The 72,089-nt window shown below is 45.9% G+C and overlaps 1 protein-coding gene across 1 annotated transcript; it reads right to left on the bottom strand.

Moving 5' to 3' along the window:
• Nucleotides 1–33,716: 33,716 nt before the first annotated feature.
• On the bottom strand, nt 33,717–65,961 carry LOC143940030 (acyl-coenzyme A amino acid N-acyltransferase 1-like). The gene is made up of 3 exons (XM_077461082.1): nt 65,405–65,961; nt 49,628–49,830; nt 33,717–34,313 (listed from the first exon to the last, which is right to left on the bottom strand). The coding sequence occupies exons 1-3, from the start codon at nt 65,865–65,867 to the stop codon at nt 33,717–33,719; spliced, it is 1,263 nt and encodes a 420-aa protein (XP_077317208.1). The 5' UTR covers nt 65,868–65,961.
• Between the last annotated feature and the right edge of the window lie 6,128 nt (nt 65,962–72,089).

Here is a 72,089-nt window from a genome sequence, read left to right as displayed (position 1 = left end):
GATTAGAGGTGTTGGTTACAGCTGCCCTGCACTATAAAAAACACACACCAGTTCTGGGTTTGCGTTTCACAAGAAGCATTACCTGATGTGAATGATGCCTTGCACAAAAGAGCTCTCAGAAGACAGACGATTAAGAATTGTTGACTTGCATAAAGCTGGAAAGGGTTATAAAATTATCTCCAAAAGCCTTGCTGTTCATCAGTCCATGGTAAAACAAATTGTCTATAAATGGAGAGAGTTAAGCACTGCTGCTACTCTCCATAGGAGTGGGCGTCCTGTAAAGATGACTACAAGAGCACAGCGCAGACTGCTCAATGAGGGGAAGAAGAATCCTAGAGTGTCAGCTAAAGATTTACAAAAGTCTCTGGCATATGCTAACATCCCTGTTAGCGAATCTACGGTACATAAAACACTAAACAAGAATGGATTTCATGGGAGGAAGCCACTACTGTCCAAAAAAACATTGCTGCACTTTTACAGTTTGCACAAGAGCACCTGGATGTTCCACAGCAGTACTGGCAACATATTCTGTGGACAGATGAAACCAAAGTTGAGTTGTTTGGAAGAAACACACAACACTATGTGTGGAGAAAAAGAGGCACAGGACACCAACATCAAAACCTCATCCCAACTGTGAAGTATGGTGGTGGGGGCATCATAGTTTGGGGCTGCTTTGCTGCATCAGGGCCTGGACAGATTGCTATCATCGAAGGAAAAATGAATTTCCCAAGTTTATCAAGACATTTGGCAGGAGAACTTAAGGCCATCTGTCCACCAGAAGCTCAGCAGAAGATGGGTGTTGCAACAGGACAACGAACCAAAGCATAGAAGTAAATCAACAACAGAATGGCTTAAACAGAAGAAAATACGCCTTCTGGAGTGGCCGGTCAGAGTCCTGACCTCAACCCGATTGAAATGCTGTGGCATGACCTCAAGAAAGCGATTCACACCAGACATTCCAAGAATATTGCTGAACTGAAACAGTTCTGTAAAGAGGAATGGTCAAGAATTACTCCTGACCGTTGTGCACGTCTGATCTGCAACTACAGGAAACGTTTGTTTGAAGTTATTGCTGCCAAAGGAGGTTCAACCAGTTATTGAATCCAAGGGTTCACATACTTTTCCCACCTGCACTGTGAATGTTTACATGGTGTGTGTAAGAAGTGATTGTAGAGTAGTAGAATGTAATGTAGTGGAAGCTCTACATACTCACAGGGGCGTTTCTTAATGAATAGCAAAGTCTTTGTGTAATATGTGAATCAGTAACCCTTCTCCTAAAGGGTGTGAAGCGGAGATATGTATGACTTCCTTCAAGGCATTTCAAACGTACTTTCAGGAGTAGAAATTGAAGAATCCTTTGTTCGTCCAATAGTTGGTTTATTGTTCAGAAAGATAAGCAAAGACAAGATTGACATCTGGTAACATAAGGCATGGTGATGGCCTCAGAAGGAGGAAAGGGTCATCTGATCTACATTCTACAAAGTGTAGAGTTCTTTCTTTCCCACCGATCCTTCTCTCTTATAATCTTACTCTCTTCTTATACTTTTCATGATGTTATGTCAGCATATCCTAATAACTCCCACATTTGCATATATACCCAATATGGTTCAGTCTATAGATAAGTAGCATAACTCCACCCATTGTACTGACGTAGTAATGCAAAAATATAAATACCTACTCAGCAAAACCACTCCTATCTAAACTCTGTGTTGTTCTGTGACCTTCAGAAACCATCACTTCTTACCAAACATATAACTTACATATATATGAAAAGAAACTTTTATCACTTAAAATATTAACTCAAAAACTAACAATTCCCCCTCAATGCACTATATTTAACTAATAATAAGTGCATTCATCTTAAATAATAAATGTCTCTGATTCTCTTTTTTTCCAATACAAACAATACAATAAACATTAATACAATACACATTAATACATTTTAGTGAGTCAGATATTATACATAAACATTTTCAAAAATTCTGAGATGTTTCTATGAAAAATATTTAACTATTTCCTTCCATTATATGACACTTTCCCTATGTGTATTCTTATCTGTGAAACCACTGACCTACTGACCTTTAGTCATAAACTTTGGACATGGAGAACAACTGGTACCAAAATGACATTCACACAACTTAAATATTACCTAAATCACTCACACTTCATTTATGGCCCTTTCATACACATTTTGAATCAATTGCTCCAGATGTACCATAGCTAATCACTGGATCAGATAAACCAGAAGTAATTTTCTGACTAAAAATACTTGTCATAATTTTTTCACCTTTTTTCGTTTCTTCCTTAATCAATTTATAAAATCGTTTCATTCTAAGGCCGCGTACACACGGGCGGATTGTCTGTCCAACTTAGTCCGCTGAACCGTGTTTCAGCGGACAATCCGCTCGTGTGTGGGCCTCAGCGGACTTTTTCAGCGGACAATCTGACGAACAAAGTCTTACGGAATTTCCGTAAGACAGTCCGTTCAAACTTGGTTTTGTCCGTCCAAACTTGGTTTCAGCGGACAGTCCGCTCGTGTGTAGGCAAGTTGGACGGACTAAGTATGGTGCATGCTCAGAAAGGGTTTACACGGCCGAAGGTTGCATTGCAGTGTATAGGACGTCGTTTTTCTAGTCCCGTCGTACGTGCTGTACACGTCATCACGCACGCTTTCAGCGGACTGTCTGCTCATCGTGTGTGGTCAAGTTCGTTCATGCTAATTTTGAACGGACTGTCTGTCGGATTGTCTGCCGAACTTAGTTGGGCAGACAATCCGCCCGTGTGTACGCGGCCTAACCCTAATACAGATTTGAAACAAAATGCATAAAAACTTTCCCATTATTCGATTGTCATATTTTATATATTCAATCTATCATTCTATTTATTTATTTTTTTGATTTATTTATTCATCTATCCATGACCAGCAAGCAACTTTTTATATTTTTTTTTTTTTTAAACATTCCAAAATTATTTAATTTAACAATAACTTTGTTTAGACACATTGAAATCCTTTTCTTCATATACTCTAATTATCCTTTTTGTCTTTCCTATTATCTTATTGCTATCATCATTAGTGATGGCCAAACGGTTCGCCCGGCGGTCGTTTCGCGGCGAATTTCGGCCGTTCGCGGTCCGCTCGACTATTGGCGTCGTTCGCCCCGGCGGACTTACGTGTTTAATGTGTAAAAGAACTTTGACCTATGATGACACATCCATCATGGGGTACAGGACAGCCAATTGAGACATGACAGCACATGGACACTTGGACATTCCCCCTAACCTATAAATTCACCCGATCCGGTGGCCATTTTACATTCTTTCTTCTGTCACTATAGGGAAAGGTTGCTGTGTGGAGTAGGGAGAGATAAATTGCTAGCTATTTGGTACACAAAAGTTCTTTTCAGGACTGGTATAGGTGTTAGGTGTATATAGGTTTGCTGTGCTACTGATTGTTGCAGCAGCCTGAGTGTCTTTTGGCAGTTTAGAGAAAGGGACAGGACGGTGTGTGCTGCAGGGAGAGTCAGTTTAGTCATCATCATCATCATCATCATTAGCTGTTACTATCAGGTCCACAAAAGAGCTATTCCAGTAACCAGTAATCGTTCCAGTCTCCTCTTTTTTGCCAGTTTGTATAGGGACAGGAAGGAAGCAGTGTGTCAGGCAGTGAGGGTCAGTTTAAAGAGTTGCTGTTACAATTAGTTCCACAAAGGTTCTTTTCAGGACTGGTATCAGTGGTATGGTAATAGGCTTGTACACGTATAATATTCTTTCTTCCAAATATAGAAAGAATATTATACTTGACTGCTGCCCTTCTGCTGCAGTCTGCTAATCATTCACAACTCACTTGTTCCACAAAGCTCTTTATCAGGACTGGTAACTTGGTCTGTGTAGGGTGCTACAGTACATAGGGTTGAGTGAGGTACAGTCTGCTGTTCTGTAAGGACCGCTATCGGTCCACAATAGATAGGGTTGAGGTGCACCACTGCTGACCGCTGCCCTATACTGCAGCAGTCCTTCATTGGTATAGGGACTGAAGTACAGTCTGCTAATCACTAACACACAACCTGCTTGATCCACAAAAGTTCTTATAAGGACTGGTAACTTGGTCTAGGGTGCTACAGTACATAGGGTTGAGTGAGGTACAGTCTGCTATTCTATAAGGACTGTTATCGGTCCACAATACATAGGGTTGAGGTGCACTACTGCTGACTGCTGCCCTATACTGCAGCAGTCCTTCATTGGTATAGGGACTGAAGTACAGTCTGCTAATCACTAACACACAACCTGCTTGGTCCACAAAAGTTCTTATAAGGACTGGTAACTTGGTCTAGGGTGCTACAGTACATAGGGTTGAGTGAGGTACAGTCTGCTATTCTATAAGGACTGTTATCGGTCCACAATACATAGGGTTGAGTTGCACTACTGCTGACTGCTGCCCTATACTGCAGCAGTCCTTCATTGGTATAGGGACTGACGTACAGTCTGCTAATCACTAACACACAACCTGCTTGGTCCACAAAAGTTCTTATAAGGACTGGTAACTTGGTCTAGGGTGCTACAGTACATAGGGTTGAGTGAGGTACAGTCTGCTATTCTATAAGGACTGTTATCAGTCCACAATACATAGGGTTGAGGTGCACTACTGCTGACTGCTGCCCTATACTGCAGCAGTCCTTCATTGGTATAGGGACTGACGTACAGTCTGCTAATCACTAACACACAACCTGCTTGGTCCACAAAAGTTCTTATAAGGACTGGTAACTTGGTCTAGGGTGCTACAGTACATAGGGTTGAGTGAGGTACAGTCTGCTATTCTATAAGGACTGTTATCGGTCCACAATACATAGGGTTGAGGTGCACTACTGCTGACTGCTGCCCTATACTGCAGCAGTCCTTCATTGGTATAGGGACTGACGTACAGTCTGCTAATCACTAACACACAACCTGCTTGGTCCACAAAAGTTCTTATAAGGACTGGTAACTTGGTCTAGGGTGCTACAGTACATAGGGTTGAGTGAGGTACAGTCTGCTATTCTATAAGGACTGTTATCGGTCCACAATACATAGGGTTGAGTTGCACTACTGCTGACTGCTGCCCTATACTGCAGCAGTCCTTCATTGGTATAGGGACTGACGTACAGTCTGCTAATCACTAACACACAACCTGCTTGGTCCACAAAAGTGTATATATGCCCCTACCCTCCTCTTTGAAGAGGTTGAGCGGTGTCATATTTCTACTGGGGCTGCTTATGAGGGGATCACACCATCCCTGTGCTGTGCTGACTTCCTCCTGGGGGTTCTTATTATGAGGGGATCACACCATCCCTGTGCTGTGCTGACTTACTCCTGGGGGTTCTTATTATGAGGGGATCACACCATCCCTGTGCTGTGCTGAGTTTCTCCTGGGCCTGCTTATTATGAGGGGATCACACCATCCCTGTGCTGTGCTGAGTTTCTCCTGGGCCTGCTTATTATGAGGGGATCACACCATCCCTGTGCTGTGCTGACTTACTCCTGGGGGTTCTTATTATGAGGGGATCACACCATCCCTGTGCTGTGCTGACTTACTCCTGGGGCTGCGTACGGTGCTGCTGTCAGTGCTGTATATCATGGTGCTGATGTCAGTGCTTAATGTCACGCTTCTGATGTCAGTACTCTCTATCACGGTGCTGCTGTCAGTGCTGTATATCACGGTGCTGATGTCAGTGCTTAATGTCACGCTTCTGATGTCAGTACTCTCTATCACGGTGCTGCTGTCAGTGCTGTATATCACGGTGCTGATGTCAGTGCTGTATGTCATGCTTCTGATGTCAGTACTCTCTATCACGGTGCTGCTGTCAGTGCTGTATATCACGGTGCTGATGTCAGTGCTGTATGTCACGCTGCTGATGTCAGTGCTCTCTATCACGGTGCTGCTGTGAGTGCTGTATATCACGGTGCTGATGTCAGTGCTGTATGTCACGCTTCTGATGTCAGTGCCCTCTATCACGGTGCTGCTGTCAGTGCTGTATATCACGGTGCTGATGTCAGTGCTGTATGTCACGCTGCTGATGTCAGTGCTCTCTATCACGGTGCTGCTGTCAGTGCTGTATATCACGGTGCTGATGTCAGTGCTGTATGTCACGCTTCTGATGTCAGTGCCCTCTATCACGGTGCTGCTGTCAGTGCTGTATATCACGGTGCTGATGTCAGTGCTTAATGTCACGCTTCTGATGTCAGTGCTCTCTATCACGGTGTTGCTGTCAATGCTGTATGTCACGGTGCTGGTGTTAATGCTTTATGTCACGCTGCTGATGTCAGTGCCCTCTATCACAGTGCTGTTGTCAGATGCCTCTATCACGGTGCATGTGTCATTGCTGTATGTCACGCTGCTGGTGATCATCTCCTGCACCCTCTTCTTTGCCTACCCTGGTCCCTGACCTTCCCTCTCCTCCATTGCCTTCATGCTCTCCACAGTCCTGAATTGTCAGAACAATTTCCCATATAAAAAAAGAATGCTTGTAGTTATCGATCCCAAATTCACCTCATACATGTGTTATGTCATTGGCCATGTGGTGGGACTATGTTTGCCCAGCTAATAATTATCTTGTGGCTGCAAATTTGACCTAAAGGTTTGCGAAGTTCGCCTCCCATTGAAGTCAATGGGGCCCGCCGCGAACGTTCGGTTTCGCGAACGGTCGGCCTCGTTCGCGGTCCGCGGTCGCGAAACGTCCCGTCGGAAGTTCGTCCATCACTAGTCATCATTATTCAGATAATTCATAAAAAATTTTTTTATGAGAATCACATCCTAACTCCCCCTCACATAATGATCGACCGATCAATATGTCGCTTTTGATGCAAGTTCACCAAAAAATGATAATCCTTGATAACATAATCAAAAAATAATAACTTTTTTGAAAAAACAAGAAATAGTAACAAATAGAAATGTAGTTGTGCTTGTTGCATTGTCATGGAAGAATTTATAAAAAACTAAAATAATAAAATAAAATTGTTTTCTTTAAATTTAGAAACGAAAGATATATCTATAAAAGAAAATGAAAACAAGTATCAAATTCTTTTAAAAATTATGTTTTCCTAAATAATTTTCATTAATCAATGTAAACCATTTTAGAATGATAATCCTTTCTGTGTTTACCCATTTTATTCTTATTTTTACCAATTATTTTTATTTTTACCAATTATTTTTATTTTTACCAATACTTTTGAAACAAAAAACTATAATCCCAATGTACCTTAAAAATAACAAAATAATCTTCCCAATTTATATCCCAATTGACATTTCTGTTGACATCCTTGATACCTTCAGATCTAGAATTATTAGCCATAACTTTAGCCACTGGAATACATTACTAAACATACTCATTAGAAGTAGAAATCTCATTCAAGACATCATTTCTATTTAAATTTAGCAAAGGCCTAGCCATGTTTTCTGAACAAACTTCTGAAATACCTATACCTGTTGTTTGCAAAATTTGCAACCACACTACTTTCTATACAACAGATTATATAAAAAAAACTAAGTATGCTAATCTCCATTAACTCAAAAAATTAACAAACCCTATGTTTAGAAAATAAAAAAAGTTTTTAAACTAAAACTATAGCATATAAATAAGTCACCCAAAATTTACCTTTATCATCTTAACCAATACTATTTATACGTTCTACAATACCTGAGTACTTAAGATGATAAGAAACAAAAACTTTACTAAACCTAAAATTGCATACATGTCCTTCACTACCTGTCCTATAAAATTTTAAATCATTAACTGATTCCATGGTTTGAAATCCAACCCCAATGGAATATGACATAAGTTCGCAACAACTTAGTTTTTATAAAAATATTATCTTTTCTAGAATTACCTCAATTAATTTATCAAAAAGAAACATTAACTAAAAAAACAATATCCTTGTAATCCTCCTGTAGCAAGTGAAAAAACTAATATAATAAATCTATATAGATTTGCCAAATCCCTCAATACTTTGTAGTATCAGGTTAGGCCTCTTTCACTTTAGATAATTCTATAAACAAATAAAACAATTTTCAGAAGTTTGATGACAAAGTGTTCTAAAATGAGTAGTTCCGAATTTTTTCATTAGCTAAAACAAAAAATCAGCCAGTCAGGTACCTGGATATGCAAAAAGAAATATTTTTCATTTAAAAATAACTCTATCGATTATTGTTGGAATACAATTATTTTTACAATAAATTTTATCTCCTTTATCAGTCTGTACTGATTATAACTAAGACAACATGTCATAGTCCCCCTCTTTATCCTGTGACTAATATTAAATCTTGTAAAATATGATTTTGCCAGATTACTGTTTTTTCTTTACAGTTTCTTTAATTTTGTTAAGAACATTAATTTAGGTTGGGCTTTCCTAAATATTCTGTTTCTGAAAGAAATTTGATCATGTTGAAGTTTCTTTTCAGAACCCAGCATTCTCCTCATACAGTATGATTGAATGAACCACACCTACTCTGTCACTGACTGCTAAACCAACACATGGCAGTCTTAAATTCAGCTTTCAATGCGTCCACTAAAAGTTGAAAACGTGACATTCTCATGATTAATTTACACAACTGTGGCTCTGTCCCTCACACTACAACTGATCTTTTTAACATCCAATTGCCATTAGACAAAGCTGTGTGTATTGACACCTCCTGTTTTCCTTGAAATAACACCTTTAGTGTAACATAAGATGTTTTTCAAAACAAATGGTGCTAAACCCACAATGTCTCAGATCTGTAGCATTGGACACTGCACTCCTAACACATTTATTTATAAATACCAATGAAATTGTCTCATCATCCACATACAACTTGAATTTACAATGGCTGAGAGAGATCTCTATATTAATAAGGGCTTTCGTCAGATCTTCAAATGTTTTTATATAAGTTATCTTTTGTTATTAAAAATATATTTGCCCTACATTAAGCCTACATAATTCAATAAAATTTACTCAGACAGATACTTTGTCTGCAAAAATCTCAATGAACTCTCAAAAAAAGTTATTAAGGCCTAAAAAATCTTATTTTTCAAAACAATTACTTTTAGTAAGTAATGATACCTTTTAAATATATATTTTCCTCATCAGTGAACCCTCTTCCAAGTATCTGTAAAATTTAACACAAAAATGTATTGTGCTTTGATCCATAAAAGTGAAAAAATGTCATGGCATGTCTGACCAGTCTGTAACTTGATCTGCATCTCTCTGTTGGTAATACACTCCTCACATGTCACATACTCTTCAGAGAATGATCTGTTACTGACAGTCTTGGCTACCATGCTTTGTACACCCTACACTGTACAATTCGGTAACAATCTTGTTTCTCGTTTTTAAAATGTTTAACCTTTTTATCACTTTTTAAACATATTTTGTTTGTACATCTGCGAAAAATCATGTACACTATATTATATGACTTTCCTGATTATAATAATGACAAAAAATTATTTAGAAGACAATCTCGTGAAACTCACAGATTGGGTCCTACCCATGACCTGCGATTGGCCATTTCCCCGAGAAAACTCCTCCCGCAACCAAAGCCCTTACTTTTACCAGAAATACTAATTTACAAAAACTTTTAACAATAGTTATTTTTAAATTTTTTTAGATTGAACAAAAACTTTCATATTTTAATATGTTCTCTGGGTAACCTTAAGTCAATTAGAACAATTTACTACTTTTAATTTAATAACTAAATCCAAGTTTGTAAAAATTGCTCAATCCTTAACTTATTATATCCTTCAACCAAATCTTTAGAATTTTTGTAAAACACTAAACATCGTGTTTTTTCCATTATCTCAATTTCATACAGTTCTTTCCACAATCTTAATCAATATTTTTTCTCTGAAAACTTTGTTCAGGGCTTAATACATAAAGATATACATGCAGCATTAAACTTAATTTTCTTCTTAATGAACTTCTTTACACTCTGGCATAAATTAATTAATTACCTTACTACTGCATGTATTCCTATAATCCATACATATGAAATATATACATTTCCCGATCGTACTGAGACTTACTTCTGAGCCTAGAGATGTTAACCATTGCCATATTACCCTTTTATATAAACAGACACACTCACCCCTTGTTAGTATGATAGTCCTGTGTGTACTTAAAATAAAACAAGAGATGAATAATGTTCCTTTAACTTTGTTGTTCGTTGGTTTATCTTTCTTTTTCTTCTTTTCATGTAGCTTTTTGCCTTGTTTCTTGAATTGTGTGCTGTAGTGTGCTGTAGTGTCTTGCCTGTTGATCTATTCTTTGCCTTTGTGCTTGGACCTTCCATCTTCAAACATCAAAATTCGACTTCCATATTAGCTCACCCAAAGTGTACACTTGCCTTTGTACCTACAATGGTGACTTTATCAAATAACGTGAAGTCTTTTGTTCCTATTTCAACACTTTTTTCTTCTTGGGTAACAACCCAATATTTTCTTATGTGAGACTCTCTCACCTTCTTAGGAACTAACCTTGGCAGATATCTTCACGAACGTAACTAAATTACGTCTTCACAAAGTCCTGAATTTTCCAAAAATAACTTGAAGTATACTGTCCAACTGGCCTTGTCAATCAACTTCGCAGGCTGTATCTTTTTTTTTTTCTGTGTAACAGAGAGGTGAGAAAACAAAGAGAAAAAACTCACCCTCCACTTTTTACTGGACCGTTGTCCACATCTGACGCAAACGCCTTCTTCTAGGTTCTTTGATCATTTGTTCCCCAGACTTGACAAATCTCATTTCCCCCCCTTTGTCAAGGAGTAGGGAAAAAAATTGATCATTTCGGCTGGCTCGACAATGTAAGAAGTGATTGTAGAGTAGTAGAATGTAATGTAGTGGAAACTCTACATACTCACAGGGGCGTTTCTTAATGAATAGCAAAGTCTTTGTGTAATATGTGAATCAGTAACCCTTCTCCTAAAGGGTGTGAAGCGGAGATATGTATGACTTCCTTCAAGGCATTTCAAACGTACTTTCAGGAGTAGAAATTGAAGAATCCTTTGTTCGTCCAATAGTTGGTTTATTGTTCAGAAAGATAAGCAAAGACAAGATTGACATCTGGTAACATAAGGCACGGTGATGGCCTCAGAAGGAGGAAAGGGTCCTCTGATCTACATTCTACAAAGTGTAGAGTTCTTTCTTTCCCACCGATCCTTCTCTCTTAAAATCTTACTCTCTTCTTATACTTTTCATGATGTTATGTCAGCATATCCTAATAACTCCCACATTTGCATATATACCCAATATGGTTCAGTCTATAGATAAGTAGCATAACTCCACCCATTGTACTGACATAGTAACGCAAAAATAGAAATACCTACTCAGCAAAACCACTCCTATCTAAACTCTGTGTTGTTCTGTGACCTTCAGAAACCATCACTTCTTACCAAACATATAACTTACATATATATGAAAAGAAACTTTTATCACTTAAAATATTAACTCAAAAACTTCTAACAGTGTGTTCAATAAAAACATGGTAACATTTAATTCTTTGTGTGTTATTAGTTTAAGCAGACTGTGATTGTCTATTGTTGTGACTTAGATGAAGATCAGATCACATTTTATGACCAATTTGTGCAGAAATTCATATCATTCCAAAAGGGTTCACATACTTTTTTTTGCAACTGTATATAGCAGAGACTCTGAGCATTCAGCAGCAGACTGGAAATGATTGATGCTGGCACTCTCCATCTGCCTGTAGCAGTTCATCCTTTGTATGGGGATTCTGATGGCACTTGGAGCACTGATCCCTTGAAGAAGAGTCTTTTGCAAGATTGGATTTCTACAGGTGTTGGCCATTGCAATAATTGTCAACAAATGGGAAATCTTTGCAACTGGGGATTGGAGGATGAATATTGAAGCAAGTTTTCCAAAGAACATGCTTTTTAATCATCTAAAGCCTTGTGCACACAATCGGATTTTCCGCAGACAAAACCTCTGACTTTTGTCTGAAGGCGTGTGCCTGGATTTTGTCTTGCATACAAACGGCAAGGAATTGTCAGCCAACAAACACGGATGTAGTGACTTACTAGATGTACTACGTGTTTTTTAGCTCTTTAGCACCACCCTTTGTGCTCCTTCTGCTAATTTCGTATTAGTAGAAGTTTGGCGAGTGTTGATTAGTGTTTTTCATTTTGCGCTTTTCATTTAGCGCTTTTCAGTTAACGCTTTTCATTTTGTGCTTTTCAGTTAGTTTCTGAACGGCTGTTCATTAACCAGACATGTTGCAGAATTGGAGGAGATAACATGTTATTTATTATTGGCCTTGGAGTTATTGCTTTGACCCAAGTCCAGTCCAGGAACTGCAGGAGGAGGATTTCTTGGACAAAAAATTGGTTGCTTTATTAATCGTGACCAATTATGTCATATGCCTTGGCTGCGGCAGCTCCAGGAGAATAATCCGGAGGATTTATGGAATTATCTCTGGATGACGGACCCCTGCTTTCACCAACTTATGGCATTAAGAAGCAGGACACATGCTTGAGGCTTTTATTTTATTTTTTGGTTGAATAATAATTTGATTTGGTATATTTTCTATATTTTTGGATGCATAGAATGCACTTTTTGGTTAAGTTCTATTGGCAGATAGCATGTCTAATTTTATTTGTTTTCTTTTTTAATGCAGAATAAAATACATTGTGAAGAATAATACTTGGCTATGTGTTTTACTTCAAATGACAGTTTGGGAGTAGGCAGTTACATTTAAAAAAAATACAATTTAAAATTGACAAGGGACACCAACATAATTGTATCTTTGATCTTAAAAACTAGGGGATAATGGTGAAAAGAAAAAAGAAGAATAATATTCTTGATATCATTATAAAAAAAAACTTTTGAAAATTTGTTTTCAATAACTCCATCAGTATCACCAGCAAAGCAGCTTCATTATTATCCCAGTAAAGAAGAAGAGAATTGTGCGATGTATTTCGAGAATTTGCCACGTCACAAATGTTAATTCTCTATTACGAACGCTAGTTTACAAGACCGGTCGCTTCTGGCTCTTCCTTGCTTCCGAGCATGCGTGTTTGCACTTTGGACTTTTGTCCGACGGACTTGTGTACACACGCTCAGAAAATCCCAAAATTTTAAAGCCTGCCATCCAACATTTGTCCGCGGAAAATCTGACAACAGTTGTCCGATGGAGCATGCAAACGATCGGATTTTCCGCCAACGGCCTATCATCACACATTTCCAGTCGGAAAATCCGATCGTGTGTACAAGGCTTTACTCACACCCTAGAATTAAACAAGCTATACCAACTTTTTGATGCTACTTGATCACCTTAGTAAGCTTTTCCTCAGGTTGTGAATGTACATGGACTTTATACTTATTATTTAATTAATGAATGTGCCCAAGACTTAATGGATAGAGACCAGCTGCCCACATGCATGATACACTGGAGGGAGAGGACACTCGTGAGGAAGCAGACGTGCCAACAGAGGCTCCGCTCCAGGCACTGACCTCTCAAGCTACAGCTCTCCCCGCTCTCCCCTGGGACCGTACAGAGAGCTTGCCGTTACCAACAAGCTTAGCACTATAGCGGCCCGCGGGCACGGGGGTCTACAAAGCAACCCCCCAGCCACTGAGTCACCTCGCTTTCTCGCTCCCACGCCACGACCAGCCATTCCGGGAGGTGCCCAGGAAACCGCGGCTCCGGCCTGTCAGCTCACCCATATCCATTGCTAGCCGCGGCAGGCCGGGCACCCACGCCAATCGCCCCCCCTCCGCATCCCAACCCACACTAGGATCAGGAACCGGGACAGTGATAGGACAGCCTGGGGCTCTGGGCCAAGCCCGGCGGCCATCTTGGTCCACCCAGCACCTCTCTGCTAATTACTTCCCTTCTAGGACCCCCCGCAGCAGATCCTGGTATCTCCATCTGGTCCCTCTATCTGTCTAAAGATGGGCAACACCGCAGCCACCATGGGTCGCCCCCAATGTTTCTAGTTAGCTAGACTAGGAGACCGGTGGCGGCGGCTGAGCCCCAGCCCACACAACGGACCTCCCGGCTACCCCTACCTCCATCAGCCCAGCAGGCCGAGGGCCCCTCCATATCAAGAACTCAGCTGTAGCGACTGGACCGCTTCCCAGAGGCGATAATTGATAGAGCAAGCCAGGACCACCACAACTGGACCACCTCACAGCCAATCAGGGCCACCGCAACCAGGTAAGCCTACTGACCTCCCCTTCCCCCCCAGTGGCTTGATCCAGGGTCCACCGTCCGACCACCTCAGGGGGTCAGGAAGGAATTTTTTCCCCACTGGTGCGATTGGCCGGCACAGCTTGGGGTTTTTCGCCTTCCTCTGGATCAACGGGAGGGTAGTAGGTTTAGCAGACCCATTCCCCCCCCCCCCCCACCACCACCACCTTTGTGACTATTTTACACTCTCTTTAGGACAACCGTTCAGCATCTCCAGCAGGTTCTCTTCTGGACGGGGACCTTTCGCCTCAAGCAAAAGTAGCTGGAACAGCCAGTAACTCACGACCCAAATATAAAAACTCCTCTGCATAGGCAACCCAAGATCAACTTGCGCACTTACTAATAGCCATAGCACGGCGGCAAGTCTGATAACTAGCTCGACACCAGGCAAAACCCTGATCTGGATCATCATCTTAGGCCCCTAGTACTATCAACCGCGTCCTTGGACCATGTGCTACTTCAAATACTCAGCAGAAGTTCTCCACAGACTAAGGAATACCACTACAACATTACCATCCTCCACACAAAAAATCCTTCAAAAAGAACAACTACTAAAGACCGGACGACATGCAACCATCAAACACAGGAAGAGATCTACTCAACCCTAACAATTAGCATGTGCCTTGATTAACACCAGATCTGCAGTCAAACACAGACTGGAAGTACACGACTTCATCACTGAGAACAACATAGATTGCCTCTTCATCACTGAAAGCTGGCATCGAAGAACTACAGGATCCTAACCGAACATCGGAAAGGAAAAAAAGGAGGAGGCCTAGCAGTGATCTTCAAATCTCACCTGGTGCTCACCAAACCAACTTCACAGAACCCGGTGCTGTTTATGGAGACACTGACGCTACATCTTCAATCAACACCCCATGACACCACTCACATTCTACTATGCTACAGACCCCCGGGACCAAAGTCCAATCTCCTTTCACCCCTCACAGAATTCATTGCACTACACACCTTAAAATCCAAAAACTTCCTGGCACTAGGAGATTTCAACCTCTGGGCAAACGATCCCCAAGATCCTATCGCAACCGCCTGTATCAAGCAACTGGAAGAGCTGGGTCTCCAACAACTGATAAAGACTCCCACACATGGGTCAGGAAACACCCTGGACCTCATTTTCAAACAAAATATTGACATCAACATACGCGACAACATGACATTACCATGGAGGGACCACCACGCCATCAAATTCAAAATCTCCTCCAACGTCAGCCAACGAAAAACAGAAACCTGCAACAACAACGCATTGGACCAGATCACAGAAGAAACTGTACTCCGAAACCTTCAAAACCACTCTGTCTAAGAAGATATCTACAATGAATTTAAGCCATTCATCGGAGCAAACATTCAACTCCCTGAACAAGGCATTGCTTCAATCGGCAGACTCAGTAGCCCCTAAACGCAGGACTCTCATCAGGAAAAAAAACTCGGGATGGTTTAATGGCTCCCTCTCTCTACAAAAGCAAGAACGCAGACGAGCTGAAAGAACATGGAGAAGAAATCCCACCGAGGAAAACCACTCAAACTACAAAGGACTCATGGAGAATTATCGTAAAGCAATCTTCAAAGCTAAAAAGGATAATTTCTCATATACGATTTCAACGGCCTTAAACCGCCCTCGCAAACTTTTTAAAATAGTCACTCAATCATTGAACCCGGTATGCCTAAAGCCCCCACCAAACAAAACCCAAGATTACTGCAACAAACTGTCTAACTTTTTCATCGACAAAATCAAAACCATCAGGAAACTATTTATCAGACGAAAACAGCCAATCTCAGCCATCAAAAGCAAAAAGAGAATAGCTACACCAACATCCCACTACCGCCAAAGTTTTCGCTGACCCCAATTACTGCGGACACCACTAAAAACATCATCAATAAACTCTGCGACAGTACATCACCAATTGACATCATCCCCACAAAACTACTGAAAGAATGTTCCGACATCGTGGCTCCCACTATAACGCACCTCATTAAACGATCATTCCAAGATCATGGAGAAAGCGGTAGTACAACAGTTACAACGCCACCTGGATACACACAAACTCCTGGACCCGCTGCAATCAGGCTTCCACCCGGGCCATGGAACAGAAACAGCTCTCCTCAAGATTTGGGACGACGCCCTCGAGGCAGCGGATGACGGAGAATCATGTCTCCTGGTACTGTTAGACCACAGCGCATCGTTTGATACAGTAGACCACATTACTCTACTCAGCCGCCTCACAGAAGTTGCAGGAGTCAAAGGCTCAGATCTTCAATGGTTCACGTCCTTCCTAGGAAATCGATCACAGACAGTAAAACTAGGAGAATTCTCCTCTGAATCCCGGGCTGTCGCTTGCTGGGATCGCCTTTGTCGCCAGTCCTCTTCAACATATACATCCGCCCATTCCTCCAAATCATCAGAGTTTCAGACCTCTGCTTCCACTCGTACGCTGATGACACGCAACTTTACTTCCGTATCACCGGACAAAGAGACCATCACCAACAACTAGAAAATTGCCTCAATTTAATACAAGACTGGATGACCACCAACTCGCTCAAACTCAATGAATCAAAAACAGAGCTTCTTATCCTACACTCAAACCATAACTCCGTAAGCAAGTCCTCCTGGACACCACCCGCCATCTTTGGGCAAACCATCTCCCCAAAGACCAAGGCCAAGAGTCTCGGGGTCATTTTGGACTCACAAATGTCAATGGATGCACAAATAGGAGCAGTAGTTAGTGGTGCGCACCATCTGCTACGCCTGCTACGCAGACTAATCCCGTTCATCCCACAGAATGACAAAGCAGTGGTAGTTGGAACAGTCATTAATTCACGACTGGACTACGCAAACTCACTTTATATAGGATTACCCCAATATCAACTTGCGCGATTACAACTTATCCAAAACACGGCGGCAAGGCTGATAACTGGAAAAAAACCCTGGGAATCAATCTCCCCTTCCCCGAGGAACCTACATTGGCTAACCGTAAAGAATCAGATCACATTCAAGACCCTCTGCCTCACCCACAAATGCGTGCATAGAGACGCTCCTCAATACCTAATTGAGAAAATAAATCATTACACACCAAACCGCTGTCTACGATCATCTAACAAAAATCTCCTCCTCATTCCCAAAGCACGGTACAAATCGAAGGGGGATCGGAGATTCGCTGTCCAAGGACCTCAGCTATGGAACGCTCTACCAACCAACATCCGCCTGGAAGAAAACCACCAGGCCTTTAGGAAAAAACTCAAGACCTTCCTCTTCTAGTTGATGACAACTAAGCTCTTCACAGCGCCTTGAGACGATTCAGTTCGCGTTGTGCGCTTTACAAATATTTTCATTTATTCATTCATTCATTCATTCACTGTATAGAAAAAAATTTTTTTCCTCTTATGGGACTTTAAATAGGCAGCAGTCTCATAAAATTATATCAAAGTATAAATTTATTTATTCAAAGGTTTAAAAACATAAATAACATTAAGAGCAGAAGGATGCACCATAATTATTAACTGATATGCACAAAACTACAGTACTACCGTTTCCCCAAAAATAAGACTTAGCGTGATTGTCGGTGATGGCTGCAATATAAGCCCTACCCCCCCCAAATAAGCCCTAAACTGTTTCCCTGAAAATAAGCCCTACCCTGAAAATAAGACCTACAAGGACTTTAACTAGGGCTTATTTGGGGGGTAGGGCTTATATTGCAGCCATCGCTGACAATCACGCTAGGTCTTATTTTCAGGGAAACAGGGTATATACCAACACAGCGGGGATCATTGCACCACATTTATAGATCCCAAATCAAATTTAGGACTAGTAAGGCCCGACGTGTTTCAAGGCTATTAGAAAGTAGAACCTCTTCTTCAGGGGCTAATGGTGCAGTCAATCTTCGTCTGTAAATGTTGTAGAAAACAAACAACAATGAACAAAACAATATTTGCATTTAACTGCTGTGGTTCAAAAGAATTATTATATACTATAGTGGTATGTAACCATCAAGTAGAGTATAAGGTATATTCTAACCCTAAAATGTTGTACATCACTATTTCAAGGAGCATCTGAATAATAAAACATGAAGTGGAAGAATGTCTGCCTGTGACAAGTCGCACTAGTGGAAACAAAAGCCTAGGGTTCGAGTCAGCAGTGAGGGGTGGAGCATCCTCTCGGCCGCCGGATCGTTTTTTTTTCTCCCGGATCCGCTCTATGACCATTGTGTCAGTTTATGAGCACCGCTCAGGACCCGTGAGGACCACAGATGAGGTGATTAACAGCTTCGCGGGTGGGGGGCCTGGACAGAATCCCTGGCATAGGGGGAGCTTGGTGGGCATCACTGTCCTGAGCTAACGGACTCCTCCCCCTCTGATGCGGTGGTAAGGGGGGAGTCTCGGCATGGGCGGAACAATGTCTCGGCCGCCAGTTACCGGCTTCGGCCGGCGGCCCTAATGTCCGGCGGCAACCCCTGACATAAGTGAGAGGGGGGGTAATGGACATGGAGAAGTTGGACGGCGGCCTGAAATACTGCAAGTGCTGGAGGTCTGCGCAATATATCGACAGGCAGAGGCAGAGCTAGGAACCGTACGGATCCACGGCACCTGGGCCTTCCTTGCCTGGGGATACTTCAAGGGGAGGAACCACAGATCCCAGAAGTGAGGTCAGAAGATGAACTGTCCTGGTCTGTAGAAGAAGACTCACAAGGGTATGCGGCATCGGGGGATTCTGGAGCAGCGGCTGTTGGGGGCCCCCCTTGGCAGCCTGGTAACAGCTCTCTTTAACTTTTTGGGCGAGCTGATGGGAGCATAGCAGCCCCTCCCAGGGCCACGTTGCTGGTGGGGGTATGGCCCACAGGTGGTGGGTTTTGCACCTGCTGTGTCCACAGTTATTGTGATTTGGTGCACCGTTTTACAGGGGGAACGGGGCAATTCCCAGCAGGTGGCGCCATGGTGGAATAGTCGTGGTCGGGATAGGGAATGGACAGCGTGTGTCACTGGCTTTTTGGGGGCATTTCGGACGAGCGAGCTGGTCAGTATGGCTAGGAAGTTTAGCAGGGTTTTTGGGTACAGGAGGTGCTCTGGTAGTAAGGACAGGTGGAGTGTATTGCTGCACAGGTCAAAGGCGGACCAAGAGGGATAGGGTGCATGGGTGTAACTGTTTCCCTTGCCAGGTTCCACTGTTTGTCGGGTGAGGGTGGTGCCGCAGTTTTTGGAGGTTCGCCCACTAGTGGAGGGGGGGGGGCGTTGCTGTGGCATGGGGATTGGTCTGTATTGTTCAAGTTTCTATTTTAATTAATTTTGGGGGTCTACGGGCAGTGTTCAATGATCCGAAAATCATCAGTCAGCTTGTCGTACAAATGTTTCCTTCCGACTTTCATGTCGTGGAAAATCTACCAACAAGAAAACCTCTCACAATGGCAGGACTTTTTAGGCATAGACTGTGAAACTTACAACACACGTTTAAAAAATTATACAATCATTTTATTATAACAAAATCAACAATAAAAGAAAAAATACAAAAATACAAAATGTTCCAACATCAAATGGAATAGATTCTTTCAATGTACAAATGTGCCCCAATTACGACAACATCATCTATACATATTCAATTATGCTAGTACTCTGCACATGATATATCCTACGCGTTACGGAGATTCTCTCCTTCTTCAGGGATCCATCATTTTTTGCAGCTCTTATTCAGAGATTTGATCTACAATAATAAACATAAATACATATGTACATGTGTAAAGGCAGAAAAAAAAAAAAAAAAAAAAGGGGGAGAGATGTTTCCTTCCGACTTTCATGTCGTGTGTACGGGCCTTAACCACTTACAGACCGGACCATTTTGCTGGTCAAAGACCAGACCACTTTTTGCGATTCGGCACTGCGTCGCTTTAACTGACAATTGCGGGGTCATGCGACGTGGCTCCCAAACAAAATTGACGTCCTTTTTTTCCCACAAATAGAGCTTTCTTTTGGTGGTATTTGATCACCCCTGCGGTTTTTATTTTTTGCGCTATAAACAAAAATAGAGCGTCAATTTTGAAAAAAAACGCATTATTTTTTACTTTTTGTTATAATAAATATCCCCCAAAAATATATAAAAAAACATTTTTTTCCCTCAGTTTAGGCCGATACCTATTCTTCTACATATTTTTGGTAAAAAAAATCGCAATAAGCGATTATTGATTGGTTTGCGCAAAAGTTATAGCATTTACAAAATAGGGGATAGTTTTATGGCATTTTTATTAATAATTTTTTATTATTTATTTTTTTACTAGTAATGGCGGCGATCAGCGATTTTTATTGTGACTGCGACATTGTGGGGGACCCATCGGACATTTTTGACACATTTTTGGGACCATTGTCATTTATACAGTAATCACTGCTATAAAAATGCAGTGATTCCTGTGTAAATGACACTGGCAGTGAAGGGGTTAACCAGGGGGTGGCAGTGTAGGGGTTAAGTGTTCCTAGGGGTGTGTTACTAACTGTGGGGGGGTTGGGCTTTCATTTAGTGAACACTGATCTCTGCTCCAATCACATGGAGCAGAGATCAGCGTCACTAGTTGCTAGGCAGAATGGAGAAATGCTGTTTACACAGCATTTCCTCCATTCAGCCGTCCCGTGAGACGATCGCGGGTATGCCCGCGGCGATCGAGTCTGTGGGTCCCGCGACCGGACTCACGGGGGTCCCGACCAGCGCGGGAGCGCGCCGATGGCAGGGCGGCATTGAAGATTGGACGTACCTGTACGCCAATATGCCTGCCCGTGCCATTCTGTCGACGTACATTGGCGCGCGCTGGTCGGGAACCGGTTAAGGCTGGGTTCACACTAAGCACCCAGCAGCTCACAGCTGGAGTCCAGTGCGTCTCCATTCACCGTTTCAGGTCCAATTTCAGCCTGAATTTAGACCTGAAATGGATCAAAAGATGTACAACACTCCTGTGCAGTTTACACTGGAGGCGCTCTGGAGATGTGTGAACCGGCTCCATAGAGAGCTGGCACAATCTCCTGCTATGTGAATTGGAGGTGGGGGAACCGGCATCCAATTCACATAAGTGTGAACCCAGCCTAAATTTAAAGACTGTAGTTACTAAACTGTTAAGCCCACCTTTCAGATGAATGCAAACCTTCTTTTATAAAGGCCTAGGCTTAGCTTTGATATTCCTGGAGCCCATCGGCAACTTAGCCCTTAGCTATGTTGATACCCATTTGGTTGCCTTCTCTCAGCCCATATAGTGACAAGAGTTACAGTTTACACTGGTCTGATTTAAATCTGCTGTGGTGTTGCAAAGAGAATTTGCAGCATTATGCCCATTCTGCAAAATTTCCCACTGTCATAGCTTGTTTACCTGTTAACTACTTAACACTATACTTTGTTATTTGCTACAAGGTCTTGAGTCTCATTTCAGGGTGACTTTATGGTATAAAAAAATAAATAACCAATTTGCCTACTAACATGTATACACAAGGCGTCATTGATGCTAAGGTATTTTCCAAGGTCAAGATAATGTAGGACCCTCCTAGGTAGGTGCCAGTATGAGTACATTATAGTTTTTGGTTTCTCTGCTTAACAGGGAGACAGCTAGGTAAATGTATGTGCTGTCTGCTTAAAGCGGAGCTCCACCTTAAAAAAAATTATTAAAAGTCAGCAGCTACAAATACTGCAGCTGCTGACTTTTAATAAATGGACACTGTGATGATTTAACACCAAGAATAAGCAGACAACAAAAGCTTAAACAGGAGCCTAGAGTTTATTCAACAGCATCCATCTTACAGAACAGACCACAGCTCCTCGCTCCCAGATCACATGACCAAAACCGTTAACTGTTTCCTAACATGCATAAGGAACTAGGCATAACAATTGAACTTTAATTATAACATAAAGCATACACATCATTACAGCTTCCCTCTCAAGTATGAAGCATTTAATATGAGACAAAGTCCCTCCATATCTTTCGTTCAATAGCTCAACCATAGCGAGGGAACAGTGGCTGCTTTTAAATGGCACAGTGGCTGCGTTTGAGTGGCACAGTGGCTGCATTTGAATGGCACAGTGGCTGCCTTTGAATGGCACAGTGGCTGCCTTTGAAAGACACAGTGGCTGCGTTTGACGGGCACAGTGGCTGTCTTTGATGGGCACAGTGGCTGCCTTTGAATGGCACAGTGGCTACTTTTGAATGGCACAGTGGCTGAATTTGAATGGCACAGTGGCTGCGTTTAACGGGCACAGTGGCTGCGTTTAACGGGCACAGTGGCTGCATTTGAATGGCACAGCAAATTACTTACAGGGTGAGGTCGAGGGTCAGATCAGGTGCAGTGCAGTCACCCACATTCACAGCAAGGCAGGCTCAGGCTTCGTCAGACAGCTCTTCTCAGAAGTGCTCCGCTGTCTGCTCACTCCCCTCCCTCTGAGCCACGCTGGGTCTGAAGATGGGAAAGGTGGGCGGAGCTGAGCTAGTTTTCCATCTGCGGAGGTGGCGCACTCTGAATGCTGGGGCGGCCGTGGCGCACTCTCAATGCTGGTGTAGCGGTCAGAGGTATAGGAGACCGCAATGCAGGTTTCAAGTACGGGACAGCAGACAAGGAGGCTGAAACAAAAACCGGCTTTATTAAACAGTAAGATATAATGGCCGGAGGAGGAGGATAACAGTATTAACAATTCACAGTAGTTTACAGTAAGGCTAACTGGAATGTGGTACACAAAATGGCTTTCCCGCCAACACATGCACAGTGATACAGGCTACCCTCTTCTAATATGTCCTGCCTGATTCCCGCTTATCGGGACACGTTTCTACAACGTACTATCTCAGTAGGGACTGTACTATTCCCTATCACAATCCAGCACCGGTGCTCACTCACAGTTTGTTAGACAGCTGGAGGGTCCCTTGTCTTGGCCTCCTTCATGAGGCAGGTGAAGTCCAGTTCCTAGTGCTGCAGCTTGCCCGTCTGGGACGGATGGATGAACACAGATGCGGCCCAAAATCACCACAGCTCTCTCTCTCTGCCCGAGGTGCCCGATCTTTAGCTGGATACTGCGACTCTTTATCCACACAAAGTCTCCCTCTCCTCAGGGCAGACTTGACTTTTCCTCAGCTCCGCACAGGAATTCCTCAGCTGCCCACACACTCCTCACAGTTCTCTCTCACTGCCACTTCCTGTTTCCTCTCCTCTGAAGGGTCGGCAGCAACAGTGACATCTTGTGGCTAAACTGGAAATAGCAGGCTGTATATATTATAGATGGAACACAGTGCAATATAGTTCAGTAATCCTAGGGGCTGACCCCTACATGCCTCCCCGCTTAAAGGTGGCCGTCCTCGGCCTTGCTATATAGTCCATGGGGAAGAAAAGGGTTAAATCAATCTTTAACGGCAGCACAACATTGTTCATAATACATACAGTTAGACCAAATAAACTGATCAGCATTGTACCTGTTTGGTGGAACCCCTGCAGTAGACCTACTAGATCTCCGAAGGTCTTGTCTTTCTGTTAGGACTTGTCCTTCCTCCCTTGGAGCTGGTACTGGTTCTATAACAGGGGCTTCATCACGTGCAGAGTCAGGAACAATCCACCAGTCTTCAATATTATTCCCATCGGAAATGACAAATTCTGAGGAAGGGGCAGGGAGTGGTGTCCTCTGTGCAGGTATCCGATCTTCTGACCGACATGGCCGTAGCATATTCCTATGTAGAACCCTTGAAGCCGACTCCCCATTCTCAACACGAACTTCGTAAACTGGACCATTGGGATACACTCTCTTGATCACTTTGTACGGCTGTACCTCCCAACGCTCACTCAACTTGCCTCTGGGCCGTTTCTCTCGAACCAGCACCCGGTCTCCAGGTTGCAACGGAATCTCTTGGATGGGAGGACGGTCAGTATAAGTCTTTTCTTGCAATCTCTGGCCTACTAACCGGCAGATGGTCTGGAGTCGCTTGCGGTGTTCTTTCACCCATGAGGTGGTTGATCGCTCTATCACATCTTCTGGCTGTTCCAAATTCAATTCGACAATTTCTCGTCCGGCTCTACCGAACAGTAGCATGTATGGGGTATAGCCGGTGGTAGTGTGGACACGATTATTGTAGGCCCAGACTAATTCAGGCAGATAGTCTGGCCAGTGCGTCTTTTTGTCCTCCTCTAAGGTCCTCAGCATCTGAAGCAGAGTCCGATTAAAGCGCTCACAGGCCCCATTCCCTTGGGGATGATATGGAGTTGTCCTGGATTTTCCAATGCCATACAGTCGGTGTAACTCCTCCATCACTTTCCCTTGAAAGCATGCTCCTTGATCTGAGTGAATCCGTTTCGGGCATCCATAGACCCGGATGAAATCTTGACAGATGGCCCGAGCTGCAGACTCAGCCGTCTGGTCCCGAGTTGGAGTGACCACTGCAAACTTGGAGAAGTGGTCAATCATGACCAGGCAGTATTGTGGGCCTCTGGCTGACTGTCCCACGAGGAGATAATCTATCAGCAATACCTCCAGCGGTTCCTTGGTCTGTATGGGCTGTATGGGTGCCCTCTGCTCTGTGCTTTTAGTAAGCTCACACACTCTACACTGTCGGCAGACTTCTTCAACTACGACCTCCAGTCGTGGACAATACACATAACGCTGCAGCCACTGGTAAGTTTTGACTGGCCCGAAATGAGCTCCAAATTCATGAGCTTCCCTGGCTATCTCTAGTGCCAGACTCCTTGGTATGACAACCTGCCATCTTGCCTCCAGATCGGCAGGCTGCTGCCACTTGCGGTATAGAACAGCTCCATGAACCTCTAGCCTGTCCCATTGATGTAGAATTGACTTCATCTCAGCATCAAGATCAGCCCTTTCCTCTCTGTCTGGTTTTCTTTGCCGAGCCACCCAACCTTTTATCTGTCGCAGTCCAATGTCTTCATCTTGTATTCGCCCCCATTCCTCATTAGTTCTTGCTAATGCCTTAGGCAGGGACCGGGCCTCCCCGCTTGTCTGTGCTGCGACTGCTGGAGGTGTAAACTTGCGGAAGTCTGGAATTTCATCCTCTTCCTTTTGTTCATCAAGCTCTCCCAATGGAGTTTCAAAAGTAACCCTCGACAGACCATCAGCATTGGTATTCTCTGTAGCAGAGCGATAGCGAATTGAGAAGTCATACTTTGCAAGGCGAGCTGCCCAACGTTGCTCCAGGGCTCCCAGTCTAGCAGTATCCAGATGGGCCAGGGGATTGTTATCAGTCCGTACAAAGATTTTAGCCCCTGTAAGGTAACCGGCAAACTTCTCTGTCATGGCCCACACCAGGGCAAGGAGCTCTAGCCGGAAGGAACTATAGTTATGAGGGTTTCGCTCCGTATCCCGCAGGGACCTACTGGCATAGGCAATCACTCTTTCGTGTCCGTCCTGCATCTGTGACAACACTGCCCCGAGTCCGTAGAGACTACCGTCAGTAGATAAGAAGAATGGTTTGTCAAAATCAGCATAAGCCAAGATGGGGGCCGATGTCAGAGCCTCTTTCAAGGTCAGGAAGGCCTCCTCTTGCTTCTGTCCCCAGGGAACACTTTGACTCTTGGATTGCCCAGCAGTTCCTCTCAAAATCTCATTCAGAGGGCCCGCTATCTTTGCATAGTCTTTGATGAACCGCCGGTAGTAACCAGTCAGACCAAGGAAGGCCTTCAACTCACGCAGCGTTCTAGGCTCCGGCCATTGTTGAATGGCAGCCACTTTATTTTGGGATGGCAGCACCCCGTCTTTGGACACCGTATGGCCTAAGTACTCGATCTCCTTCTTGAAGAGATGACACTTCTTTGGCTTTATCTTCAGGCCATGGGCCCGCAGTCGCTCAAGTACCTGTCCTAATCGGGCCAAGTGTTCTTCAAAAGTAGCAGAGTACACTATAATATCATCCAAGTATATCAGGGTAGCTTCAAAATTTAGATCTCCCAGACATTTTTCCATCAGCCTCTGAAAGGTTCCTGGGGCATTAGACAGCCCAAATGGCATCCTATTAAATTCAAACAGACCCATGGGAAGTATGAATGCTGTCTTTTCCTTGTCTTGTTCAGCCACCGGTACCTGCCAGTATCCACTTGCTAAATCCAAGGTGGAGAAGTATTTAGCCCGCCCTAGGGCTGTTAGGGACTCTTCGATGCGAGGCAGAGGATATGAGTCCCGCACTGTGCACGCATTCAATCTCCGGTAATCCACACAAAATCGAATGGTGCCATCCTTCTTCTTGACAAGCACCACTGGGGCTGCCCAGGGACTTTGACTACCCCGAACCACTCCTGAATCGATCATCTGTTTCAGCAATGTCTTCACCTCTTGATACAACTTGGGTGGAATCTGTCGATATCTCTCTCGGCTTGGGGGAGTGTCCCCCGTCGGTATCTCATGTGTGATAGCATCTGTGCAACCAAAGTCATTGGCATTGCGGGCAAACGCAGCTTGATTCTCCCACAGCATGGTTTCAACTGCTCGTAAATGATCCGGACTTAGAGCTTTCACATCTATCTCCATTTGTTCCAAGATGACTGTCCCATTCCATTCTGGGGTCGGTGCCTCTGCAGGCTTTGCAGTAACTGCCAAGGTCCAAGCAGAATTGCCTATCGGAGCTAGAGTCACTTCTCCCTGACTCAGCACTTCTCCCCGATGTAGGTACACGCGAGCCAGTTCCACTCCTGGCACCAGAGAGACTTCCCGTTGTCCAACGTTTACAGCTCTTATGGGTACTCGTCCATTTTGGACTACTGCCAGTGTCCGGGCCACTAGGACATCCTGACCTAACTCTCCCAGGCCTGCAGGCTCAATGATCACCTCCATACCTTCAAGGTTGCGGGAGGTTCCCACGGGCAAAGTCAGTATAGTCTCCCGATCAGGAGGGAGGGTAAGGGTAGCCCTTCCCGGCACTCGAATATTTCCTACAGACTGATGTACTGGGACACTCTTCTGTGTCCCACAAAACCGGATTAACCGTTGAAATGCCTTTTGCGTTGGTTTGTGTGGAGTGGCATTCTTCCAATAGCCCGGCCCCCTTTTAGTGAACATAATTTGATCCAACTCTCGCAGGATATTCATGCCCATTATCACCGGTACATCTTCTTTGAAGGTTTCAGGGACCAGCAGGATACCTTTTTTTCCAACTTCCTGTCCACACAGACGTACATTCATCCATACGACACCTGTGACAGGGATTTGTTGCTGGTTAGCTGCTGTGACCCGGATCAATGTCCCCTGTTCTGGCTTGGCCAGTGCTTGAAAGTAACGGTTGAAATATGACTCAGGCATGGTCGTTACCTGTGATCCGGTGTCCACTAAACAGTTGACTGGAATGCCTTCAAACTCGGCTCTTATGGTGGGACATCCTGCAACCAGGTGTTCGGAGCTGTGCTGAGTGGCCTGACACTCTACTTCCCCCGCAGTGTGCCTCATTACTGCGGGGGCCTGAAGTTTAACGCCGGCTCTGGGCGTCTAGGCAGGTCCCTCCGGCATTCTCTAGCGAAGTGTCCTTTTTCTCCACACCGCCAGCACTGAGCCTCTCTGCGTTGTTCTCTCTGTCTGTGTGCAGGAGGCGCCCGTAGGCCTGGACTGGCCGAGCTCACTGGAGGATATTGAGGGACTCGGTAGGTGGGACTACGTGGGTAAGGATGCTCTGGTGCAGGAACCATCGAGGCAGTCTGATAAGGTTGTTGTTGCCCCAGATATGCAACCTCAGGGGGGTAGCTCAAATCCATCCGTCTCTCTATTTGCGTCAACTTCTCATGCATGAGACCCAGGGAGCTTTGTAGGTCCTGCACCACTCTAACCAGGACCTCTTCATTCTTCGCAACCCCGAGGGAGGCGGTCTGGGTCCGTATCACTCCAGAGGCATAAATTTCTTCTTTACTTCGCTCCACGGCCTCAGCCAATATTTGCCGAAAATTCAGTGTAGGGTCCACTCTGACTCGTTCCCGTAGGGCTTGTCTCAGGTGAGAGCTGTAGAGTCCCAGGATCAATTGTTCCCTCAGTATCCGGTCTGCGGATCCCATGGCGGTTATCCCGTCTGCCTCTTTTTTCTGTATCTCAGCCAGTACTTCCTGTAGAGCCGTTGCATATTGTGAGACCCCTTCATTTTCCTGCTGTACCCGGTAGAAGAACTTTGCCCGGAGGTGGCCCGCACTAGCTGTTTCACCGTATATTTCTTCTAGAAAGCGCACAATCTCTTTCAAGGTACTGCGCGTAGCTTCCGGTTGTAAGCAAACAGTTTTCCGCGCTTCACCCTCCAGGGCAGCCAAAGCAATTTCCACCTGTAGCTCTGGGCTGACATTGTAAATTCTAGCAACGCTCTGTAATCTCGTCACCCAGTCTGACAGTGACATGTTCTGGCCATCAAATTTTGGCAACAAGTTAAAAAGCATGCCCATAGGGAGGGTCCTTGTAGGGGTTCCACCATTACCTAAGGCATTCACATCAACATCAGGTACGTTGCCTTCAGCCGCCTCCATCTCTGTAACCGTACCCTGCTCGCAGCGCCACTTGTAGCGGTCAGAGGTATAGGAGACCGCAATGCAGGTTTCAAGTACGGGACAGCAGACAAGGAGGCTGAAACAAAAACCGGCTTTATTAAACAGTAAGATATAATGGCCGGAGGAGGAGGATAACAGTATTAACAATTCACAGTAGTTTACAGTAAGGCTAACTGGAATGTGGTACACAAAATGGCTTTCCCGCCAACACATGCACAGTGATACAGGCTACCCTCTTCTAATATGTCCTGCCTGATTCCCGCTTATCGGGACACGTTTCTACAACGTACTATCTCAGTAGGGACTGTACTATTCCCTATCACAATCCAGCACCGGTGCTCACTCACAGTTTGTTAGACAGCTGGAGGGTCCCTTGTCTTGGCCTCCTTCATGAGGCAGGTGAAGTCCAGTTCCTAGTGCTGCAGCTTGCCCGTCTGGGACGGATGGATGAACACAGATGCGGCCCAAAATCACCACAGCTCTCTCTCTCTGCCCGAGGTGCCCGATCTTTAGCTGGATACTGCGACTCTTTATCCACACAAAGTCTCCCTCTCCTCAGGGCAGACTTGACTTTTCCTCAGCTCCGCACAGGAATTCCTCAGCTGCCCACACACTCCTCACAGTTCTCTCTCACTGCCACTTCCTGTTTCCTCTCCTCTGAAGGGTCGGCAGCAACAGTGACATCTTGTGGCTAAACTGGAAATAGCAGGCTGTATATATTATAGATGGAACACAGTGCAATATAGTTCAGTAATCCTAGTGGCTGACCCCTACACTGGAGCGGCCGCGGCCTCAACGTCACTGGTTGCTAGGCACCGGGCAGCCGCCGATTGTAGCAACCCGTACTGTGGCGTGAGCCGCGTGCAGCGTACCACAGCTTCAGCGCCCCTTCTATTAGAGCGCTGGGGCACGGCGAACCCGCCTAGGATCGGCCCTGTGAGGGCCTGAATTGCGGACATGTGGCTTCAGATGGGAGATCTGAGAGTCTGACCTGTGTGTGGCAATCCTGGTCCTACCATAACTGACAAAGGGAGAGTCTACAGTGCATCCGGTATCATTGAGAGAGAGAAGGCTGAGAACACAGACACCCTAAGGCCGCGTACACACGGGCGGACTGTTCGCCCAACTTAGTCCGCTGAACAGTGTTTCAGCGGACAATCCGCTCGTGTGTGGGCTTCAGCGGACTGTTTCAGCGGACAGTCTGACGAACAAAGTCTTACGGAATTTCCGTAAGACAGTCCGTCCAAACTTGGTTTCAGCGGACAGTCCGCTCGTGTGTAGGCTAGTTCGACAGACTAAGTTTGGCGCATGCTCAGAAAGGATTTACACGGCGAAGGTTGCATTGCAGTGTATTGGACGTAGAATTTCTCGTCCCGTCGTACGTGCCGTTCACGTCATCGCGCACGCTTTCAGCGGACTGTCTGCTCATCGTGTGTGGTCAAGTCCGTTCATGCAAATTTTGAACGGACTGTTTGTCGGATTGTTTGACGAACTTAGTTGGGCGAACAGTCCGCCCGTGTGTACGCGGCCTAAGGATCCATAGACTGTTATACCCTCTTGTGCTCTAAGTTAGCTGAGTGCCCACACAAAGAAGAACGCTGACTAGTGTTCTTAGAGGTTTGTCCAGAGACATTGCTCTGTGCTGCTGTGAAGAAGTCTGCATGTGCCTTTGCAAGGACTTTTGTCAAGTTTCACTAGGAAAGGAAGTTTGAGTCCTCAATGTGAATAGTTGAAGTTGGGAGTATCCCACTATATCCCTTACCTACTATCCAAGTTTTCCAATAAAACAATAAAACAAAACCCCTAGCCTGGTTATGGGAGTAACGAGCAAAAGTGTATGTGCCTCTGGCTGTGGGGAATACCTTGTGGCTGGCTGCGGAGCAATAAGTGGGGAAGACCCGGGCAGCATACCAGCGGCTCCAGCAGGGGGAGCGCTACAGTAAGAACATTGGCTCCTGTCCTTTGTCCTTATAGACAAAGTCTGGGAGAATGGATAGAACCAGCAGCCATCTTTGCGCACAGCCAGGTGTGTTCCGAACCCCCCCCCCCCCCCCCCCAAAAATACTTTGTGTATTTTCTCATTGTGGACATACATTGTTGGATTTTGGTCTACAGCTCATTTCATTCCATACATCTGTTTGCCCCATATTGCCAGTGTATGTCCACGCTCTTAAGAGTACTTCATTTTAACAAATATTAGGTTGTAATATGCAGGATAGAGGAGGGTCTGGCCAGAGGGGGATTACTTTGATGCAGTTGGCCGGCTTGGACATGTATTTCAGTATCATGTGAACTAAGAATCCCCTTTTTTATGAAAAAGAGTTTGCTATGAATTTGGAAGGGTTAATAAGTGGGTACACCTCTTTAGTATCTCATGTGATGTAGATATGGAAGCTATTAGGACCTTATAGAACCCAGGATGTTATATACTTACTCATGTGTGGTTGGCTGGTTGCCAGTCTTTCTATGTGGGCAAAACTAAAAGAATGTTTTGGGAGGGAATCCATGACCACATTAACGATATAACGGATGGTAATCTTGAAAATCCCATTGGTAGGCCCACCATCACAGATATGATACAACTTCCCTGCCCTTTATGGCATTAGTAGAACCTCACACAGTTCTGACACTTGCAGATATTACCAGCCCACCTGGCTGCCTCGACTACCAGTGCACCTGGCCGCTCTCAAGAACGCCCCAGGATAAGGGATCGGGATTTTGCACAATGCGGTTCCTGGAAAAAATGCTATGTCTGGCAGTCTCTCCCCCTGTATGCCCCTGGCTATGCTGAGGTACTCACACTGTCCTTTGTTCCTGCTGCACTGGGCAAGATGTCTGTTCTGGCCCTAAACTGTCCAGATGTTCCCCTGCCAGCCCGGATGTCTTCTGCACAAGACCCAACGGTAAGGAAGGTTCCTCTCTTAGGCTTTCCTTTCCTTTCCTTAGCTCCCAGCCTAGAGGCAGAGCCCCCCAGCCCCGTGGTCCTCCCCCAGACCTCATGACAGCAACCTCAGCACTCCATCTTCAGCCCCCTCCCTGCTGGTCAGTCTCCCCATATTTAAGTTCTTACCCAGCCATCCTGCCAGGACCTTCTGCCTGGGGATTGGCCAGATTCCCTCAAGTATGCAGATCAGGACCTCCTGACCTCCGCCCACTAACTTACAGAAGCTTCTCCAAGCCTCTAGATCAGTGATGGTGAACTTTGGCATGAAGGATGTTTTGAACTACATTTCCCATGATGCTCATGCACTCTGCCGTGTAGCTGAGCATCATGGGAAATGTAGTTATAAAACATATGGGGTGCCAAGGTTCACCATCACTGCTCTAGATCCAGGGGGAAGTACTAGAGACTTGCCCTGTAGAGCCATGAGTCATACACTAAATTAGTGTGATCTGCACTCCATTAGATTAATTTGAGGACCAGGAAAAACATCAGGGGTCCTTTAGACCCCAGATACCTAATTAAAAAGAGACTGACTGTCACCAAAAAAATGACATAGGGGATTTTTTTTGTCCCCAATATGATGAAAAAAAAGTCAAGCTAAAAAAAAAGACTTTAAAGTTACACCCCACCCCACCACATACACAAAAGTACAAATGTAAATTCACATTTCGTATCACCCACACGCTAAAACTTTGATTGTGCTACACATTTTACATATCACCACACATGCATGGGAGAGATCAGTAATTCAAGGCCCATTATTCACAGTTCTCAACCTCAGTCCTCAAGTATCCCTGACGGGCCATCTCTTCAGGTTTTCCTTTACTTTGCACAGCTGCTTTAAATCAATATCAATAACATGGTGTTCATAAAAGCTATTTTATCTAAGGGAAGTTCCCAAAACATGGCCCGTTGGGGGTACTTGAGGACTAAGGTTGAGAATCACTGCTCTAAACTGATGGGGCTGTTAAAGTATTGCCTATGGAAAACTTAGGATACTCAGGTTTGCCACGTTTTACGGGCGCATGCAGTTTTAAGGTTTGACATGTTGGGTATGTATTTACCCGGCAGAGGCCCCCCCCCCGCCCCAAAGCCTCCCCCCATGTTGAGGGTATGTGACCTGGTATGGTTCAGGGGGGGTGCTCGCCCAGCCCCCCTTTTTGGCCTGCCAGGCTGCATGCTCAGATAAAGGTCTGGTATATATTTGGGGGGCTGTGCCTTTTTTTATTTTGCCGTGGGGTTCCCCCTAAAATCCATACCAGACCCAAAGGGCCGTTGTTAAGGACGCAGCAGCTGGCTATCCGGCTTGCTCCTTAACCACTTAAGGACCGCCTCCTGCACATATATGTCGGCAGAATGGCACGGCTGAGCACAAGCACATACCTGTATGTTGCTCTTTAAGTGCCCAGCCGTGAGTCGGGAGCGTGCCGCCGCCGGCGCGCTCCCGACCCGGTCCTGAGCTCTATGACCGTGGCCGTGGGACCAGCGCTTTACCAGCGTTTTTTTTCGAGCGTTATTGGGGAGCTTTTAACCCCTGCTAGTGGCCAAATAAAGGGTTAAAAGCACCCACAAAACGCTGCTGCCAATAGAGTTTTTTTTTACAGGCGCTTCCCATTGATTTCAATGGGAAGGGGCGCTTTAGGAGCGTTGTATTCACCGATCCAAAAGCGCTGCAAAGAAGCTGCTTGCAGGACTTTTTTTGACGCCCTGCCAGCGCAGCGCCTAAGTGTGAAAGCACTCGGGCTTTCACATTGGGATTGCAGTTGCAGCTTCTTTCAGGTGCTTTTTATAACGCTAAAGCGCCTGAAAAAACGCCCCAGTGTGAAAGGAATCTCGGTGTGAAAGCACTCAGGCTTTTACATTGGGATTGCAGTTGCGGCTTCTTTCAGGCGCTTTTTTTAACGCTAAAGCGCATGAAAAACGCCTAAAAAACGCCCCAGTGTCAAAGGGGTCTAAGATGCAAAGCATGCATGACCAGCATTATATTTCAGTTGGTCTAATGACCCACAGCTGCCAATCACTCCCTGTTGAGGAAATTATAAAAACATGCAACATTTTTGTTTTTAATTTTCTATTTATTTTCGTGACCAGTCATTTCTTATAATTTTTTCTTCTTAGAACATGGAATATTTTTACGCAAGAAGTCCTGCATTATTGGCCAGCTGATTTCCTGAGCCTGGCAGTGTGGGATAAGCTCTCCTCCCCACAGTATCAAATTTGGTGATACAGTTATTTTTGAAATAGGGCAGAAAGGAGAACATGGAGGCTCTAGGAGGTGTCCAGCTCCGGGATAACTCTCTATGTACACGTCCATCTTGCCCCACTTTTTTGCTCTGGCTGATGACAATCTAGCAAAATGTAAGCTTTCACAGGCCTGATCATTTTCTCCCACCAGGAAGAGGATGGGACCTTTGGCTTTTTCCACTGGAAGTATATTTGCCTGGTTTTCTGGTTTTGTCGGGTCTTCGAATATGGGAGATAAAATACAAGCTTCAGAGGATGTTAGAAGTGTCCTCTCTCTTTGGAATGGAATTCCAGGCAGCACAAGGTCCCCGTAACTGAGGGTGCTTCCGGCAATTGCCACGGTTCCATTGATGCAGACTGTAGCAGCAATCTGTGGTAAATAAGACGCCATGGCTAGAGCTATCTCAGCTCCTTTGCTCACACCTACGACTCCAACTCCACTTCCGCACACCTGAATGACATTTAGTGACAAAGGTTAACGTTTGTTAAAGCTTAACCAACAGCTAAATGCACATGAACTATACATATATGAGCTGTCCTATCTGCCAAAAGACTTCTGATTCTGTCCAGCTATTCTTCTGATTCAGCCAGTGGGGTGACACTATTTTCTGTGATGAAGATAAAAGCAAAGTTTTTGCAGTGGATTGAATAAATCTGAGGATTGTGGGTGCAATGTCAGGTTCCTGCAAACTCTTCCTCTAGTTCCCTGCCGTACCAAGGTATGGTCTTTCAGTTGGAGAGCTGCAGGGAGTGTCAAAGGACTATGTGTGCACTGATTACCATACTTGTATTTCACTGAGAACTAGAAATCCATCTGCTGCAGTGGAACAAGGGACTTGCATACTTGCCAACTGTCCCTGATTTGCCAGGATAGTCACGTTTTTTAGTAAGCTGTCCTGCGATGACCCTGTCCATAGCAGCAACCATGTCTGCTCTAACTCCTAGCCGATACACCATCCCTCCACTCTGCCTCTCCTTGCATCTCTCCTGGCCCTGTCCAACATCTCACCCCCCCACCTCTTCACTGCCCCCCCAACTCTGATATCCCCTCCCCAGCACCGATCCCCTTGTGGATCTTATGCTAACGACATCTCCTCCTCTCCCCTCTCACCGCCTATTGCTGCTGCAGGGGAGCCACAGGAGCATCAAACACAGTAAATAAAAGCCCCCACTCCTATTCAAACCCCCTTTCCTGTACTTGAGTCTCCAGCAGCACTGATCCTCTACTGTGTGCCCCCCCCACGCTGTTGACTCCCCCCCCCCCCCACCAGCTGGAGCGGGAGATTTTTGCAGGGGATGGAGAGTGGGCTGGGGGTAGTTTACCAGCCCCTTCCTGAACGAACACATTAAGTGATCGGTACATACTGCTACTATGTTCATTCCTCATTGAAGCATAGTGGCATAGAAAGTGTGTCTACTATGTTTCAGTTTGTGAACGAATAGTAGTCTCTGTAGTACTTCTGCTGTGGAGAAAGGGACTAACGACTCTTTCTCTGTCTCAAAAAAGAGACATTGGCGGTATGCGATCCCTGATATCTCCCAAAGCCCCCTAAGAGGGCTGTAAAAAAAATGTAAAAATAACAAAAATTGTTAAGTAAATACATAAAAATAATAGTTATGTGAAAGCTAGTTTATGTAAAAAGAAATATATCAGTTACAAGCACATCCAGTCTGTATATTCAAAATGTGTCAATTGGTGCTGTGCTATCAACCTCAAGATAATAAACACAAAACTTTAAATAACATAATATATCAATAGTAAATATATGCAAACAAATACACTTTAAAACATAAGAAAGACATGAAACCTTTACACAATTCTTTGCGTAGAAATTAAAAAATTCTCCAATATAAAGTGATATCAGGAAACTTCCATGTGACACCATCACCAAGAAACCCCCATGGGTGTAAGCTCACCTCACATCAGGGCCCCAATCCTGGAGCAATAGAAGCCTTGCATTGCCAAAGAATGTTAAATCAGCAGCTGCGGATAGTTGCTCCAGATTAAATAGTCATCACAACATCAGTAGTACTTCCCTCAAAAAAAAGGGGCACACGTTGGCAAGATGGGAACATGTCGGGTGGAGCCTTCACAGACAGAGGACTGAGACAGTGAGACTCAAAGCAAATATAGCCCCCTGCAATCCCTGCTTTAGTGAGCCTTGTTTTACCATTCAGATAACTGAGGGGAGGTGGCTGAGTACTTAAGACTAGGCTTATCAAGGATCTGTCATGGCAAGCTCCCTGTGCAACTCTGCAAGTGGAGGAAACAGCTTCTGTTCCATAGACTACTGCCCCACTCAGGGGTGGACTGACCATTTGGCCACTCTGGCACTGCCCGAGGCCCCAGGCCACTAGGGGGCCCCATCAGGGTTGCGAGCCTCAGTAAAACTAGGGTGTTTTTTTTTTACATCTGTCTCTGAAATGTCCCCTACCGTCATCATTTTGGTCTAAAAATCCTGAGATTATAGCTGCCTCACCTCTCCAGTACCTGCTCAGCCAATAGAAACATGTCTGTGTATACTGTGTGTACATGTATGTGTATACTGTGTGATTGTATACTGTGTGTGTGTGTATACTGTGTGGCCCCATAATCTCTAATTGCCTGGTGGCCCCATAATCTCATATTGCCCGGGGGCCCCATAATCTCCTATTGCCCGGGGGCCCCATGAGTTGTCAGTCCGCCCCTGGCCCCACTGTAATTTGCCCTCCTGACCTCCCAAAACTGTGCCCTTTGACCCACTGTAATTTGCCCTCCTAAAGCTAGCACTACTTTACATTGTAGCAAAGTGTAATTACTTCAGTGTTGTCGCATGAAAAGATAGAATAAAATATTTACAATAATGTGAGGGGTGTACTCACTTGTGATATACTGTATATGCCTGTAATAAGTAATAGGTTAACAATATACATCATGTAGAACAATGCCCATTTTATTGTAGATGAATGCCCAATAGATCTTTGTGACTAAATGCCATGTCTCTACAGATGGAGCCTAAATAAGGGTATAACATGTAACATGGTGCAACAGATGGTGTTAAGGAATACACTGGTGTCACCTCCCATGACTGAAACTTGATTCTTGCTTTATAGTGTTAACAGGATGTCTGAACCCAGGGTGTCAGGTGGGTTGGAAGGTTCACTTGATCGTGGCCGTCCAGATGAGCAGGTAATTCTCAGCAGTCCCCAAGGGGGTTGTGCTATATTTGGGGCTCGTTGTTTCTGCAGCAGGCCCCAGTCAACTTAGATCGGAGCCACAATCTTAGCGGGGAGCCGCATCCATGGCCACAGTCGCTTGGGATCAAAGTTATGGGACTCCAATCGAGAGAAGCACCATTCTGGAGATCTCAGGGAGTGAGCATACCGAGAAGGAGATCAGAAGGTGACTGAGAGCTTTAGTGCCTGGACACTGGCCTTATCTGGTGAAAACGTAAGCCTCTGCAGAGATGGATCAAGTCAGGGCACTGATAGAATGGCAGGAAGAAGTGACAGCGTGTTTTCAGGAAGAAGAGATCTGCTGAATGAAGAAAGTGATGGGTATTCTTCCTCAGAAGTGAGAGAGGAGGGAGTGAGAAGCCACCTCTGACAAAAGCCCAGAAGAAAAGTCCTGTGCCTATGGTGACTGATTCTCAAGGGGCCAGCACCTCCGCTCTTTTTACACAGATATGAGTCGTCTGGTCGATAGCCAGGTGAAGAATGGGCCTGGAAATGCTAATCAAAGTTATAGAAGACTTAGGTTTTTCTCTGGGCAGTTGCCGACACATGTGGAAGAAGACGAGTTTGAAATTTCTGAGCCAAGTGACCCAAGGCGGCTGTCAGCCCTCAACTCCTCAATGAAGTCTTGAGGGAATTACAGAAATTCCTTTCCCCCAAGCCGGCGGGAAACTTCAAGGCACCTCAATGAGTGAGCTAGTTGGTTGTCCCAAGGAAAGGCTGTGCTCCAAGGACAAGCACAAACCCAAAATTAAAATCCTCGGAAAATGGAAGAAGGGGACAGGAAATCAATGCACACCTCGCTAAACAAGCAGTTAAATCTCAAACACCACCTCCAAGTAGGCCTATTAGAGCACATGCCTTAGAGCAGGGGTCTCAAACTGGCGGCTTTCCAGCTGTTGCAAAATTACAAGTCCCATCATGCCTCTGCTTGTGGGAGTCTTGCTTGTAACTGTCAGTCTTACAATGCCTCATGGGATTTGTAGTTTCACAACAGCTGGAGGGCTGCCAGTTTGAGACCCCTGCCTTAGAGGCACCTGGAGGGAACTACCAAATAACTCAGTGGGGTCTTCCTCTATAGTATCAATCCAAGTGGAGGGCATCTATACTCAAGCACTATTGGATACTGGAGCTCAAGTAATGCTGCTGTATCAAGACGTCTACCATAAGTACTTGAAATATAAGTTTAAAGACATCGTTATTCGCCCAGCCGATAAGGGAGGAGGTATTACAGTATAAAGAGAGTATGAAGAAACTATTGGGAAACAATACCACATATATAAAACTACAGAGGAATCCAGTGTTTAAATGTAGGCAGGAGTTAGAGCAGGTAGTACATCTTGGATTGAAGAGAAATATTTTGAATAAAAAGGAGGCAAAATACTTGATACCGGAGGCATTTAGGACCCTGATTATTTATTCATTGCCCAAGATACACAAAGATAAAGTAGGCCCACCACCTAGACCCATAGTAAATGGGATTGACTCTTTAACCTCAAGAATTGGGGAATATATAGATAGATATTTGCAACCAGTGGTTAAACAAACAAGAGCATATCTTAGAGATACAAAGCAGGTATTGCAAATGATAGAAGGACTATCATAAGAGGAAGGACCTTGGATTATGGCATCTGCAGATGTCTCCTCACTATATACAGTGATCTTACACCATCAGGCTTGTGAAGCCATAAAATGGGGCTTAAGAAAATACAGTACGTTACCATGCTTCCAGCGTAAATATCTTGTTAAATGCTTAGATTTTTGCTTAAAAAATAGCTATTTCTGGTATGATCGTGAGTACTACCACCAAAGACCCGGAGTAGCGATGGGAGCCAAGTTTGCACCCAGTGTGGCATGTTTATTCATGTCCCAATGGGAAGAGGAATCGGTATATCTCAATAGACCTGAAGAACTGGTTCTGTTTAAGAGGTATATTGATGATATCTTCATATTCTGGAAAGGAGACACTAGCAGTCTAGTTGGTTTCCTGGAAACACTAAATAAAAATAATAGGAACATTAAACTATCATGGGAAGTGAGTACGAAATCCATATCCTTCCTTGATTTGGAAATTATACAAGAAAATAATAGATTGTGTACAAAGACTCATTTTAAAAACGTTGATAAGAACAGCTATTTGCCAGTAGGGAGCTGTCATCACCGTAACTGGCTGTGTAATATACCAAAAGGACAGCTTATGCGGTTACGCAGAAATTGCACACATACTGAAGATTACCTTATACAAGCTGAGAAGATAGGCCAGAGATTTACGAGTAAAGGATACATGGATGAAGAAATTAGGACAAAAATCATAGAAGTGAAAAATATGGATCGTGCAAACTTGATTAAAGATAAACAAACTCCAGTTCTGGAAGCTAACAAGGTACCGATTGTATTGAATTATAACGCCCAATATAGGAAGATTGAAAAGATCATTAAAAAACACTGGCACATTCTGTGTTCAGATGTGCATCTGCAGGGGCTATTACCCCAATATCCTAAATTTGTGTATAAAAGGACATCGACATTGAGGGATAAGATTGTTAAGAATGTCACTGAACCACCATCTAGAGGTCTGACTTTCTTTACGGGAAAAGGCTTTTTTCCTTGTAAACGTTGCTTTGCGTGTTTAAAAACGAAACGTCCGGCTGAGAAGAAATTTAAATTTACGTCTACAAGCACTGGGAATTCCTACGATATCAAAGACTTTATATGTTGTAATACAGAGGGAGCTGTGTATATGTTACAATGCAGTTGTGGCCTGCAATACGTAGGCCGCACTAAAAGACCATTAAGAGTACGTATAAAAGAGCATGTCAAAAAAATTATTAATGGATTTGACAAGCATAGTGTTTCAAGACATTTTTGTACACACCATAATAAGGACCCCACTCACCTTACCTTTTGGGGTATTGAGCCCTACAAAAAACACTGGAGAGGGGGACATAAGGTTAGGACATTAAGTCAATTAGAATCAAAGTGGATTTTTACTTTAGATACTTTCGCACCTCAGGGGCTCAATATCGACTTTGACCTCAACTGTTTTATTAGTGATTTTTAATTGTTGTTTTAAACAATTTTAGTAGTGATATTTTTTATTCATCTAGCACCCTGTATTGGAAAGTGACACTATGGGAGCTTTGAACTTCATTTCCGGTGTCCCTGTAAAAAACTAGATATTTTTACCCTGTAAAATGCTCCCCCCTCTCTTCTTTTTTCTTATACTATGGGGATTGGCATATTGGGAGTAGGATTATATTTTATTTATTTATATTTTTTTTCCTTGTTGCTCATGGTTCGTTTCAGGCTGGTGCGGGCGCCTGTTAGGACCATATGAGTCTATGGTGATCCATAATAAACGTTTGTGGATCCCTGTATTGAGTCTACCCTTAAAAAGATGGCCATTTGTTGTTTCTTCCATTTCCTTATTAGCGATATATTTTAACTAATTTTAGCTTATTTTTTATTCTTTAGTTTTAAAAATGCTTATTTCTGATACTTTTACTGTGGTTTTTAGTGCAGTCAGCGTTAACGATTAAACTACTGTTTTTAGAAATGTCTTCTTTGATCGTTACATAACGGCATACATTATTACCTTTTTTGTGGATTTCCATTTTTTAGAGTACTAGTTTACTGGATAGAGTTGCATTATAAGCGATTTAGATTTTATCTGTATTGCCTATCTGGTAACATAGCAGGTCCCGGGTGTCCGTTCGCCTGATCATTTCCTATCATTTATAGGAAAATGGCCACGAGTGTAGTCTATGGTCATGAATGTGATTATACCTAAATATCCACGAGAAAATGGCCGTGGGTGTAGCGCATAGTCATTATTATGACTATGTGTTGCTGGCTACAGGAAAATGGCTGCCAGTGACCGTTCGGATGTTTATCCTTATTAAGTCTATATTATCTACAAGAAAATGGCCGCGGTTGTGGCCAACAATCACCGGTATGATTATGGGTTGCGGGCCACAAGAAAATGGCCGCTAACTGTTGACACTATTTAAACATCTGTCCTCACCCTAATTGTTATTCCCTGATGAAGTCACATGATTAGTGATGATACGCGTAGGAATACAGGAACACTATAGGAGAGAGAGGACACCGGAAGTGACGTCCGGAGTACGAGCGCGGTGCTCGTTTGTTGTATATTGTGTGCCTTTATGTGATTAAATGTGAGTACCCAGGACTATGTCCTTTTTTTAATAAAATAGAAATTTTTACTAATTACTTCACCATTGGAGCCTCCCCCTTTTTTCTTCTATGAATATTGCCTATGGTTTAAGGCTGAGCACCTAGAGGGAACTACCTACAGTATCTGTACCAGCTGATAGCAACACTATATTTGTTGGAATGCTGTTTACCTTACAGCAGTGAGGTAAGGTAGCCATTGCACCTAGTGTGAGAACACCTTACTACTGAGGATTCACAAGAGCACCGGTGGAATCAGTTCTCTGTTCACGTAGCCTGTTTATTTTATGGCACTGTATGGATTCACAGACTGCACGATTGAATACAGTTGTTTCTGATGCTGTAGTTTTGAGACACATTGGATGTTTCTTTGGACTTTGATTATTTATTTATTTACACTCCATGCACCTTATGGATTAGGACACATTGGACTTTTTATTGCATTGCAATTATTTATTTATTCATTTTGCACATTTTCTGCACTTTATTTTATGCTCCTATGCTTGGATTACTAATTATTCACATTGCACTTGATTGGATATCGCTAGCACCTAGAAGGTGCACATCTTGATTTAATTAATTGTGAGTGGATATATATACTACCCTGAGTTTTGAGCACTTATGTATTCACTGGCACTTAGTTATTGTATGTAATTTATTTATTTATTTATATATCTATTTATTGGCACTAAGGTAATTTATTCAGTTTATTTATTTATATATCTATCTATTGATTATTTATTTGGAGCGCAACACCACTTATTAATCTAGTATAAGTACTTGAAACACATCCCCTTGTGTAAACTCGATGAGCTGGAAATTTGGGGAATTGGAAATAACGATGGTTACATACCTATCAACATAACCGTCAACTCTGTTTAAGCTGGAAGGCCAGAGACATTGGACACATTAGCAGTTGTATGCCCTCGACTGCCTGGAGCCGGCAGAAATTCTTTGCTGAACTAATACCAATTTAGTGAGAAGACTATTCACCCTCTTGGCCATAGAAGGTGCCCCTGTTGGAAAAATCCATCCTCAGTTGAGGCAAGCATTTCTGAGGGCATTGCTAGAAAAGAAGGCACCCGCCAAAGAAGTGGGGAGGTTGTGGCGACTAGACATTCAAGAAAGGGTGCTGCAGCCTGGAGAGAGAGCCTGTCTCAAAGCCACTGTCAAGTTGTCCTGAGACCAACTGGGTCCGTACGTGGTGGTAGAAGCTGATCCTACAGAGGAGGAAGTTGGGTTATAGTTATTTCCAGAAATTATACCCACTCAGTCTCTGTTCCGGTGTAAGTTCCTGTTTGTGTGCAGAACGTCATAGTCCCCCAATTAGCCTAAAGCCTTGAATGGTTATTGGGAATGTCAGTGCTGCTACCCTGGAAAATAAGAATGAGACAGCCCAAGTCAGAGATGGAAGACACCACTGCTCATGCCTCCCCATTGTTTGGGAATTAAGGATTAAAGCAGATAGATCGGTGGGAGAAGATGTTCCGAACAAATTGGATTTTTGTACTCACCGTAAAATCCTTTTCTCTGAAGTTCATTGATGGACACAGCTCCTTTAATTCTTGACCTTAGGGTTATCACGCCACCTTCAGGAGAGGACTAGGCAGAACATGTAACACATGTAAAAACAGCAAGATTGCACAGCACAGCCCAGGGGGGGCAGTTCCTCTGGCTATAACCCCTCACCCGGCTTCTTGCAGCTCAGTTGGTCAAAAAGCAGTAAAAACATAAATAAGAGGGGTGGGTGCTGTGTCCATCAATGAACTTCAGACAAAAGGATTTTATGGTGAGTAGGGATGAGCCGAACACTCACCGGTTCGGTTCACACCAGAACCTTCGAACGGACCGAAAATTCGTACGAACTTTAGAACCCCATTAAAGTCTATGGGACTCGAACATTCAAAATCAAAAGTGCTAATTTTAAAGGCTAATATGCAAGTTATTGTCCTAAAAAGGGTTTGGGGACCCAGCTCCTGTCCCAGGGGAGATGGGTCAATGCAAATTTTTTTTTTTTTAAATGGCTGTTTTTTCGGGAGCACTGATTTTAATGATGCTTAAAGTGAAAAAAAAGTGAAATATTCCTTTAAATATCGTGCCTGGGGGGTGTCTATAGTATGCCCGAAAGTGGCAATTGTTTCCCGTGTTTAGAAAAGTCCCTTCACAAAATGACATTTAACGGAAAAAAAGTCATTTAAAACTGCTTGCGGTTTTAATGTAATGTCTGGTTCCGGCAATATGGATGAATATCAGTGAGAAAAATGGCATGGGTATCCCCCCTGCCCATTACCAGCCCCTTTGGATGAAAAGTTTGCAGACCCACTGAGAGGTCCACCGAGCTGCAAACTCCTGAAGGTGACCCCCCACCCGAGAGTTGGGTGGGGGCAAACCTTCATTCGGTAACATTTTTGTTCACAAGACATGTTTGGCTTGCGAAACCAGGGACGCTTTTGTCCTTCAGAAGGCTCCTTGTCGGACTGGGAACGCTCACCTGCCGACCCGGGCAGACGAAAAAGCCGTTTCTGAGTTGAAAAGGAGGGCCCTTGCCTATGGCGTGGCTCCTTACCCTTTCTGGACTGTGGGAGCAATGTGTTCTTCCCACTGGTAACATTTTTAATGTCATCCAGCCAAGCTCCAAAAAGCCTCTCACCTTGGAAGGGCAAATCCTTAAGTGCTTTTTCAGATGCCTGGTCTGCATTTCAGCCAAATCAGGCGCTGTAGCACCACTGCTGATACTGATGCTCTAGAGAGCAGGGGGAACGTAACTAACTGGTCTGCCAGCTCTACGCAGACCAGGGGAGATTATTGCTTCTCCTAATCATGGTGCAACAACTTTGCCCATTCAGTAAGCGTCTGCGACAGCAAGGCCGTGGCCAGCACAGGTTGTAACGCTGAGCCCACTACCGTAAACATGGACCAGGCCACTGCTTCGGCCCTCTTGTCGGCAGGATCCTTGAAGGCAGGAGTCCATTCTACCGGAATCTTGGTTACTTTATTTAACCTAGATACCGGGGGGTTAAAGACCGGAGGAGACGTCCATTTTTTTCAGGAGGCTCTCCTCAAAGGGATAACGCCCTCTTCTTGGGACTGAAAAGGCCCGCTGCGGACTTCCCCATTCCTTGTAGATGAACTTATCAAAATAAGTCAAATACGGAAACACCTTAGGCGTGCGGGCCGGTTTGCGGGACCCAAAAGGGACCGCCTCCTCAGCAGAAGTTCCTGCTGCATCCTGTATTTTCAGGGTATCCCGCACCACAGTGATAAGTGCTCCTATTAGCGCTTTTTCCTGCACTAACTCGGACATAGAGTCATTATCACTGTCCTAACGGTCCTGGTCCGCATCCTTTGACACGTCAAAACAGGGGCCACCAGTCACAGCGGGGCCTGAGTCTGAATCAGAGCTCTCCCCAGAAGACCGGGGCAGGAGGCATTTTTTACCCCCCTTGTGCCCGCATATCGCTTCCACCCTGGCAACAAAGGTCTCCAGGACTGCCAACAAAGCGCCCATAGGCACCGCATTTTTTGCAGGTGAGTCGGTTGCAATAGCAGGGATGTCTGGGGAAGAATTGCCAGCTTCTGATACCATGCTGACCCTAGCTCACCTGTCACAACTTAGGGACTTAAGGCAAGGTACACAAATCCCACCCTCCTAGCTGCTCACAGACTGAGGGGCCCCTCTGCAGGACTCACCACCCTGACCAAGTGCTGCACTGTGCTGCTGCAGACCGCTCTGCCCTGTTTCAGTCACAAAGTCAAACCCACGCTGTTCTGAGGTAAACAGACCCAGCCTAGAGGTAAAGGCTACAAGAAAATGGCAGCCGGCCGTCCTTGTCCAAAAATCACCAAGAAAATGGCCGCCGAACCTTCTAGAAAATGGCTAACAGCCCATTGCATAAGACTACAGGAAAATGGCCGCGGCCTCTGCAAAATGGCCACGGCCCACGTGGCAGCCTCTACTAGGGTAAATTTACTCAGGCACCTCACAGTGCAGAAAAAAGGGGCAGAAAAGCAAAAACAGACCATAACAGCTAGCGCAGCCCTGCCAAAGCTCGGGGTGCCCCCAGGAGGTCCCCCGGCCAAGGTACCTTCACCGCACCATATGCCCAGTCACACAGTGACCCCAGCAGGGGGAGGAGAGAATGAGGGATAGGGAGAGTGGAAAGGGAGAGTGAGAGACCCCCTAGTCGACCTCCCAGGGAATGCCCAGCTGCTCAATCCTGCCGAGGCACAGAGAGCCATACTTACCCTTCCCGTTGGGATTGCTGGACGCATTGCACCACAGACCCATCACCCGAGCAGTACGGGTGGCTGCTGGCCACGGCACACTGTGACATGGACAGCAGTAGCCCGAGTCATATGTGTGCCCCGGAGCATATAGCTCACCAGCCACCCCTGGAGCAGAAGGGGCATGTCGTGGCTGACCCAGCGTGTAGCTAGGGTCTGCTCATGCTCGATGGCCAGGCTGGGGAGACTACAAAAATCTATATTATCCAGCCTGTCACCCAGCCCAGCTGTTGATAGTAGATCACAGGATCAAAACATTTGTAGAAAAAAATCCCAGGACCAGTGGTCCCCTCAAGGAGCCTAGGTCCTTCTCCTATACCAGGCAGAAAAAAACTGAGCTGCAGGGTGAGGGGTTATATCCAGAGGGACCACCCCCTGGGCGGTGCTGTGCAGTCTTGCTGTTTTTACATGTGTTACATGTTCTGCATAGTCCTCTCCTGAAGGTGGAGTGATAACCCTAAGGTCAAGAATTAAAGGAGCTGCGTCCGTCAATGAACGAAAAACATATGACTTTGATGTGGGCTGTGCTAAGAGTGCTCAGGATCATATCCGATTCACTTAGGATAAGCCATTCTGAGAAAGGGCAAGACGGATCCCCTTATGTGATTTGGAAGACCTTCGGGAACAACTAGCTGAACTGAAAAAGTCAGGAGTGATTAAAGAGTCACAAAGTCCTTACGCTTCCCTGATTGTGGTGGTGAGAAAGAAGACTGTGTCTCTCCGGATGTGCATCAATTAACGAACCTTGAATCAAAGAACTATCCCCAGTCAATACACAACCCCTCACATAGAAGAAGCCTTGCAGTGCTTATCTGAGGCCAAATGGTTCAGTGTGTTGGATTTGAAGAGTGGGTACTATCAAATCCCTATGCATCCAGAAGATAGGGAGAAGACTGCCTTTATTAGCCCACTGGGATTCTTCAAGTTTGATCGGATGCCTCAGGGACTGACCGGGGCTCCTACTACAAGTCTGTAAAGTGAAAAGCCTACCAGTGAAAACATACACTTTCAGCCAGTGACACTCTCGGCTCGACTGCACATGTGCAGTTCTCGGCTGGAGCCAGCTGAGACCGAGAGTTTCAGATGATCTGACTGAGTGAAGCTACTTGTAGCCTTCTCCCTTTCTCTCAGTGTGCCTTATTTGAGTTCCTCACAGGAGATGCTGGGAGGGGGACGAGTGGAGACAGTCTGCAGTGGAGGACGGAGTTCAGCCTAGCCTAATGCTGGCTGTACACTATACGAAAAATCGGCCAGACCCATTTTCGAAAAATTAACATTCGCCATGAGGGCAAAAGATAGTGCCATCATGTAATGACCGATAAATCGTTCAGTGGACATAAATGAATGCAATTTTTTTGTTTGTTTTTTAACATATACCTAGTGCTGACAGTTCGGATGGGAAACACATTAACCTTTCAATTAATCGTTAGTTCGGCAGAAAATAGTTTTTTCAGCTCAAACGATTATCGATTTTGTGCCTATTAACTGGCCGAAAAATGAACGAACTAGTCTAAATGTTCTGCCGGCTCAGTGGAGATAAACGGAACAATCCCTGCTGATCAAGTGGAGTCCATGAAAATGGACATACAGTATATGTGTGAAAGAGCCCTATATATAGATTGGGTGACAGAGAGATGGATGATGGGATAGAGCAAGGCATGGAGGGATGTGAGCGAGACAGAGACATGGAGTAATGGAGCAAAGGATGGAGTTATGGACAGATAGAGGGAGAGACAGAATAATAGAGGGATGAAAGTAATGGAGGATAGAAAAGTTGGAGGGATATAAGGCACAAGGATTGTTGGATGGACAGTATGATGGGAGGGAGGGATGGAGCAAGGGATAGAAGGATTTAGTGATGGAAAGATGAAAGAAGGGAAGGATGGAGACAGGGGCGGAGGTGAAGGAGGGGTGGAGACGGGAGAGGAGGTGGAGGGGGGCTGGAGACGGGAGAGGAGGTGAAAGAGGGGTGGAGACGGGAGAGGAGGTGAAGGAGGGGTGGAGATGGGAGAGGAGATGAAGGAGGGGGGAAACGGGAGAGGAGGTGAAGGACCGATAGAGACAGGAGGGATGGAGACAGGAGATGAAGACAGGAGGTGAAGGAGTGATGGAGACTTGAGGTGAAGCAGCAATGGAGACAGGAGGGATGGAGCGATGGAGGCAGGAGGTGAAGGAGGGATGGAGACAGGAGGTGATGGGAGAGGAGGTGAAAGAGGGGTGGAAATGGGAGAGGAGGTGAAGGAGCAATGGAGACAGGAGGTGAAGGAGTGATGGAGACAAGAGGGATGGAGCGATGGAGACAGGAGGGATGGAGACAGGAGGTGAAGGAGTGATGGAGACAGGAGGTGAAGGAGTGATGGAGACAGGAGGTAAAGACAGGAGGTGAAGGAGTGATGGAGACAGAAGGGATGAAACGATGGAGACAGGAGGGATGGAGACAGGAGGTGAAGGAGGGACGAAGACAGGAGGTGAAGAAGGGATGGAGACAGGAGGTGAAGGAGTGATGGAGACAGAAGGGATGAAACGATGGAGACAGGAGGGATGGAGACAGGAGGTGAAGGAGGGACGAAGACAGGAGGTGAAGAAGGGATGGAGACAGGAGGTGAAGGAGTGATGGAGACAGGAGGGATGGAACGATGGAGACAGGAGGGATGGAGACAGGAGGTGAAGGAGGGACGAAGACAGGAGGTGAAGAAGGGATGGAGACAGGAGGTGAAGGAGTGATGGAGACAGGAGGGATGGAACGATGGAGACAGGAGGGATGGAGACAGGAGGTGAAGGAGGGATGGAGACAGGAGGTGGAGGAGGGATGGAGACAGGAGGTGAAGGAGGGATGGAGACAGGAGGTGAAGGAGGGATGGAGATAGGAGGTGAAGGAGGGATGGAGATAGGAGGTGAAGGAGGGATGGAGACAGGAGGTGAAGGAGGGATGGAGACAGGAGGTGGAGGAGGGATGGAGACAGGAGGTGATGAAGGGATGGAGCAATGGAGACAGGAAGTCTTTAGAATTGGGGACCTAAATTCTGGTGATCCTGATGGCTACCTGGGATTGCTGCTCAGTTTCTGTGGTGGCTATGGAACAGAAATGAAGGGGAAATCTCTCCAGACATATGTGACAAAATCTGATGGGTTATAATAATCCACCCTTACTATATCATAAAATATATTTTACACCTTAATATGCATCTTAAACCACATTGCTTACTGCATATTGTACTTGTTTGTAGCTTAAGTACTGAAATTTGCACTGAAAAACCATCATTTTGTAACTTTTAGAAAATGCCAGTAAAAACTTGGCTGTGCCAGTAAATTTTGAGTTTTGTGTCAGTGAATTTTAGTCTGGTAGGTTGGCAACACTGATGTACTGTAGTTGTATGCTCCTTGTTCCAGTTTGTTTCTAATGCTGTAAGACCTGCATTGCTAATCCTTCATAATTGTAAAGCTGTTTGCTGTATCAAAGAAACTTCCAGCACATAATTTCACTGCTCTGCACAATAAAACATAGACCAATTTGGTTTCTTGATGGCAGGTAGCAAACTGAAAAAAACATACCTTGGTTTTTGGATCAGAGGGCATTTGCCCGCATAAGGATTTCAGACTTAAATTTGGGACAATCTGGCTTCACTTATCACCATTGTAGCTATGAAGTCTCTGGATTTCAGTTGGAGACAGTAAATACCCACTTTGATTACTGGGTGTCCAGGTGTACAGGAGATCCCTGTGTCTCAGCCACTGAATAATTGACTTGAGAAGGGACATGAGTTTATCTACTCCAGTTAGCCAGGGTCTGGAGTGTTGAGCTGGCATTGGAGAGGGGAGATCTGAAGGCGGTATGGGCATGAGATATGTACTATCATCCTATGTGTATGTGTGGTCCGTTTGTTGCCATGTATTGCAATTATTGCTTGTTTGTTACTTGTGTATTGTAACAGCTGCTCGTTTGTTGCTTATAGATTGTCAGTGGAATTATCAGGAGTTTCTCATTTCTTAACCTCTCAATTTTTTATCCATGAGGTTTGATATGGACATTCATTTAGAGCAACAATTTTATCTTCTAGTAATATTTAGACTTACTTTTGGATGACTGCTTAGAAACTGAGCAGCTTCTTCAAAGTATTTTAGATCCAGATAGTCGAAGGTCTTTGGCAAATCCTCATAATCTAAATAAGCCAAAGCAAGTGCGGCAAAGCCACAACTAGCCAGGAGGCTGCTTTTAAACTCCATGAGGCCACCAGAACCCCAGAATAGATCAATGACTCCTTGGAATGGGCCCTCACCTGGATAAAGAGCAGAAAGTTTACTTCTATAGGCTTCCAATACATTACTCACAGGATAAGCAATATCAATTATAGGGAGTTATGGTTAAGGTCAATTGGAACTACAGGAAAACAGCTATATATTGTACATAGTCGCAATACATCTATGGTATCGGTTTTACATGCCAAAGCATTTGTATTTCTAGCGGGGTTGCCTTTAGAAATCACAGGCATACAACCTACCTGAGAGGGTCCCCATTCCTGAAAATATCAAAACAATATTTTCACTGAAAATACACAAATATTATTAGCAGACGCAAACATAACATATGTACATAAATCTCTACAAAATGGATAAATATATCATAAGATAAATCCTTCCACCTATAGAAAAAAACAGCGCTTGTTACTCTGTTTAAAAAGATATTGTTATGGTGCAATCTTGACGGCCCTCAGATGATGTCAATACGACGAAACGCATCAGGGTGGAAGCATACAACACTGGCATAGTGAGACTGACAGGAGGGAGGAAAGATGTGCAGCTAAAACCGTGAGCTATCTTATAGTAACAACTTGTAGCGGCGGATGCTAATATTCTTCCTGATCCTGATTATCGTAAAGAACTATGCATGCAGAATGAACCAATGCTTTTAAAGATTTGTTTGTTTGTGAGTGCTATACTTTTTTGATTCAAATAAATAGCTTTTTGTGTGAGACGGAATTACGCTATGTGTGCTTTTTGTAATTACCCTTTTCCGAGATTCTGAACACCTGGAGCCTATGATGTGGATGGAATTCAGCTTGAAGCACCGATAAAAAGTGATTTCTAAAGGCTTGTGAAACCAGGTGGATCTGGTAAGAACAAAACCAAAGGTTTTTTTTTTCAGTTTTTCACTTACCGGTACCCCCCAGTGATTTGTGAGCACAGTTTTACACGTGTGGAAGTGCAGTCTCGCTAAGGAAGGGCTATACAGTATACATTTATGAACTGTGGCAGAGAACTTTTTTTCATTTGTACGGTTTAATCACTAAGTGAGAGTTGATGAACATTGTAGCACAAACCGGATACAAGGACAATTATCATGAATGATCTGCATATTAATGATTTATTCATGTGTGATTAGTGTATACATATAGGTTAACCCTAGAATATAAGATTGCACCATAACAATATCTTTTTAAACAGAGTAACAAGCGCTGTTTTTTTCTATAGGTGGAAGGATTTATCTTATGATATATTTATCCATTTTGTAGAGATTTGTGTACATTTGTGGTGGTTTTAAGTTTAAAGCCTTTTAATACAGCTGCTATAATTCCACAGCCCCCAGTTAAAAAGCACGCTATTTAGTGCAAGCGCCTTATATTGTTCAGCTAACGGGCGGGTGTTATCTGGAACAAAAGTGATTATTTTGCAAACATAACATAACTTACACAATTCCTGCTAAATCTAAAAGATAAAAAAACTGCATTAAGTTAATAAATATATTTTGCATGTAAATTAAGTCTTGAGGCTCATTTACATAGGTGCTGTGACCTCTACAGTGTAAATCAGTGTTTTTTTTTTCTATGTGGCTGTTGCTGTGTGCAGGCAGCCCATGTTACGCTATGGGGATGCAGCAGCTGTATGAACATAGCCGCAGGTCCTAATTTGACAGGCGGGTGGATGCAAGTGTGCAGCCCCAAACACAGATAGTGTGCATTCGGGGCCACTCACCCACACACCTATCAAATTAGGACCTGCAGCTGTGTTCATACAGCCACTGTATTCTTAAAGAATAATACGTGGCTCAAGCAGCACAAACTGCACTTAGATGGCTTTCACCCGAGCCGCAGGGGGCGTCGGCGGTAAAGCGGCGCTAGATTTAGCGGCGCTATTTGGCCGATAGCGGGGCAGTTTTAACCCCCCACATTGATTTCAATGGGGAGCAGCGGTAGAGGAGCGGTGAGTTCACTGCTCCAAGGAAGCTGCTGTCAGGACTTTTTGTGACTCCCTGCCAGCACCCTCAGGCTTTCACACTGGAGTGAATGGAGCCTCTTTTTTCAGGTGCTATAAAGGTGCTATTTTAACTTTAATTAACTTTTTTTTTTTTATACAATTTTTTAAATTCTTCTTTATACATTTTTTTTACAACGCTGTTCGCTGTTGGGGGGGGGGGGGGGGGTGGTATCTTGGTTGAAATATCAGGGGTATAAACAGTCCCCTGACATCTCTCCTTTGAAACAGAGAAAGGGACTGAGGACACATATTCTTCAATTCCTTTCTCTGTAGTCTAAGCTGCACTGAAGAAGATAAAACTGAAGCAAAGTAATCACAGGGGGGAGGGAGAGAAAGCGGCTTTTAACTGTTGCAGGGAGAGACACAGACACAGTGCAGAATTTTCCAATTGTCCTCCTGCACTGATCCCCCTGCTGTCCAGGCTACCCCGTGTGCCCAGCCTCCCTACAGAAGGCCTGGTAGAATGGCGATACCCCCCTTCTCAGCGGCCCTGATTTCTATATATGCAATCCTAAGATTTACACAGCCCATCCAGGTAGCACAACTAGGCTGGTGACCTGACTTTTCTCTACTGTAGAGTAGCAATACAGCTAGGTCACCCCTCCTTCCCAATCCCTGATTTGTTGTTGAACTGTAAAGGAGCAACAGTACATTGATGAGACATCCTTCTGTTCACTCTGCCCTCTTGTCAGCATGGTTTCTCACCAGTTCATGCCCACTACAGTATATCTGATTTGCTCCTAGTGCTGTCTCCCATTATTTATTTACTGTAATTTATTGTACCCCCGAAGGAGCGGCTGTTTCTTGGGTCCCCTGTTCTTTTGCCCACAACCCTGCAAATAGCATCACTCACTGTGACACACTGGGCTGGATGGGAAATATTTATTGCTGATATACAGTATCTCACAAAAGTGAGTACACCCCTCACATTTTTGTAAAAATGTTATTATATCTTTTCATGTGACAACATTGAAAAAAATGACACTTTGCTACAATGCAAAGTAGTGAGTGTACAGCTTGTATAACAGTGTAGATTTGCTGTCCCCTCAAAATAACTCAACACACAGCCATTAATGTCTAAACCGCTGACAATAAAAGTGAGTACACCCCTAAGTGAAAATGTCCACATTGGGCCCAAATAGCCATTTTCCCTCCTCGGTGTCATGTGACTCTTTAGTGTTACAAGGTCTCAGGTGTGTTCAATTTGATATTATCGCTCTCACTCTCTCATACTGGTCACTGGAAGTTCAACATGGCACCTCATGACAAAGAATGTTACTCTACATAAAGATGGCCTGGGCTATAAGAAGATTTCCAAGACCCTGAAACTTAGCTGAAGCACGGTGGACCATACAGCGTTTAACAGGACCTCGCCATGGTGGACCAAAGGGGTTGAGTGCACGTGCTCAGCGTCATATCCAGGGGTTGTCTTTGGGAAATAGATGTATGAGTGCTGCCAGCATTGCTGCAGAGGTTGAAGGGGTGGGGGGTCAGCATGTCAGTGCTCAGACCATACGCTGCACACTGCATGAAATTGGTCTGCATGATTGTCATCCCAGAAGGAAGCCTCTTTTAAAGATGGTGCACAAGAAAGCCCGCAAGCAGACTAAGAACATGGATTACTGGAACAATGTCCTATGGTCTGCTGAGACCAAGATGAACTTATTTGGTTCAGATGGTGTCAAGCATGTGTGGCGGCAACCAGGTGAGGAGTACAAAGACAAGTGTGTCTTGCCTACAATCAAGCATGGTGGTGGGAGTGTCATGGTCTGGGGCTGCATGAGTGCTGCCTGCACTGGGGAGCTACAGTTCATTGAGGAAACCATGAATGCCAACATGTACTGTTACATACTGACACAGAGCATTATCCCCTCCCTTCAGAGACTGGGCCACAGGGCAGTATTCCAATATGACAACAACCCCAAACACACCTCCAAGAAGACCACTACTTTGCTAAAGAAGCTGAGGGTAAAGTTGATAGACTGCAAAGCATGTCTCCAGACCTAAACCCCATTGAGCATCTCTGGGGCATCCTCAAACGGAAGGTGGAGGAGCACAAGGTTTTCCAAAATCCACCAGCACTGTGATGTCGTCATGGAGGAGTGGAAAAAGACTCTAGTGGCAACCTGTGAAACTCTGGTGAACTCCATGCCCAAGAGGGTTAAGGCTAGGGATGAGCCGAACACCCCCCGGTTTGGTTCGCACCGAACTTTTGAAAGGACTGAAATTTTGTACGAGCTTTAGAACCCCATTAAAGTCTATGGGACTCGAACGTTCGAAATCGAAGTGCTAATTTTAAAGGCTAATATGTAAGATATTGTCCTAAAAAGGGTTTGGGGACCCGGCTCCTGCCCCAGGGGACATGGATCAATGGCACTTTTTTTTTTTAAAGGGACGTTTTTTCAGGAGCACTGATTTTAATGATGATTAAAGTGAAAAAAATGTGAAATATTCCTTTAAATATCATGCCTGGGGGTGTCTATAGTATGCCTGTGAAGTGGCACGTGTTTCCCATGTTTAGAACAGTCCCTACACAAAATGACATTTAACGGAAGTCATTTAAAACTGCTTGCGGTTTTAATGTAATGTCTGGTTCCGGAAATACGGATGAAAATCAGTGAGAAAAATGGCATGGGTAGCCCCCCCTGCCCATTACCAGCCCCTTTGGGTCTTGTATGGATATTAAGGGGAACCCCGTACCCAAATTTAAAAAAGGAAAGGTGTGGGGCCCCCAGGCCCTATATACTCAGAACAGCAGTATACAAGCGGTGCAAACAAGACAGGGACTGTGTAGGTTTGTTGTGTTAAGTAGAATCTGTTTGTAATTTTGAACTGGTACATTTTGAAAGTGTAGCTCAAGTCAAAAAATCTATTTTTAAGCTTTTTGGAAAACATAGTGAAGGGTTATCACCCCTGTATAATTGTTTTGGCTGTCTGTCTTTTTTCATCTCACTTCCTGTTGTCTCCTTCCGTTTGCAAGTAGGAGATGTTTGCAAGTTGGATGTTTGAATGTAGGGGTCTGCCCTATATGCTCTGCAGAAATGTGGGCCTAAGGTGTTGGTGTTGCGACAGCACTTTAAGTCCTCACAGTTATTCTAGGTTGGTGCAGGAACGGGCCCTGCTGTGAAATAGTATATCAAGAATTGTAATTACATGCCCCTGATAAACAGGGGCTGAAAAAATGGGCTTTAGGCACTGGTGCCACGACACTGCAACCTCTCCCAGATACTCTAGTTGGAGTACAGGAATGAGCTCTGCTGCAAAGCATTACATCAAAAATTGTAATTACTTGAACCTGTTAAACAGGGGCTGAAAAATTGGGCCTTAGGCACTGGTGCTGGTGCCACAACACTGCAGCCTCTCCCAGATACTCTAGTTGGAGTGCAGGAATGAGCCCTGGTGCAAAGCATTGCATCAAAAATGTTAATTACATGCCCCTGTTAAACAGGGGCTGGAAAATTGGGACTTAGGCACTGGTGCTGGTGCCATGACACTGCAACCTCTCCCATATATTCTATCTGGATTGCAGGAATGAGCCCTGCTGCAAAGCATTGCATCAACAATTGTAATTACACGCCCCTGTTAAACAGGGGCTGAAAAATGATCCGAAGAATATGACGATCCTTCCGCAGGCTTTGCAGGATCAGGGAGGCAATGCAGCCTAGGTTAGCTGAGGCATTCGGTCCGGAGTCCTCTGGGTCACTAAGGACAACATGATCCGCAGCCACCTCCTCCCAGCCACGTACAAGTCCACGGATTTCTTGGGACTGTAAATCTAAAAGACTGATGCTGCTGATGCTGAATGCCAGGCTCCTCCTCCATGCTGACACAATCCTCCTCCTCCTCGTCCTCTTCCTGTGTGATGGGTGGGACAGCAGGAACACTGTCTGGATAAAGGGGGTCTTGAGAGGCAAGGAAGTCCTCCTCTTCCTGCCTCTGTTCTGCCTCAAGTGCCCTGTCCATTATTCCACGCAGCGTATGCTCCAGCTGGTGTACAAGAGGTACAGTGTCACTGATGCATGCACTGTCACTGCTCACCATCCTCGTGGCCTCCTCAAATGGTGAAAGGACAGTGCATGCATCCTTGATCATGCCCCACTGGCGTGGTGAATAAAAACAAGCTCCCCTTACCCTGTCTTGGTGTCGTAGTCGCATAGGTACTCATTGATGGCCCTCTGCTGCATGTGCAGCCGCTGCAGCATAGCCAATGTTGAGTTCCACCTGGTAGGCATGTCACATATAAGGCGGTTCTTGGGCAGGTTCAACTCCTTTTGGAGCTCAGCCAGCCGAGCACTGGCATTATATCAGCAGAAATGCACACAGACTTTCCTGGCCTGCCTCAGGACATCCTGTAAGCCTGGGTACCTGCCCAAGAACCGCTGCACCACCAGGTTAAGGACATGAGCCACACAGGGCACATGGGTCAGTTGTCCCTGTTGGAGGACGGAGAGGAGGTTGGTGCCATTGTCACAAACCACCATTCCTGGCTTAAAGCGGGAGTCCGCCGGGAGTCCGCATTTTTTTTTTTTTTAAAAGCCAGCAGCTACAAATACTGCAGCTGCTGACTTTTAAAATAGTGACACTTACCTGTCCAGCGCGCCCACGATGTCGGCACCTGAAGCCGATCTCTCGATCGTCTCTCGGGTGCTGCCGCCGCCATCTTGGGTATGGGAATCAGGAAGTGGAGCCTTTCGGCTTCATTTCCCGGTTCCCTACTGCGCATGCACGAGTCGCGCTGCGCAATAAGGATGGACCCGCTGCCTCTGGGATCTGTGTGTTTCCCAGCAGGCAGCGGGGGACTTTCGGAAAGGGGCGTAATCTACGCCCCTTTCCGCTGAGAGCTATCCCGGAAGTGGGTGCAGATACCTGTACTGTACAGGTACCTGCACCCCCCTCACCCCTGAAAGGTGCCAATTGCGGCGCTGGAGGGGGGGAGGGTTCCGATGAGCGGAAGGTCCACTTTAGGGTGGACCTCCGCTTTAAGCTGGCGTGGCGTCAACCAACTCTCGGCCTGCCCCTGCAAAGCTGACAATATCTGCCCCAGCGTGGCTCCTGTCCCCCAAACAAACCAGCGCAAGCACGGCATGGCATCTTTTTGCTGCGCACTTGCATAGCCCCTTGAACGCCTACGGAGCACCGCTGGTTCCGAGGACAAAGCACTGGAAGAGGCCATGGAGGAAGAAGAAGAGGAGGGGGTGGAAGAGAGAGGTGTGTCACAACCAGTAGTAGCATTTTGGAGGCGTGCTGGCGGAACAACCTCCAACACTACTGCACCTTGTCCTGCATCCTTCCCAGCTGCCAGAAGAGTGACCCAATGGGCCGTGAAAGATAGGTAATGTCCCTGTCCATGCCTGCTGGACCATGAGTCAGTGGTAATATGCACCTTACCATTGACCGCCCTGTCCAGGGAGGTATGGACATTGCCTTCCACATGCCGGTAGAAAGCCGGAATCACCTTCCATGAGAAAAAGTGGCGTTTGGGAACCTGACACTGAGGAACCGCACATTGCACAAACTCACAAAAGGGGGCAGAGTCTACCAACTGAAAAGGCAACAGTTGAAGTGCTAGCAATTTAACTAAGCTAGCATTCAACCACTGGGCATGTGGATGGCTGGGAGTGAACTTCTTTCGATGGTCCAGCAGCTGGGGCAGGGAAATTTGCCTGCTACAATCGGACATCGGTGTACTGCTAGCAGAGTGCCCGCAAGTACTTGGCTGTGACACACCTAATTCTACACCTTCATTCCTCTCAGTGCAGGTTTCAGAGAGGACTGAAGATCTAGTGGGGTTGGAGATCCCAGCTGATGAGGAGCAAGGAGAGGTCTGCTTTGTTCTTTGGTGTGGGCCTTTAAGGTAAGCTTGCCAATGAGCTGCATTGCAGGTCAACATATGTTTGGCCAAGCATGTGGTGCCCAAGCGGCTGATGTTTTGGCCACGCGAGATAGGCTTGAGACATATGTTGCAAATAGCAGCGGTGCGATCTGATGCACTGGTCTCAAAAAAGGTCCACACCAAAGAACTTTTGGAATAAGGCACAGAGGCAGCGCCCTGCACAGGCGGACCTCTGCGGTGTGATTCAGTCGGTGTGCTGCCCTTAACCTGGTCCCCAGAGGGCATCCTGCCTCGTTGGAGATGTGCCTCCTCCTCCTCTCTCCTATCAGGCACCCACGTGGAATCAGTGACCTCATCATCCCCTCCCTCTTCATCACTGGAGCAAACCTGGCAGTATGCTGCAGCTGATGGAACATGACTGCCAGATTGCTGTCCTTCTTGAGCATCCCCTCTCTCTGCGCTCAAGCTACTGCCTTCCTCTAGCTGGGTATCATCATCAGAGACTTCCTTCAAAATGCTGGGCATCCTCCTGGAGCATGTACCCAATACTGTGCTCAAACAGTTCGGGGGACTCCTCAGGAGGACATGGTGGGTCTAGGGAAAGAGTGACTGATGACATTGAGACGAGTTAAGAGGATGCATTGGCAGCTGCTTTGCTAGTACCCTGAGCCCGGGTGAGTGAGGATGAGGAGGATGAGGAGGGTTTGGTCATCCACTCTACCAAGTCTTCGGCATGATGCAGCTCAACACGCCCAGCTGCCGAAAATAAGGACAAGCGTGTCCCATGGCCACATGCTGATTGTGATGCACCGCGTCCACGACCAGCACTGTTGTCTCTAGACACAGAGCCTGCTTGTCCTCTTTTATTGGTTTGTGACTCTCTGCCTCTCTTTGTTGGCCTTCCAGACATAGAAAGGGCCTGTAGGGAGATGGGAAAACCAGCAATTGGGGTAGCTTTAGGTGCACACTGAGCAGATGACACAGTACACCGACTGTAATTACTGCAGCTGCCTGCCTGTGTTACAGAAACAGAACAACACCAGCAATAAGGGGTATCTTCAGGTGTATACTGTGCAGGAGGCACACAACACCCACTCTAACTGCGGCAGATGCCTGTATTACAGAAACAGAACAGCAGCAATAAGGGGTAGCTTCAGGTGTATACTGTGCACGAGGCACACAACACCCAATGTTAATTCTGCAGATGCCTGTGTTGCAGAAATAGAACAACACCAGCAATAAGGGGTAGCTTCAGGTGTAAACTGTGCAGGAGGCACACAACACCCACTTTAACTTCTGCAGATGCCTGTATTACAGAAGCAGCACACAACACCCACTTTAACTGTTGCAGATGCCTGTATTACAGAAAAAGAACAACACCAGCAATAAGGGGTAGCTTCAGGCAGAGGCGGCTCTAGGTTTTGTGAGGCCTTAGGCAAAACTTAGACATGAGGCCCTCTCACGCCCATAATTGGAAAAATAATTCAACCGATAAAAATGAATACTACATTGCAATGTACAGTGTACAACTAACTGATAGCAATCCACCCATGGCCAGTCCTCAAAGATTCTAGCATGTTATTGGATCATATCACACCAGTGAGCGCACCTTTGACAGCTTGAGGTGGCAGCATCACCCTTCTTCCCGATATTGGGCTCTCTCCTCCAGTGGCGTAGCATGGGTTGTCAGTGTTTGGGGCAAGGCAAGTAATTGGAGCTCTCTAACCGTGGACTTATAGCTTCGGTCTGGTCACATGATCCACTGTGTCAATCAGTATTGGCTGCAGGGGAGAGGAGAGAGCACTTGACAATCACTGGTAAAGCCTGGAGCAGTGACATCACCCACAGGTTCCCATGTCCCATCTGTTGTTGGCGGTTGTATGGTCACATACCTCTGAACCCCTAAACCATAGGTGCTCCATTATCCAAATCTTGACGAGCCACTGTTGTAGAATGCTTGGGCCTGCACTCCACCTTACTGGTAAAGGAGGCCATCCATCAAAGTTATAAGCCAATAACAACCATTGGAGCCTTACCACTTCCTCTGGCTGGTCTAGATCTGTATATGATAGAGTTCTTGGGGAGTCAGGTCTCCTGAATTTTCCACCAGGTAGATAAGAGGAATGCAGCACCTATAGGGCCTTTTTTCATGCCCTGAGATAGTTTGGAAGGCTTAAAGAGTAAAGCCCCGTACACACGAGCGGACTTTTCAACATCCAAAGTCCGACGGACTGAGTCCGTCAGACTATTCGATCGTGTGTGGGCTGCAACGGACTTTTGACTCGCCAAAGTCCGAAGGACTTTAGAATATGGAACATGCTTCAAATTTTTCCGAAGGAACTCCGCCGGACCCGGGCCCTTCGAAAAATTTGCTCGTGTGTATGCTATTCCGACGGACTAAAACCGACGCTAGGGCAGCTATTGGCTACTGGCTATGAACTTCCTTATTCGAATCCATTCGTACGTCATCACGTTCGAATCCGTCGGAGTTTAGTGTGATTGTGTGTGGCCAAGTCCGCTCAGCCGAAAAGTCCGTCAGAACTCCGTCGGAATTCCAGCAGAACTCCGACGGAACTCCTTCGGAAGTCTGTCAGACATAAGTCCTCTCGTGTGTACGGGGCTTAAGTTCACCATTTCACACAAAATTACATGCTGAACTAACTCCAAGTGTCCTGGCCACCCCTCTAGACCTCGCTGTTCATAGTGTCCATGAGGCCCCATGCTTCTGGTGTAGAGGTCCATGGTCTTTACACAATACATGATCCTGGAGGAGGAGGGAGAGGGGGGAGAGGACAGAGAAAGGGGAGTAGAGGGGAAGGGGAAAGAGGACAGAGGGAGGGGAGGGAGAGAGGTCAGAGAAAGGGAGGAGGAGAGAGGGCAGAAAGGGGGAGAGAGAATGGGGATAAACAGAGAGAGCGAGGGGAGGCAGAGAGGACAGAGAAAGGGAGGGGGAAGAGGACAGAGAGTAGACAGAGGGGGGAGAGGAGAGAAGGAGGGAGGAGAAAAGACAAGGGGGCAGAGAGGGGGAGGGGAGGGAAGGAGAGAGGGAGGGGAGGGGAGGTGAGAGGGAGGGGAGGGGAGGTGAGAGGGTGGGGGAGAGAAGATAGAGAGGGGGGAGGTGAGAGTGAACAGAGGGAGGGGGAAGAGGATAAAGAAAGTGGGGAGAGGAAAGCGTAGACAGAGGAAGGGGGTTAGAGAGAGGGTGGGGGGGATCAGAGCGGACAGAGAGATGTGGGAGAGGATAGAGCGAGGGGAGGGAGAGGAGAGAGGATACTGAGGGGGGAGGATATAGAGCATGGGCAGAGGGAGGTGGGGTAGAGAGGGGGTGTGGGGGAGATTAGAGTGGACAGAGGGAGGTGGGAGAGGGGAAAGGGAGAGAGGGGGAGAAGAGAGAGAGAGAGGGGGGGCGAGAGGATAGAGAGAGGGGAGAGAGGATAAAGAGAGGAAGGGGCTAGAGGAGAGAGAGGGAAGGGAGAGAGAAGAGCGTTGACAGAGGGAGGGGGGAGATGATAGAGAGGGAGAAGAGGATAGGGGGAGGGGAGGATAGCGTTGACAGAGGGAGGGGGGAGAGGATAGAAGAGAGAGGGAGGGGGGAGAGGATAGAGAGAGGGAGGAGAGAGAGGTAGGGGGGATAGGATAGAGAGAGAGAGGGAGGAGAGAGAGGGAGGGGGGAGAGGATAGAGAGAGGGAGGATAGAGAGGGAGGGGGAGAGGAGAGAGAGAGGGGAGAGAAGAGAGAGGAGAGAGAGAAGGAGGGCGGAGAGGATAGAGAGAGAGAGGAGAGAGAAAAGGAGGGGGAGAGGATAGAGAGAGGGAGGAGAGAGAGGGAGGGGGAGAGGGAGAGGATAGAGAAGAGGGAGGAGAGAGAGAAGGAGGGGGAGAGGATAGAGAGGAGGGAAGAGAGAGAGAAGGAGGGGGAGAGAATAGAGAGAGGGAGGAGAGAGAGGAGGAGAGGGAGAGGATAGAGAGAGGGAGGGGGACAGAGAGGGAGGGGGAGAGGGAGAGGATAGAGAAGAGGGAGGAGAGAGAGAAGGAGGGGGAGAGGATAGAGAGGAGGGAAGAGAGAGAGAAGGAGGGGGAGAGGATAGAGAGAGGGAGGAGAGAAAGGATAGAGAGAGGGAGGAGAGAGAGATAGAGAGAGGAAGGGGGTAGAGGAGAGAGAGGGAAGGGGGAGAGAAGAGCGTAGACAGAGGGAGGGGTGGAGATGATAGAGAGGGAGAAGGAGAGGATAGGGGAAGGGGAGGATAGCATTGACAGAGGGAAGGGGGAGAGGATAGAGAGAGGAGGGAGAGAGAGGGAGAAGGAGAGGAAAGGGGGGAGGATAGCGTTGACAGAGGGAGGGGGGAGAGGTAGAGAGAGGGAGGGGGGCGATGATATAGAGAGGGAAGATCGAAAGAATGAGGGGGAGAGGATAGAGAGAGGGAGGAGAGAGAAGGAGCGGGAGAGGATAGAGAGAGAGAGGAGAGAGAGAAGGAGGGGGGAGAGGATAGAGGGAGGGAGGAGAGAGAGAAGGAGGGGGGAGAGGATAGAGAGAGGGAGGAGAGAGAGAAGGAGGGGGAGAGGATAGAGAGAGGGAGGAGAGAGAGAAGGAGGGGGAGAGGATAGAGAGAGGGAGGAGAGAGAGAAGGAGGGGGAGAGGGAGGAGAGAGAGAGGAGGGGGAGAGGATAGAGAGAGGGAGGAGAGAGAGAAGGAGGGGGGAGAGGATAGAGAGAAGGAGGATAGAGCGAGAGCGGGAGAGGATAGAGAGAGGGAGGAGAGAGAGGGAGGGGGAGAGGATAGAGAGAAGGAGGGGGATAGGATAGAGAGGGAGGAGAGAGAGAGGGAGAGCATAGAGAGAGAGAGGAGAGAGAGAGAGGGGGATGCTATAGAGAGGGAGGAGAGAGAGAGAGAAGGGGGAGAGAATTGAGAGAGAGGGAAGAGAGGATAGAGAGAGGGAGGAGGATAGAGAGAGGGCAGTGAGAGAGAAGGAGGAGGAGAGGATAGAGAGAGGGAGGAGAGAGAATGAGGGGGGGAGGATAGAGAGAGGGAGGGGGAGATAATAGAGAGAGGGAGGAGAGAGAGAAGGAGGGGGAGGTTAGAGAGAGAGAGAGAGAGATAGAGGAGGATGGGGAGAGGATAGAGAGAGGGAGGAGAGAGAGAATGAGGGGGAGAGGATAGAGAGAGGGAGGAGAGAGAGAAGGAGGGGGAGAGGATAGAGAGAGGATAGAGAGAGGGAGGAGAGAGAGGGAGGAGAGAGAGGGAGGAGGGGGAGAGAATAGAGAGAGGGAGGAGAGAGAGAAGGGGGGAGAGAATAGAGAGAGGGAGGAGAGAGAGAGGGAGGGGGGGAGAAGAAAGGGGAGAGGATAAAGAGAGGGAGGAGAGAGAGAAGGAGGGGGAGACAATAGAGAGAGGGAGGAGAGAGAGGGAGGGGAAGAGGATAGAGAGAGGGAGGAGAGAGAGGGAGGGGGTGAGGATAGAGAGAGGGAGGAGAGAGAGGGAGGGGGAGAGGATAGAGAGAGGGAGGGGGGAGAGGATAGAGAGAGGGAGGAGAGAGAGGGAGGGGGAGAGGATAGAGAGAGGGAAGAGAGAGAGGTAGGGGGAGGATAGCCTGGGCAGTAGGAGGGGGGAGAGGAGAGAGTGGACAGAAGGATGTAGGTAGAGAGGATGGGAAAGTAAGGAGAGAAGAGAAAGGGGGTGAAGAAAATAATGGGGGGATGGAAGGGGAGATAGGAGGGTTAGAGGGCAGAGGGAGGGGGTAGAGGGGGGGCTGACATGTGGTAATTGGGATATGTGGAAACAGTGTATATATCAGGGTGTTCAGGGCTCATCCTCACTCCTCAATCCTCACACTGCAAAGCCATCCAGACACGTTATACTGAGAGTGGGACTGATACACTATGCTTCCCCCTCCAGCCTCACACTAAGTTAGTTGCTCCACAGACATGCTGGACATTGTAGTCCCACTCCCACAGATTCCCCTCCACAATGGGGCACACGGGCACGGCTATTCCGCCCAGCCTCCGCCTCTATCACACACAGCTGAGCCCTCCACTCACCGGTCCAAGCATGTAACTCTTCCAGGGCTGCTCCTGAGTCCTGCTACACCCGTCCTGTTCTCCTAGTGGTACATCCCTCACTGCTCTTCGCCAGTAATGGGCATAAGATGGCTGTTGCTTTAATGACATAGCAGAGCTTTTGCAACTGTGGTTCTCCAGTTTGTCCAATGAGGTTTGTGACTCTAGCTGAGCTCCCAGCACCCTCACTGTGACTGTGGATGTTCAGATGTACAGATGTATCAGACTGGTCAAAGTAAACTTACAGTGTGCATATACCTATAAGACAGTCACACCTCCTGTACAAGCACTCGATGTGATATGTGAAGCTGAGATGACTCCGCTTGACAGCAGACTTTATCAGATAATGGGGCAGCCCACTGCAGCAATCTCACATGTTCAGTGCTGTCAGTAATGTTGTTGTTGCGGCTCCCACGGTTGGCTGGAACATCGGACCCAGGCACAACGCAGGTCCACCTGCTGCCCACGCTACTCCAGTGCTCTCCCTCCTCCAGTAGACAAATTAGGCGGACTGCGAGGCCCCTATAAGCGCAAGGCCTCAGGCGACCGCCTAATTTGCCTAAAGAGCCGCCTCTGGCTTCAGGTGTATACTATGTAGGAGGCACACAACACCCACTTTAACTGCTGCAGATGCCCGTATTACAGAAAGAGAACACCAGCAATAAGGGGTATCTTCAGGTGTATACTGTGCAAGAGGCACACAGCACCCACTTTAAATGCTGCAGATGCCTGTATTACAGAAACAGAACACCAGCAATAAGGGGTATCCTCAGGTGTATACTATGCCGGAGGCACACACCACCCACTCTAACTTCTGCAGATGCCTGTATTACAGAAACAGAACACCAGTAATAAAGGGTAGCTTCAGGTGTATACTGTGCAGGAGGCACACACCACCCACTGAACAAGCGCTAGGTTCCCAAGCAACAAAGACACTGTCCCTGCCTATCATGCTCTTTCCCTGACCGCTGCAACACACTACACAAGGCCACCGCGCTGGCAGCCTTATATAGTGTGGGGCGTGTACTAAACCCCTCTGAGATATAATTGGACACAGGAATCCGGCCTGTGGCCAATTATGGCTCTTCTCGCTGCTGGCGCTGTGGTTGGCCAAGCATGCTGGGTCACAGTGCATGCTTGGTCAATCATGAGCCAGCAATGCACTGCGATGGTGCAGTGCATTGTGGGCCGTGAGCGTCACACGAATATGGCAAAAACGGCCCACAAAGTTCTGGATTCAGCGAACAGCCGGTGTTCGAGACGAACATGCGTTCGACTCGAACACCGAGCGCATCCCTAGTTAAGGTAGTGCTGGAAATTAATGGTTGCCACACAAAATATTGACACTTTGGGCCCAATTTGGGCATTTTTACTTAGGGGTGTACTCACTTTTGTTCACTTTTGCTTCAGACATTAATGGCTGTGTGTTGAGGTATTTTGAGGGGACAGACAAATTTACACTGTTATACAAGCTGTGCACTCACTACTTTGCAAAGTGTAATTTCTTCAGTGTTGTCACATGAAAAGATATAATAAAATTAAATATTTACAAAAATGTGAGGGGTGTACTCGCTTTTGTGAGATACTTTAGATAGAGTCCAATTGTTAGGATACATCTACACAATCTTATTATATTTTAATAAAATAGCAAGTAAATTTTTTTGATTAAATTGCAGATTTGTATTGAAAGAAAACACAGCAAAAGTTTCTTGCCTGGAGGAATGAAGAGAGCTCCCCGAATTTGCCCTTCTCGGACTTGCAATCTTTGGACCCCAGGAGCTACATACCATCTTCTCAGACACGCAGTAGCATTAGGAGAACATTCTGGCATCGCTTTAAGTTCCAACTGACTGTAGAGTTCCAGGTGAATCTCAAAGGGACTCCCCATCACATCCCGCTTGATCAACCTGAAGTGTGGAGTAACTGACTTCAGAGACCAGAAAAGTCCCATTGGATGAACCCCATGATAGTCTCCACCAGTGGCTGGGGATTGCTGAAGATCCACCTTTCCTTCATTGTCACTTCTGTAGAAAGCTCTGGAGTAGAACATCTCTCCTCTGTCATCTTTCAGCCATGCTCTAATGGTAACAATCTGATGTGGAGGAAGGCCCCAAGCTTTGATCTTCACTGGTTCAACTGCTAAGGCAGACTCTGGTGTGACCGTGAGATGCACCATAGTAAAATGCAGCAGATTTTAAAGAAGAGAATGGAGACAGATTGCCAAAAACCAAAAAAAATCTCAATTATAAAGTACAGGGAAGAACACTTTGATGACCTATTTAATAGAGTAAAAAAAGTGTTAACAGATATGGGATATCAAAGGTGCCAGGCTCAAAAAGTAGCTGTAAGTATATTAAAAATAAATATTTTAAGACTTCATACTACCTAATTATATGTACTTCAGGTTTTTACAGGTTCACCACGCCATGCAAATGCATTTTTCATCAGAATTCCCACAGTCACTTCCATTAATGCAAGTGGTTAAACGTATATTATATGGTATGTTGCTCCTTCCCTCCTCATCCCAAATATATTTTTTACGGGGCTAAAACAAGGTGTGAGAACGACATGGGTAGAGAGTAGGGATGAGCTTCGAGTTTGAGTCGAACTCATGTTCGACTCGAACAATTTGGGGTGTTCGCGGCAAATTCGAAAAGCCGCGGAACACCCCGTACAAGTCTATGGGAGAAATCTAAAGTGCTAATTTTAAAGGCTAATATGCAAGTTACTGTCCTAAAAAGTGTTTGGGGACCTGGGTCCTGCCCCAGGGGACATGGATCAATGCAAAAAAAAGTTTTAAAAATTGAAGATTTTTCGGGAGCAGTGATTTTAACAATGATTAAAGTGAAACAATAAAAGTGTAATATTCCTTTCAATTTCATACCTGGGGGTGTCTATAGTGTGCCTGTGAAGGGGCGCATGTTTCCCGTGCTTAGAACTGTTCCTGCACAAAGTGTAATTTCAGCAGAAAAAAAAGTCATTTAAAATCAATCGCGGCTATAATGAATTGTCGGCTCCCGTAATACAGAGAACACTCATTGAAAGTCATTGATAAAAAAATAAATAAAAAGCGTGGGGTTCCCCCAAATTCAATTACCAGGCCCTTCAGGTCTGGTATGGATATTAAGGGGAACCCCATGTCAAATTAAAAAAAAATTGATGTGGTGGTCCCCCTAAAATCCCCTGCTGTTTCTAACCCTTTCTGCCATTCTCTGCGACTTCCAGGTATTTTCGGCCGCACTCGGCCGTTCTCGGCTATCTTTGCCCGTTCTCGGCTATTTGCAGCCAAAAAACGCCGAGAACGGCCGAGTGTGGGCAAAAATAGCCGAGAACAGCCGAGTGCGGCCAAAGATACCCAAAAGCTACCGAGAACGGCCGAGAACTACCGAGCGCCACTGAGATACACAGGACATCCGCTCTGTATCTCGATGGCACCATTTTTAAACGGTAAAGACACTGGCAAGACTGCAAATGACTGACAAGGCTACAAATGACTGACAAGGCTGCAATGCAAGGCTGCAAATTACACTGACAAGGCTGCATTGATAGGCATTTAAATGTAAGTTTTTTCCCTTAAACTTCCCTCCTAAAAGTTTTTTTCTTTTAAATTCCGGTGCGTGTTATACGTCGGTGCGTGTCATATGCCGACGCGTGTTATACGCCGATAAATACGGTAATAAGATTTGGGACTGAGGGTTAGAATCTTCCGAAATGTGTGTCTGCATACCATATCTACTTGATATAGTCCCACAATCTCATGCCACTGACATCTAGATGTATCCATTGATGAATATGTATTATCTTTCGTTATCTATACGTTTATGTTTCCATACTGACAGTATTTTATTTTGTTTGCTTTCATACTCCATATATTGTGCCTTATCCCTCATGGTATTATCGGCAAACCCCACTATGTGCTTAGTTTGCAATTTAAATTATTACTTTATACCAGATGTGCCTTTTATGACCATGTATGTGTATTTACCTTAATAAAAGTAAAAATTTTGGGGAATATATATATATATATATATATATTTTTTTTTTATATAACTATTTAAAAATCATATTCACAACATATCATGGGCATACTTTTTGGATATTAACCGTAATATATTTTACAATTATAGCCTCATGTGCCATAGGTGTCACTATTCAATGGCTTAAAACCTCCCCTTTGGGGAGGAAAAGGGTAAACCAATGTCAATAGCATGATTATTATTGTCACCTATACACCTATAACATCATTGGTTGTCTATACCAAGGTTTGCCAACTATGGTTCTTCTAGAGCAGTTGTCATCAACCCTGTCTTCAGGGCCCACTAACAGGCCAGGTTGTATGTATTACCTTGGGGAGATACAGACTAGAATAGTGCAATCACTGAGCAGCAAATGATACCACCTGTGATGTATTTCAGTTATCTTGCAAACCTGGCCTGTAAGAGCCGGTTCACACAGGGGCAACACAACTTCCAACGTGACTTTTGGAGGCAACTTGGACATGACTTGTCAACACGACTTGGGGCGACTTACAACGCGAATTTAGGTCACCCCAGGCCAGACAACTTTTGCCGTGACCAATCAGAGAATGAGCTCTCAAGGGGGAACTCCACGCTAATTTTTTTTTTTTAAACGGCGTGGGTTCCCCCTCCGGGAGCATACCAGGCCTTTAGATCTGGTATGGATTTTAAGGGGAACCCTCTACGGGTTACATCTGTGAATAAAAAACACAACACAAGTTTTAAAAGTCCTTTATTAAGCAGCTCCAGGGGTCTTCCGACGTCGGGGGGGTCTTCTGACGACTTCTCCCCTCTGTTCGACCTCTTCTCCCGGTGTCTGACGTCTTCTCCCGCTCTCCGTCATCTTCTCCCGGCTCCGGCATCTTCTCCCGGGCTCCTCCGCTGTCTTCTTGCAGCTCGTTTACTAGCGGAGGAGCCCGGTCTCCTCTGCCCTCTGTCCTTCTTCTCTCTTCTCTCTTCTTTCTTCTTCCGATGTTGACCCGGCGCTGTCTTCCGCAGTACTGGCTTGTGCGAAGTGCGCGGTGACTTATATAGGTATGGGGCATGGTCACCGGATAATGTCACACGGTGACCCCGTCCCTTTATGATGTCACAGTCCCGGGGCATGCAGGGAATAGGCCATAGCAGCCTTCTTTTATTAACAAATATATATCTATTCCAATCAAAATTTCAACATGAAAAACCAGCTGTTATGAACAAAAACACATCAGTCCCTCCTAGCGTTGGTCTTTGCAGGATCCTCCATAAACCATTTGTATCAACATCTTACACTGCGGTACCTCTCCAGTGTGTTATTAGGCCTCAAATGCCACCCCTCCTGTCCAGTGTTGCAGGGAGGCACAACTGGAGCATAAGTGGGTTGCCATGGCAACCCCCTGATGCTACACTCAAGGATAGTGGCTTCTCCAGCATTCAGCAATTTGGCAGTATAGGGCCCCTTTCACACGGGTGGACCGATCGGGTCTGGGATTCAGTTTTTCTTTTAGGCGTGCCCTCTATGCGGATCTGTTCCCCATCTGTCTGGTGGATCAGGTGACAGTTGGATGTAAATGGACAGACAGTTCGTTTACATTGGACTGCCCATAGAGGATAGTGGGCTGTGTCTGTGTCCACTCTGCATAGGATAAGCGCAGAGATCCAATGCTGAGCAGGCGGATCTGCTGGCGAAGTCCACCTGCCCATATGAAAGAGAATATAAGCAGGGCAGCTGATACAATAGACAGGGGGATTAGACAGAAAAGTGTGAAAATCCCAGGCCATAGCTTTTGGGTCAGTTGTCTGTCCCTTGCCCCCGTGCTCCTCTGTTCCCCCTCGTGCTCCTCTGGTCCTCCTTGTGCACCTCTGGTTCACCCTGTGCTCCTCAGGTTCCCCCATGCTCCTCTGGCCCCCCGGTGCTCCTTTGGCCCCACACCGGTGCTCCTCTGGCCTCCCTGTGTTCCTCTGGTCCCCTCCAAACTACTCTGGTCCCCCTTTGTTCCTGTGGGACCCCATGTATTCCTCTGATATCCCTTTGCTCCTCTGGCCACCCTTATGCTCCTCTGGTCCCTCCCAAACTTCTCTAGTGCCCCCTCTGTTCCTCTGGCTGCCCCCCCCTTTGGTCTCCCAGCAGCGCTCACCTCCTCTTCCTTACTAGTCTTGCAGTGCGGGCTGAATAATGACAATATCTTCTGTGCAGAGAAGCTCATCTTACAACCCGGAAGACAGGTAGCCACAAAAAGTTATAATGTAAGCTTAATCGTCGCTCATTCTCCTGCTCTTTCCTTCCCCCATTCTCCATCTAAATTCCCCATGGCTGCCAACAAAATGTAGAGTGGGGGAAAGAGCTGGAAAATGAGTCCTGGGGAAGCTTATGTTATAACTGTGTGGCTATCTGTCTTCTGGATCATAAGATTAACTTTTCCGTGTGGAGGATATTGTCATTATTCAGCCCGCACTGCACAACCAGCAAGGGAGGGGCAGAGGAGTAGAGGGGGGACCAGCTAAGGGGGCATAGGAGCGGAGGGGGGCAAAAGAAGATGCAGGAATAAGAGTGGGAGCTGGGTCAGCTTTATGAATACGTACCGATGCCTGTATTTTCCTCCTGCAGCAGCTAAATGCTAGCGGGAGGTAGAGGAGGAGAAGCGGCCTTTCAGTTGCTGTAGGAGTGTCAATACCAGCTGCAGAGCCCTTCACAATGCCGAACCGAGGGTAGCCCCCCCCCCCCCCCCCTGTTTTGGCCCCATGTTAATGCATAGAATGCATTAAGATAAAAAACCTTCTGAATTTACAACAACTTTAAGACTTAATTTGCTCCCACTGAGACCAATGATGGGGCTTATTATATTGGTACATGAATGGCCAAAAGCCCCACACTTTTAGGCTGCTTACATAGTGGCCTTACATAGTTTTATGAATGAGAGCAGCAAAATGACACATTTATTATCAATCAACTGTGTTTACTCTTTTTAAATCATTGGGGGTAGGTAGCCCCACTACTGATCAAAATGTGGGGCTCCTATCACCTATTGTCCTGGAGTTACGGGGAAATACAAGCTGGCACACTCTGTCTTCAGCAGACTGATAGGATGAGCTCACAGTGCCTCTCCTCACTTCTTGTCAGAGGCACTGAGCTCAATGGACAGCTTGGCGCCTGCAGAGTTTGACAGGCACCGTCGCCTGTCAAACTCGCCTATTAATTTCAATGGTGCCACTCTGCAACTGCAAGCCAAACTCGTTCGCAGTAGCAGCATAGTCCAACAATGTAAAACTACCATTCAGCGATGTAAAAAAAATCACTTTTAAGAGGGCAGTAAGCATTACCGCAAATGTGAAAGAAACGTGAAATATCATCCATTTCAAACTCACCACCAACCAGGTCACTCCCCAGTAGTGGTGCAACGGATCGTCATCGATCCGTGATCCGAACAGGTCAACTTGTTCGGATTGGTACACCACGTGATTCGCGGAGTGCTCCGCTGCCTCGAACTTAGGAAAAGCTGCAGCTTCGGCCTAGCTCCGGAGCGGTGGCCATCTTGGTACACCTGGCGGCGGCGGCGAGCTGCACGCTGACATCATCACCCCTCAACTGCTCGTAGATCTGATCTGACCAGTGTTCTGCCGTGAAAGGTCTGCCCGGCAGATAAGGACCCCCTTGTACTGCGCAGGCGCAGCGATTGTGCAGTACGAAGGACTACGGAGCCATCGAAAATTGGTGAACCTAAACAACTGTGAGTGAGCTGTACACCACGCATGCGCAACTAACATGTCATTGTACGAGACGATGCTGTACACTCCCGATGCTCGTGCTACTTTGCAAGGGGCTAACCAAGGGGCAGGTCTATTATTACTCTAAGCAAGGGGCAGTTCTGTTATATCGTGTAAGCAAGGGGCTGATCTATTATTATTATATCGTGTAAGGAGTGGATGGCTACAGAAGAGGCCGAATTTTAAATAAATTTTATTGTAAAAGATGCTGTTCATTTGTTTAAAAATGTCGTGCAAAGATGTGTATTTTATTGTTAAAAGCAACCCTAAGTTATCAGCTTACACGATATAACAGTAATAATAGACCCGCCCTTTGGTTGGACGATAGCCGCCCCTTGCAGAGTAGAATAAGCATTGGGAGAGTGCGGCATCGTCTTGTATTATGACATGTTAATTGCGCATGTGCGGTGTACAGCTCACTCACAGCTGTTCAGGTTCGTCAATTTTCGGCAGCTCCGTAGGCCTTCGTACCACGCAAGCGATGCGCCTGTGCAGTACAGGGGAGTCCTTATCCGACGGGGGGAACTTTTTCAGCAGGACACCAACTTCTATTCTGTATACAGTGGGGAGATGTCTGTGGATATTAGAGTGAGGGAGATGTCTGGGGATATACAGTGCCGGAGATGTCTGTGGATATT

This window comes from Lithobates pipiens, unplaced genomic scaffold, assembly GCF_037356315.1.
Source record: "Lithobates pipiens isolate NorthernLeopardFrog02 unplaced genomic scaffold, aLitPip1_a1.2 Scaffold_3, whole genome shotgun sequence".
NCBI lineage: Eukaryota > Metazoa > Chordata > Amphibia > Anura > Ranidae > Lithobates > Lithobates pipiens.
The sequence above is the reverse complement of the archived record's forward strand: the minus strand, read 5'-3'. Positions and strand labels throughout refer to the sequence as shown.

Bases quoted from the DNA above. Each gene is read 5' to 3' on its own strand.
- LOC143940030 (XM_077461082.1), bottom strand. From the start codon at position 65,867: ATGGTGCATCTCACGGTCACACCAGAGTCTGCCTTAGCAGTTGAACCA. The intron at 49,831-65,404 runs GCAAGAAACTTT...CTCTTTATCCAG, and splicing joins AGCTCTCTTCATTCCTCCAG to GTGAGGGCCCATTCCAAGGA. The intron at 34,314-49,627 runs GTAAGTCTAAAT...AATGTCATTCAG, and splicing joins TTCTAAGCAGTCATCCAAAA to GTGTGCGGAAGTGGAGTTGG.